Source organism: Notothenia rossii, assembly GCF_949606895.1.
Source record: "Notothenia rossii genome assembly, chromosome: 8".
NCBI classification, from domain to species: Eukaryota; Metazoa; Chordata; class Actinopteri; order Perciformes; family Nototheniidae; genus Notothenia; species Notothenia rossii.
Window position 1 is genome coordinate 63,851,139 of NC_136906.1, and position 60,948 is coordinate 63,912,086.

Genomic DNA, 60,948 nt, shown 5'->3' on the forward strand with positions numbered 1-60,948 from the left:
GCTTCCCTTCTATGGCCTACTTCTCAAACTAGCCCATGTTTTCTTTTTAAAGATAGCTTAAAACTCCTGCCTGCACTTGATATTTTTTCTCCTGTCTTTCATTCAATCATAAAAGTATTCATTTAATTAGTGAATACTGGTTTTAAAGCAACATTAAGAACACTTGGGATTTAAAGCATGTTCTAAAACAAAGAATTGATACTTATTCGTGTCAATCATCCGCTCTTCTGAAGTAGATATACCCGGCAATCTTCAAGAATATTTGTCCTTCTGTTCAGAAGGTACAGTCAATTTAAAGTCTCCTCTCACAAGTTTGCTGCACAATAAAGCTATATGTATTGTGATTTTGTGAATCTATGGCGCCTGATCTTGCTCTTTTTGAGCGACACAAAATAATAAACGATAAGTCTAAAAATACAACTAGCATTCAAGTGATATTCTAATACAATTCTTTAAATTCACTTCCTGTTTTATATTTATCGTTCACACTTGTAAACAACCTGATATGTCCGCAGCAGAAGGGTAACATATCTCTGAACCACAATGTCACATTAGCTTAAATGTGTATACTTTACATTTTCAGAACGATTAACTTCATGTAAACAACCAAAAGTGTGTTTAAATTTGTGTGCAGCCATCATATTTTCAAAAGATCTTGGTTTAATACACGATGCTCTGATAGAAATGTTGTGTCAATTTAGCTATCATGTTATGTATAATCCCATATCTGCATATGAATGAAAAAGCCAGTTTTCATATCAGAAGTGCTGTGGTTTCCGTAGTCAGAGTAGACTAATCAGTGAGCTCGCTTGAATGCAGATAAACAGCCGTGGCATGAGATAATGGCATGTGTGTTGGCAGACTGTGTTTTCTCATACTTGCAGGTTACCATCATTGTTCATTTCCATATGTGTGTTTTTTTTAATTAGTTTGGACCCTCAATTGTAATTGTGATTATTAAATTAGAAGTTTAAAATATTTAATGGTAACATTTAAATATTTACCAAAATGTGACCCTCAACAGTTTTCAGTGATTCGTTGAACTTGATCAACTCTTTCTGGACTCTGTTTCCCAAAGTATTTGGATTCTATGTTGTCTCGTAAATAATTGCTGTGTGTTTATAATCAGATTGCTTCCTGTTTGGAGCAGAGGAACGGACTCTTTAAGGTCGATTGCGGTTATAGAGAAGTGTGTCTGTGTGTGTGTGTGTGTGTGTGTGTGTGTGTGTGTGTGTGTGTGTGTGCGTGCGTGCGTGCGTGCGTGCGTGCGTGCGTGCGTGCGTGCGTGTGTGTGTGTGTTTTTGCATGTGTTTGGTGGTTAAGAAATGGCAAGAATTACACCAGAGGGAATTTCATCTATCATAAATAATTAGTAGATGGCCCTGCTGTGTTGTTTAGTTGGACCAATATTTTACTTTCTGTTCCAGCAGTTGATTTAAATGCAACTCAGTGTTCCATGTTGACGTGTTCAGGGAAGGAAAAAGTCAGATTAAAATCAACAGCTGCGTGTTATTTTACTTCATTAGTCTCCGTCTCGACCTGCCACCTTTCAAGTATCTGCATCATCAGTGTAAATTACAGGGATATTTGTTCTTTCTTTGACCGTTTTTCTTAATCATTTCTTTTTACTTTTTATTGTACTTTTCAGTGGCGGCCGGCCCATAGGGGCGCTAGGGGCGCCGCCCCACCTCTTCCCACATACAAAAAAATATATTTAAAAAATATATTAAAAAAAATATATAAAAAAATATATATATTTAAAAAATATATATATTTTATATTTTTTATTTTTAATGAACAAGGTAAATATCATACAATTGGTATCAGTAAAATGTATAATCTACAATAAAATCTTGTTTAAAATTGTGTTACGATGTCTAAAGTTACTGATAAGTCACATGTTTCCTGCCTGGCCTTGCCCTTGGCATTAGTTTATCATTACGGGGCGCTGCCCCCGAGCCAAACAGCAGCAACCAGCACGTTGCAAAAGTCTCAATAGTAAACTGTGCCGCCGAAACATAATTTCAGCCAATCAGCGCCGTCAAATATTTTCGTCACGAGAGCGCTCACGTTGGCGCCCACGTTGCTTACATGCGTTGACGTGAGTTGTTTTTTAGACTCGTGAGGAACTGGGGTAGTATCTATACTAGTAACGCAGTGTAGGCGGAGCCGTGACGTCATCTTCAATGAGCTCCCCAGAAAAACAACACAGCCGTTAGCTCTTAGCACTCAGAGCTGCAGACTTGTCAAAGCCTTAATTCATGTTTTTTACTATCCGGTATCAGTATGTTGTTACTTCGGCATCATTTTGAAACGTGTATTACAATTAAATCACGGTCAAATATGTTCATCTTGTTGTAGTTGTAGCCCCCTTGACAGCGATTCTCTCTCTAGTTTAGACTGCGGTCAAGCCAGCCAGCCTCACGTGATATTGCGGTGCGCGAATATCTTATGCATTACGGTAGAGTAAAAAAAAAATCCTCCCTCTGTGTTTAGATGAGAATAAAACAAAAACTGTCCAGTATCAAAGACTCATTTCACTTCAGGGTGATAGCAGGACATCCCATCTAGTCACTCAGAAAAAATCAGGACATTCTGATGTACAGTTTCAAAATAAAAGACCTTTGGGGTCAGGGATGATAGCTCATATATGAGACTTCAAAGGTCTTTTATTTTGAAACTTTACATCAGAATGTCCTGATTTTTTCTGAGTGACGACATGGGGTGTCCTGCTATCACCCTGGAGTGAGATTGATCTATGATACTGGACAGTCTTTGTTTTATTCTCATCTAAAAACAGGGATGATTGCTCATATATGAGACTTCAAAGGTCTTTTATTTTGAAACTCAGGTGTTTGGTTTTCAGCAAATTAATAGATAAGGAAATTCAGCAATTAAGGTATCTAGTGCACAACCATCAGAGGTCATACAAAGGACAGAGACATTCCCAAAAAGTCAAGTGAGGTGACATTATCTCTTACTCTAACTCCAGTTGTTTGTGAAACTTGGCAACAAAGCTTGTTATCCTTTTCCATACAGATGGATTCAGACATAAACATAGCCAATACAGTAAAGAGGTGGATGATTTATGGATGTGTCATTATGTATTCAGTAACTTTGCCAAACTGTCTCCCACTATCACACATGAGGATTTTCTTGTTCAATCCCAAAACAGTGGACCCACTACTTAAACAAGGCGGGCGGCTGTCAAAGCATAAAGCATGATATAGCACAGCTGAATCACAAAGACTGAAGTAATTGCCAAAAGAGAGAGGAAGTAGAAAGAGTACATCTGAACACATAAATGGTTAACCAGCTTGTCGGTGGTCATATTTCATGTCGGGTAATATTTACTGAATTATTTTTATTAATTTTTTGCAAATCTGACCACACAAACTATATCTGCCAGCAGTCAAACTATTTTCTTTGTTCGGTCACTGCCATGGGTTCAACAAGCACAGGCTGTGAGCTGGTAAACACAACTCATGGTATCCATTACACTCGGTGCTGCAAAGTTTCAACAGCAGTTGTTAGAAAATGCTTGCCATGCACTCGCACAACCCTTTTTTTGGAGTTGAAACAGAAGCAACATGTTAAATCTCTTCCTTATCCAAGCGTTTCACCAGCAAGAGGGCGTCATGTCTGAGGGGAGATTACCATGCAGAAGAATTTCTCTTAAATTACAATGATGCAAGCTAGCAGTGCCACTTCTCATGGTACTAAATCGTCATCATCATGTGGTGCTCATGTTATTTAGCACCACACACCGAGATAAAACGCAGTTTAGCAAAAGTCTGTCCCCTACCAAGTAAACATCCAAAAAAATAAAAAATGTTCATCCCATATTGGTTTCTAAAAGAAGCTCCTCACAGATATGTTGTCTTCAGACATTATGGATAGCAAATGTAGTACATATGCTATCAATAAATTATTTAATATTCCAAGGTGTCAAATGTTGTAATTCAACGAATATTACAAATTTGGAGCTGAATAATTTTAGCTACAAATGCAGATTCAATGCAATACTAGTGTATGACTCCGGCCCTTATTTATCAAATTGATGAGGTTTAACGGCGCATTTCCACTGCAGGACCTAGCCCGGCTTAGTACGGTATGGTTAGGCCCTGTTAGGCCAGGCTCACTTTATGCTGTGTTTCCATTACATTAAACATTACAGTTTAGGAACTGGGGTAGTAAACACAGTAACGCAGTGTAGGCGGGGCGATCGGCTGTTCGGCGGGCGGAGCGACTCTGCGTGAAACTGCCGTTGCGTCATCTTCGATGCGAACCACAAAACCATAACATCAGCCGTTAGCTGTTAGCACTCAGTGCTCACAGCTCCTCATATGTATCTGTTCAGAAACTAGACAAAAGTTAAGCAAGTACAAACCACAGACTGTCTGTGTCATGGCGAATACAGTCGCTGGTTTATTTATGTCTGTAGGCCGTTGTGAGTGTGGACGGAGCAGATACAACGTTAGCTTAGCCTGACCGATCCGATCTCCATTCAGAAAACACGCATTTTAAAAGGTTTTTCAACAGCCGTCTTGTCTGCAGACCGGTATCAGTATGTTGTTACTTCGGCATCATTTTGAAACGTGTATTAAAGTATTACAATTAAATCACGGTAAAATATGTTCATTTTGTTGTACTTGTAGCCCCCTTGCCAGCGACTCTCTCTGACCATTCAGCAGTCAGGAGTTTTTACGTAACTAGTTTAGCATATTGAGCCCGGTTGGAACCTCAATTTTGGAGGGCCAGCAAAAAGGTGCCGGGTTTGGCACGGCACGCTTAAACCGTGCTACGTGCTGCAGTGGAAAAGCGCCATTAGATCACTTTTTCAGCTTTTGGCAAACACAAAGCGAGCTATTATTCATCAGGGAGGAACAGAGAGACATGCGCTACATTGCCAAAGGTTTGCAGAAACCTGAATATTATACCCATATGTGTTTATTGAACAAATCTTTCCAAAAAGAATGTGCTGCTATATGACAACCTAAAATTGTCTCATACAGACACTAGCCAGGACCCTTTTGTGTCAGTTTTCAATGCAGTGGGCGTGTTTAACGTAATGATTTAAACAGAACTGTTCTCAAAGATCATGGTTTAGGCTAAACATATGTTTGTCCAACCCTGAATGTCAGAAACTGTGGCTAGGGGTGCACTTGGAACGTCATAGTTAGAAGTAAAGAGCCACTGATCAAGGTGCTATATTTGACGCGTTGGGAGTGAGAAACCACTGATTAGATGGGGTAGAGGTCAGGGTACGTTCATTAAAGGGCCTTCCCTGAACTGCTTCTGAAAAGTTGGACATCTTAAGAGGCAGTAGGGTTACAAATAGTCATTGCTTTGCTACATAGGGTCACAAGCCAAAAAGGTTGGTAGCAATAACTTTATCCAAGTAATGGTAGGTCAATATAGACTGACTGTAAAGCTGGCAGCAGGAAATCAGGGGTTTATTCAAGGAAACGGATCTAGTGAGGACTGGCCTGGCCTGTCATGCCATGCATCAGTATCTAGGTTCATTTATGGATTACACTTCTTTAGATCTATCCAACTGCTAAATATATGGTGGTCAGGTTTGTGATGTGTAACGCTGAGTGATAAAATAAAATAAAAACAACAACAGCGTAAACAGCTGACCATTATTGTGCCAGAGAGTAAACAGAAACTATGGACCACCACACACACTTCTAACTGGTATAAACACACAGTAAGAAATGCACACACACCAACAAACATACCAACAGCAGGATGTACGTTTAAGTCTGTCAAACACATGCACACATCTGTTTTGATTTGGACTAATAGAACAACAAAACCTCCTCCTTCTGGAGCAATAACATCATGACTGTCAGCACACACATCAGCATGTTTACCAGAACTAGGCTTCACAGATGTTTTAAGGAACAAACGTCATCAAATTATATTTAAATTGACGTTTAAAAATACGTTCATAACAAACGTATCTATTGCACGCCTTTGCAAAGTCGTGTCATTTGTACGCAGACTGAAGAGGGTGGGCTGGGGAACCAGCTACAATCCCATGAACCATTGCTTTATTTCCAACGTAATTACATTTTTGAGACCTCCATGATTTGTTTGTTAAATTACTCATGTCGAAACTTGTATAAGAACGTAGATAAAATCTCAAGATAATGGTTTTCGCTACAAAGGACATGAGCAAATAGTAAGTTGAATCGGTACTTAAGTACACTACTTGAGTAAATGTACTCATTACATTCCACTACTGAACAGTATTCACTCTGGTTTATATTTTTGTACAGATACAAACAGTTTCCTTTAGATGACATTAGTTACATATAATAATGTTAAAGGCATAAGGTAATATTTGTCATGGTGATGGTTGTTTATTTACAGTAGTTTATTCTCCATGTCCACAACCTTGGTATCTCACTGTATCATTTAAATATGTTGTTTCGATGAGGGTTAAGTGTTTAAGTGTCAATGCGTCACCAATGACATTATTTCACACCCTGAAAACAAACCACTGTGAGGAAAGTACTCACTTCCTCTAGGCTTCTTAGAAGGAATCAGAGATATAATGCATCAATGATTCAGTTATGTTTCAAACATTATTGAGAAATTAAAGTCATTTATCTTCTATCTATTTTTTTGATGAACTATTTTTAACTTCTACATTCCTCATTAATTTCACAGTTGTAGGTTAGGTTCTGTATTTACATTTGTCTGAAAAGATGTCCATGAAAAAATCTAAAGGCAGCTGTTGGAAAGTCATTGTTGTAAGTTACCTATAGGAACTCGAGCTGATGTTTTCAAAAACGTCAGATCTCATTCAAATGAAAACAAATGTTTGGAAAGTGGTGCTGTTGTCTTTATTTCAGATTAATGTTTTCATAGGAGTCAAAGACTTACAGATGTGCCTCTTTACAGTGTAGTGTAACAATGCACGACTAATCACAGTTACTAAAATGCTTGAGGGTAGAATGATTTGTTGGCAACACAAACAAACACAAGTGAGTTCTTTGTTTTTAATTTGTTCATGAACTGCATTTCATCAATACATGCACATAAAATGTCAAAATTCATGGCAATGGTTTCTGCCTGCTCTGTTGTGTCATTGTGCATATGCTTCCTGAGAAATTGATTTCACCATTACTCCAGTCACATTGATTGGCACCTGCATTCGGCCACCGTCTGCTGCACTGATGAGTACTTCAACACGTGTGTCCATTATGTTCAGTGGTGGAATGTAATGAGTACATTTACTCAAGTAGTGTACTTAAGTACCGATTCACCTTACTATTTGCTCATGTCCTTTGTAGCGAAAACCATTATCTCGAGATTTAGTATTTACAATATTTCTACTGATCTGAAAGAAGAAGTGTTCCTTCATGTTTGAGAAAATGACCTAGAAAAATGCTGTCTCATGAAGCTGAAAACAATGTGTGTTGTTCTGATAAAACTCGATGGATGGTGACAGAGATGAGTGGTTCTCACAGGACAGCAGTGCATGTTTTGAATGCAGGGCTCATACTTGTGTCATTACTTTTGTTGCAAAGAAGAAAGAAAAGACAATGAACCTTTATTTATCCCCCTAGCGGGAAATTCAGTTTTCACTCTGGTTTATATTTTTGTACAGATACAAACAGTTTCCTTTAGATGACATTAGTTACATATAATAATGTTAAAGGCATAAGGTAATATTTGTCATGGTGATGGTTGTTTATTTATAGTAGTTTATTCTCCATGTCCACAACATTGGTATCTCTGTATCATTTAAATATGTTGTTTCGATGAGGGTTAAGTGTTTAAGTGTCAATGCGTCAACAATGAGATGATTTCACACCCCGAAAACAAACCACTGTGAGGAAAGTACTCACTTCCTCTTGGCTTCTTAGAAGCAATCAGAGATATAATGCATCAATGATTCAGTTATGTTTCAAACATTATTGAGAAATTCAAGTCATTTATCTTCTATCTATTTTTTTTTATGAACTATATTTATAAACCATATTTTTGTTTCACACAATATGCACATGAACTGTTTCTTTCCTTAAAATAATAATAACCCGGAAGTAGTCTGTCTTTTTATAGAGGTGACATTAATTACATAACTCATAATGTTTTGAGAAGACATCATTACAAATGTTGCCATAATGGTTTACGCAAAATGTTCACTTACTGTATGAAATTTTGTAGGATGAAGGTTGTTCGAGTATCAAAGCGTTACCGATTAAATGACTTTTTAGAAAGTTTGCATCAATGTTGCAGTTGTGTTTCACCAAATATAAAGGAACTTAATACTACAGTATGCAGGGCACCTTAAACTTTCAGTGCATGCACTTAACACCCTACTGTAGGTCTATAAAACAATTCAACCAAACATGTATGCAAAAAAAAAATTACCCAGACATTCACCCACACCCTTGAGATATGTTTATCCTTAACAAACCGTTCTGCCCAAAGTATGTTTTAAAAAGAAAGAAACTAGTAATTCCTGACCTGTCATTATATTTCCATCTTTGTTGATTAATACTGGCAATAATGCTGGAGTTATTCAAGCAAGCAAAAGCCACGTTATCAAAAATATATTAACCCCCCACTCAGCAGGTCCCACTGAACCTTAATACTCAAATCGATAATGCTGCTGATGGGGAGGCTTTTCCACTTACTTGCAAAATCCCACTCACTTCACACAAGAATTACGGTTGGACAGGAACCAGTAAAGCCCTAAATAAAGACACATGAAGGTGAAGAGAGCCAATATAAACCAGCTCCTTTTCTTTTTCCTCACTATCTCTCACACCTGGTTTCTCTGTGAATACTGGAAGAAACCTAAATGGGGGAGGGAAAGAAAAAGGAATGTACTCATCTTTTAATAAAACGTAAGAGAAAGATTGTAGAATGAAAGAAAGGACAGGATGTGAGAGGGAAAATGAGAGAAAATCTTAGATGCGTGAGAAGAGAGGAAAGCTCAGGCAACAATGAATCATCTACCATCCCAGAGTGTTATCACTAGTCCTCCACAGACTTGACCCAACTTAATTTAGAAAAAATCTAATTTCGTCAAAGTATTGGCGTCTTTCCATATGCTTGCTTCCCACATCTGTAGTTATTAAATTATCTGGGATAATAAAAGCATTTTTTTTTCTTTTTGTCACTGAATTTCCTGAATTGGATGTAGGGCTTGAATGTAGAACTCAAGTTATTTCCAAAGACACACATGCAAATAATGTTTAGAAAGAATAGGATAATAGGAGGAATAGTTCAAAATGTCAACAACACCAGGGCTTTTTGGGTCGAGAGAGTTTTATGAGAAGATTATAACCCCTCTCATTTACAGTAAATGTGAAGACATTCTGTCAGGAGGTAGTTAGCTTAGACTAGCATAAAGTACAACAACGGGGAAACAAATACAGACTGGCCCTTATGGCAACATGGTTCAAGCGTTAAAGCACCATGTTGCTGGACTATTACTTGACAAGTACCTGTAACTTCCTGGAGTGAGTCTTCACTGCTTGCTAATAGCTCCTTGTGCAATCTTTGTGCTAATGTAAGCTAACCGTCTACCAGCTGTAGCTTCATAATTACATAGTGTGTTATCAATCTTCTCATCAAGAAAGTAAATAAGGGTATTTCCCAAAATTGAATTAGACGTCAGACTGCTGAGCAAATACAAAGATTAAGCTCAGTTTATTGCTTTATAATAAGGTTTGCGGTTTTGTAAACACTCCCTGATTAGATGGATGTAGCCATGAGTTGGAATTTATGATGTTGCAATCTGAATAACTAAAATGTAATTATTATTAGAAAATACATTTAAATTAGCAGATGTTATGATACGCATTATAACCATAATAATCCCATAATGTATTCCTTTGCATGACTAAACTGCCTCTTTAAACCACACAAAGTACATTGACAGAAACATAAAAAACTAAAAGTATGAGTCATTTTTTATTTTGTTTTCATTCCCACAAAGAAGAAATGTACCACTTCTTAAGCCTTTAAGCATTCAAATACAATCATTCTTTTAATATATTATTCATTTGTTTGCTCAGCATCTAGATGACACCTTTCTGATGACCAAAATAATTTGATATTATGAAATTGCAAAAGAGCCTCTTGGCAGCAGGACATGAACTGAATTTAGAGGAGAAGTCGGAAAGGGGTGCTTTCCTTGTTGAAAACAGGCCAGAGAAAACCCTGCCTGGGCCTAAAGGAGCAGCTGGGGGAAATATTGAGTCACAAAAACTCTCCCCAGCAGCAGTTCTGACCCTTTGGTTAGACGTTTTTTTTATTAATCAACAGTCTGGACAGAGATCATCAACAAACAAAAAAACGGTTGTGAGGTGACCCAGCCTGCTGCTCACACAGGCTGAGGAGAGAGCTTAAATTGTGGAGTTTTTGCAGCCTATGAGGGCAAGACCGTCTGAGTAACTTCAAGAAAAAAGTCCCTTTTCTCAGCCAAACACAGGAGAAGACCCCCTGGACCTCCTGGTTCACAAAACATATCAAAGTCTCAGTTCTAGTTGTGCCGGAAATTAATGAAATGAAGGCACAAAAGGTGAAGGCTGAAGAGGGTGCAAAGGGAAGGAGAACAAACACATGCAGTGATGGATGTAGCCAACTATCATGGGACACATCAGCAGAAGAACAAAGAGCTTTATTGAGAATGATTTGTACAACGGCTAAGCACAGTCTCATAGGCCGTAATTAGGCCCGGTTCTACGGGGTTGCATAAGGGTGCATTGCACCCTCAGTTGAGTCGTTATGCACCCTCATTTGAAAAAGTAAAAAAAATAATAATAATGAAAAGTGAAAAATATTACATATTTAATAATAATAATAATAATAATAGTAATAATAATAATAATTTAAACAATTGTAATTGTGGTTAAATAACATTGTCTGTTGCATTTATTTGGTCAATTTAAACGTTAAGTAACGTTAAATGTCAGGTGTGCGTGACCTGTGCTGCTGCGCGTTCGTCATCTGTAAGGTGCTTACACAGCAGTCAGTGATGGACATCAGAAAATGGTTAAAACAACCAGCCCTAATCGCCAGCAGTAAAACTGCATCTACTGCAGACAATAACAGTTCAGATCATGGGGACATTACGTTACCCGCGGCCTCTGTCGTGGACACTAACCTGACTCTGGTGAGGTCAGTCCGGCGCCAGCTTTGCCCGCCTCGCCCACGGAGCCGTCTTCGTTGCCCCAAACACCGCCACCCCTCAGCGGCCCGCAAGTGCCAGAGGACCTCGGCAAAACAGAGCCTGCCCAGGTATATTTAAAAAAGTACCCAACTTGCCTGTACAGTGTGGTAAGGCACTCATTTTGCAGCTCATGGTTTCAAAACAGAGATTGGCTGGAATATTCAAATAAAAAAAGATGCCATCTTCTGCTATGCATGACATTTCGGTTCAAGTAAGTCAGATGCCTTCACCACAACTGGCTACAACAACTGGTGACATGCTCTCATAGGCTACGCGATAAGGGACTGGGAAGGTAGAATCAAGCAAAGAGCACATAGATCCATAGATCTCTTCATGTTGCTCTCAAAGTGCACCAGATTGATGCTTTTAACTTCAATATTTAAAAAAACATCTTCCCGGGGGAGCATGCCCCCGGACCCCACTAGAGGAGGTGAGGACCCTCCTAGAGGAGGTGAGGACCCCCTTAGAGGGTGTTAGGTCCACTCCCCACTTATAAAAATAGCACTTTACCACTGTGTAGGACAAGAACTGTACATTACATAGTTACAATTATAATTGTTTTACTCTGCTTCAATCAAGAAGAAAATGTTTTAATTGACTTGTTTACTGTACATTGTGATAGATTATCACTGAACTAGTTAAACATTAGATCCACATCAACCAACGACAACAATAAAACACTGCTAACTCATCATTTATGCAAGAGTTAAAGGTATAACTAATAATCATAAACTGAGAAGTACAAGATTTAACTTTTGATTCTTCAAGTGCATTCTGAAAACACTTCTGTGCTATTAACAAAATCCATACATGTATAGAGAAAACAAATGTAAAGGCTGAAAATGTGTCTGGATTCAAGCTGTCCGTACCAACCCAGTCTCATGGCATTTCATGTTCACCAACACGATTTTTAATCTATTGATTCGTGTTCACCAACACGATTTCCCCCTTTTTTTCATGTTGCACAGCACGATTTTAAAAGCAATGTATTTCTATTGGTAGTCTCACGGCATTGCGTGTTATAGGAAGACCGGAAGCTGTGTGGTTCATAAAAACACGTTCTTCAAGCCACAATTATTGCTTTTATTTTAAATCGTATAATTTCTGACTTTTGTTGCCGTCTGTGAGGAAAATAAATGGGTCTGAGAGCCTCAGGATACTGAAATCTGTATTTTTTAAATATATATTTTTTCCCTCTAATTTGTTATTCTTTTCAAAATAACACACTGTTATTTACTCAACAATAACACATAATTATCTTTGTTTTTATTTATTGGTTTATTTCCATAATCTCGTGATTTTTTGACGTCCGTCAGGAACTGAATTTAAAAATAAAAATAACCGGAAACAGACGTAGGCCTCAAGGAGTTTAGGATGGCCGAAGACACTACACAACCCATAATCCCCGGCTATCGTTTAGGACTACAGTCCCCGTGATTAATCTTCAAGCTCTGGAATTGGATGTTGGAGTGGCAGTGCGCCAAGGTTAGCCTAGCGTCAAACAGCTGTTTGAAATGGAACGAAACCACGCCAGACTATCCAAAACTGGAATCGAACGCCCCCCACCAGAACTACACATGCTGGCTATTGTGTTTCGCAAAATGTTCTATGGGACGTCTCTACTGAACGTTTTCGTTTTTCCCACAATTAGAAGTTGCCATTATTAAACACATTGGTGTTATCAAATGTAAAACATATAATTAATAAATGGGTGAAAATCGCTTGTGTCCATAATGCGCAGCATTAATATATACCCACCTTATTGTTACTTTGTAATTCTACTCCACTGCAATTCAGAGGTTAGCCTGGTATTTTTACTCCACTACACTTATTTGAGTTACTTTGCAGATTCTGATTAATGATGTGAAATATAAACAACCCTTAAATCAGACTTTAGTTACACCTGAGTAAAATTCAGGGAAGGTGATTGTCAAGTGCCAACAATCAGGAGAGATATTTGATAGTTGGTGCTTGAGAAGACTAAACATTTATCTACAATTTACATGAATGGAAACGAATAATAAAGTACATTCATTTCTCGTTATTCTCTACTAATAGTTAATTAAAGACTGTATAATGGCTATTTTGCACATCCCTTTCAATATTTTCAAAGGTTATTGACATATCATATACACAACTACGGTGTATGCAACGAATGAAAATCTTGGGTCACAGGTTCCTCAACAGCGCATTACAAGACGTCTATCAATATGTGTATACCTCCACCATTAAACTGTCATATTCTGCACATTTCTTATACTATCTACATAAGAGTATAATTAATATGTATAATATCAGTTAAAATAAGTGCTTCAACATAGTTAACATTGCAGGAAAGCAATATATTAGACGTAAAGTACTTTGTCAGGCTTAATATTTATCTGTAGATACCTCCAAAGCTTTTTTCTTATTTAAAAGAAGACCTTAATCTAAAGTATTATTTAATGTTTAAATAAAGGTTAATTCGTTTTTCTGTTTTGCACCTCCTCATATTAATATCTTTGTACATCCTGCACTGAACTGTTTTATTGTAGAGATCACTTACAGTATCTTCTTGAATTTTTATATTCTATATTGCTATCATTGACCTTCTACTTTCCCCTTATGAAAGTATGTACTTTTAATATTTTTTTAATCAAATATAACACATAAAAACAATAATTCAATAACGTGCTTTAACCACTAGGCGGTGCACACAAGGTACACACAGCCATAATAACTTTGTATTATTAGTGTAGGACACTTATGTATGTACAACATCTGAAGATGTGTAGTTTTATTCATGTTTTCACATAATTTTACAGCATATTGCTATACTATTTCAGACCCAGTATTTACATTTGTAACTGTCTTCACTTTCTGTATTCATTTGTTCCCACGTTGTATTTTTTGGTTCCTACCTTTTTATGTGCAACATTTAGAGGCGGAACTAATCTGCTGTGTTTTGTGTTACACCTGTTTAATCGACGCACTGGATAGTTGCAAAGGCAGAGCAACGCAAGACGTTAAAGGAAAACTACGGAAACCAAAGGAAAAATGCATATAGTTATCAGCCCCTCTAGGTGACTAGCAGCCTACGAGGTACGTTTCGTGCTGGTTTTGTGTAATTGTGTGTGGTTGAGCTGCAGGTTTGTGTGTGTATGTATGTATGCTATGCGCTAGCTTGTGCTACATGCTATTGTTAGCTTGTGCTACTTACTGTGTGTGATATGTGCGCCGTTGATTGTTTAATTGGCGGCATTAACAGTGATGACATATGCATTATATTACATATTTATTTGTTGTTTACCTTTTATATTTTTCTGTCTTATAACCCAGTTCTCACGGGTTGGAATAGGTCCAACAAGAATAAACCCCGTATTTAATCAAGACTTCAGCCTCGTGTCATTTACTGGAGGGAGCTAGTGATGGGAATTACGGCTCTTCTTGGTGAGCCGGATCATTTGGCTCGGCTCATCAAGAAGAGCCGGCTCTTTCGGCTCCCAAACGGCTTTTCAGTTTACCACATATTATACCTTTTTAATTAAATCAAATGTAGCCCTGTTTTGATGTGTATAGGCCCATGTGTACGCATATATCACTTAAATTAATCAATACATCCTTTGTACTGAAGTATTCAAAAGTAAATATTACATGTTTAATATAAATGACTTGCTGTGGCCAAATGTTTTCATTGCATTTACAGACCCTTGTAACTCTCTGATACCACCCAATGAATGCACTGACTTGCTTGTAGAACCACGCTACACAAAACAGATAACAACACCTATAAAAACAATTAAAAAAAGGGGCTACTGTATCGACATTTTACAATTATTTTTAAAGAAAAGGCCGATTCTGTGAGCTGCAGCTGACCACGCCCCCCTGCAGGAGAGGGGAGCGTGCTCTGAGATCAGCTGCTGGGCTCTCAGAAGAGGGGGAGAAAAAGAGATCTCCCTCCCCAGTGTTTTATTCTTATAGAAGTAAGAAGAGAAGCAACGGGGCAGAAACCCTCCTTTTTACGCAGCGGTCCAGACATAGACATCAAATTGCGACACATATTCAGTTGATATTTACTTTGGCATTAGGGCAGGGATATCTAGATACTTTCCAAGGTTTGACATAATGAATTGTGCTATTTTTAAAGCAAGCAACGATGTTTTCAAATCTGTAATCAAAAAGCTCCTCAAAAACACTATCGAAGCAGTTCCTGCCGTTGCTACGTTAGTTCAAACAGTAACAACGGACTATTTTTCTTTAGCGGATGCATGTCAATTTAAATAAATACATTGTAGTGCCGAGAGACGGGAGTCGGAGGCGGGGTATCAAAGGTACAAGCTAGACTTTTATTTAACATCAGAACAACATGTAAACAGCTTTCAGCCCGGGAAGATAAGACCGGGGGAAACAGGAAGTCCGGTCAACTCACTAATGTCCGTGCGGAACAATACCCCAACCCATAGTTCCGTGGGTGAATAATGTCAATCACCACACAAGCCCCCCCAGAATTCACCCATAGTCAAAACCCTCGCGCCTGGGAGGAAGTACCGCCCGACCCCGGCGCGTACGGACCACAGGGGCTGAGGAGGGCGGGGCCGCAGGCGAGGGCAGGGGCAGGGGCGCCAACGAGGGCGAGGGCATCCCCACAGGGGGTGGGGGGCGGGACATGGGAGGGCGGCCCCGACGTGGGGGCAGAGCCAACTCCAACGGCCTGGAAACGTCCACGTGAGCAGGCTTAATCCGATCAACGGACACAGTCTCAGGCCTGCCACCAACGTCCACCACCAGGCTCTTGTCCCCGTGACGTATGACCCTGAACGGACCGTCGTAAGGGGGGCGCAGGGGACCGCGGTGAGCGTCGTGGCGAATAAAAACGAATTCCGCCGACCGTAATCCGGGGGACACCCGGAAAGCTGGGTTGCTGTGCTGCGACGTGGGGACGGGCGTGAATGTCCCGGCGGTCTCCAGCAGGGAGGAGCGCTGCCCGGCTGCAGACCAGGGCACAGTGGCGGTGGGAATGAATTCCCCGGGGACCCGTAGCGTCTGGCCATAGACGAGCTCCGCCGACGAGGACTGCAGGTCTTCCTTGGGGGCACACCTGAGGCCGAGCATAACCCACGGGAGCTTATCCACCCAGTTGCCGTCTGTCAATCCGGCACGCAGTGACGCCTTCATGGATCGGTGAATCCGCTCACACAATCCGTTAGCCTGGGGGTGATATGCGGTGGTGCGGTGCAGCTTGACCCCCAAACCCACAGCAACAGCGTTCCACAGCTCCGAGGTGAACTGAGAACCGCGGTCAGAGGAGAGGTCAGACGGGGTCCCGAAGCGCGCCACCCACGTGCCGATGAAAGCGCGGGCGACGTCGGAAGCTGACGTCGAGGTGAGGGGAACGGCCTCGGGCCAGCGGGTCGTCCTGTCCACCATCGTAAACAGGTAGGTGAAACCGTGAGAGGGGGGAAGCGGACCTACGAGGTCGACATTGACATGGTCAAACCTCCTCTCAGGAACCGCAAACAGTTCAAAAGGGGCCCTAGTATGGCGGTGGACTTTAGCCCGTTGACAAGCCACGCATGCGTCGACCCAGGACTTCACGTCCTTCTTAAGCCCCTGCCACACGAACTTCTGCGACACCAACTTCACGGACGGTTTCCTACCGGGGTGGGAAAGATTGTGAACCGCCTCAAAAACGGGTCGGCGCCAGTCCGTAGGGACTAGCGGTCGAGGCTGGCACGTGGAGATGTCACACCACAGCTTCGCGCCCGACTCACCGACCGTGACCTCCTCCAGTCGCAATCCCGTGACCGAGGCCTTGAGGGTCTGGACCCCGTGGTCAGAGGCCTGGTCAGCGCCCATGCGGAGGTAATCGAGGCCCAGCTGCACAGCTCCGATGACCGCTCTGGAGAGGCAGTCCGTGACCACGTTAGCCTTGCCAGAGATGTGTCGTATGTCCGTGGTGTACTCGGAGATGTACGAAAGCTGGCGTTGCTGTCGGGCGGACCACGGCTCGGCCACCTTGGACATGCAGAAAGTAAGTGGCTTGTGATCCACGAACGCCGCAAACTCTCGGCCTTCCAGCAGGAAACGGAAGTGGCGAACAGCCAAATAGAGACCAAGGAGTTCCCTGTCGAAAGCGCTGTACTTGCGCTCCCTGGGAGTCAACTGGCGGCTGAAAAAGGCAAGCGGTTGCCAGGCGCCGTCGACCCATTGTTCATGCACCGCGCCCACAGCGTAGTCAGACGCGTCGGTGGTGATAGCGATGGGGGCCCTGTGTGACGGGTGAGCCAACATGGCGGCTTCGCTCAGGGCGGCTTTGGTGGCATCGAAAGCGGCTTCCCTTTCAGCCGTCCAGTCTATGGCCTGGCCGGGGGACTTGTCCTTGAGGGCCTCGTACAGCGGGCGCATGGTGTGGGCCTCCCGGCGGATGAACCGGTGATAAAACGTCACCATCCCGAGGAACTCTCGGAGCGCCCGAGCTGTAGACGGTCGTGGAAAGGCGGACACGGCCTCCACTTTCGATGGGAGGGGGGCGGCTCCATCTTTGCTGATGAGATGCCCGAGGAAGTGGATGGAGGACAACCCGAACTGACACTTTGCCGGGTTGATAATCAGGCCGTGTTGGCTGAGCCTCGCAAAAAGGACACGGAGATGTGCCTGGTGCTCTTCAGAGGAGGAGCTGGCGACAAGGATGTCGTCTAAATAGACGAAAATGAATGGCATGTCTCTGAGCGCCGAATCCATCAGCTGCTGAAAGGACTGAGCTGCGTTCTTAAGTCCAAACGGCATACGCAGGAACTCGAAAAGCCCGAACGGCGTAATCACCGCAGTTTTGGGGACGTCTGAGGGGTGCACCGGAACCTGATGGTAGCCCCGCACCAGATCCACCTTGGAGAAAACCAGCTTGCCCGCCAGGTGTGAAGAGAAGTCCTGGATGTGAGGGACCGGGTAGCGGTCTGGCGTAGTGGCGTCGTGGCGTCGTTAAGGCGGCGGTAGTCACCACACGGTCGCCAGCCACCGGCTGATTTAGGGACCATGTGGAGCGGCGAAGCCCAAGGGCTGTCCGAGCGGCGGATGATGCCCAGACGCTCCATGCTGTCGAACTCCGACTTGGCGACCGACAGCATGTCAGGGTTGAGCCGCCGGGCCCTAGCATAGACTGGGGGGCCTTCAGTGTCAATGTGGTGCTCTACCCTGTGTTTGGTAGTGGCAGCGGAAAAGTTGGGCTGCGTCAAGTCGGGAAACTCACTGAGAAGGTGCTAGAACTTGTCACCCTGTGAGAGTGAGCTGGAGAGCCCGCTGAATGACGCCTCGCCGCAGGTACATGCGAACGAGGCAAACGTCAGTGCGTCCACCAGGCGGCTGTTCTTGACGTCCACCAGCAGTCCGTGAGCGCACAGGAAGTCTGCGCCAAGGAGGGCGAAGGAGATGTCAGCCGTGATGAAATCCCACTTAAACCGCTGACCCTCGAAACACAGGTCCACTGTCTTTGTGCCATAGGTGCGGATAGGGGTGTCGTTAGCGGACGTCAAAGGTGGGCCGTGGCCCCCACCGGCGGCGTCCTCCACCGTAGCCGGCAGGACGCTCCGCTGGGCTCCTGTGTCACAAAGGAGTCTGCGACCAGAGAGGGTGTCCCTGATGAACAGGAGCCGGTTGGATGTGCCCACGCTCGCGGCCACTACCGAGCGCAGGCCTTGGCGTTTCCCGTTTCCTTGTAGGTGCAGGGGGGACGGCACATCCTCGCTTTCGCCCCATAGCGTGCATGGTACTGACACAGGCCAGGGCTGGAGTCGCTGACGTCGGCCCTGGAGCTTCTGCTAGGTGGCATGCCTCTACCAGGGAAGGAGCCGCTGCGTGTCGGGGCCAGCACCTCAGGGGTAAAACGCTGGGTGGCCAGGAAGAACCGTCAGCTTCTTCGGCTAAAGCGCGTGGCTCAGTAATAGCCGTGTTAGCGAGCGCTGTCTGAACATGCGGCGGCATGTGCCGAAGAAACAGTTCTATGAACAAAAAATTGGGTTCTTCCGTACCTAGCAGGTTGAGCATCATTTCCAGGTGGTCAGAAGGCTTGCTGTCTCCCAGGCTATGAATAGCGAGCAGGCGTCGGGCCCGTTCCGACCGAGACAGCTCGAAAGTCTTTAGCAGGAAAGCCTTGAACGCTGCATATTTATCCTGGGCAGGGGGAGATGTAATAAAGCCCACCGTCCGGGTCGCAGTGGAGCTTCCCAGTGCCGAAACGACGTGGAAATAGCGTGATGCGTCATCAGTTACTCCGCGGAGGGCGAACTGAGCCTCCGCCTGTGCGAACCATGCAGCCGCAGATGTATCCCAAAACTCCGGCAGTTTGAAAAAAACGGCGTTATTTGCCATGCTCGGTTCAGTCTCGGATCCTTCTACGAGACTTATGTCGGGGTCACCAATGTAGTGCCGAGAGACGGGAGTCGGAGGCGGGGTATCGAAGGTACAAGCTAGACTTGTATTTAACATCAGAACAACATGTAAACAGCTTTCAGCCCGGGAAGATAAGACCGGGGGAAACAGGAAGTCCGGTCAACTCACTAATGTCCGTGCGGAACAATACCCCAACCCATAGTTCCGTGGGTGAATAAGGTCAATCACCACAACATACAACTATTTTTTAAATCAATAAAATAAGGTTCTAAATCCATAAAAGCATTTCAATTAATATTGGGAGTCATGTCGTTACTCTGTTGAGAATGTGGCAATGTAATAAGCGGGATAGTGTGCACATTGCACATTGCATAATGTGCCTTCATGCCGATCTAGATGCCTCCGCAAAAAAAAGAAAGAACCGGCTCGTTCGCGGGCGCGAACCGGCTCCCGTCGTTCACTTACTCGTTCGCGACCGACACATCACTCGAGGGAGCTACAGTAGGCTTGTTTGAGACGCGTTGCGGCTCGCCTCGAAAGTAGCCGAGAATAGCCGATCGCAGCCGGGGGAGGTCTCAAAAAGCTCGCCTGAAGTCGGACAGCTCCGAGTTGGCTTCTTCTTCTTCTTCTTCTTCTTCTTCTTCTTCTTCTGCTGCTTCACCTTCTTCTTTTGCTGCTTCACCTTCTTCTTCTGCTGCTTCACCTTCTTCTTCTTCTTCTCTCGGTTTTTTGGCGGATTGCAAACAACTTTAAGGTGCATACCGCCACCTCCAGAGTCGGCTTGACTCGGTTTGCATTTATAAAGAATGCACACGTGTTTAATTGTTAATGTCAGAAATACTAAGTAAATACATTTGTTCCTGCTCAAGATTAGATTCAACTATATTGTTATTGCACAGATTACAGGTACTGAGACAACGAAATGCAGTTTAGCTTCCAACCAGGAGTGCAGCAAGCAGTAAAGTAATGTACGCAATCTACAGAAAAAAAGATAGAATGAAGTGAATGATGAATAAACAGTGAGGGGTATGAATACACTAGATATACACAGCAGCCTGTGAGCAGTATGAACAGTGTGTATGAATATGCTAAGATATATAAAGTATAAAAACGGTAAGCAGTGTAAGTATAGTATAACATATATAGATATTAATTTCATGATGATAAACATTGTGGAACAATGATGAAAAATGTGAATGGAAGTGGCGACGTAAAACTGACACCAAACAACAACTTTTGCCGAGCCAATTGGAGAGCTTCATCAGCAGCACGGGGTAAAAACCACCAATGAGCGCTCAGCTCGAGATACCAGCGAGTCGTTTCCCATCAAGCATTTCGCCTCCGCAGCCCGTGGAGAGGAACTGCGCCGCCGCGCCTCGCTCTCAAGGCTGCGGGCGTCTTTGTCCCGCCAGATTTCAACGTCTCATGTGAGCGAGCCTCCAGAGCAAGTCAGACAAAATGACTAACAATCATGCAACGCACGAGCAAGACGTTGATCGAAATTGCGCAGGTCTGCGCAGGTCTCGCTTGTCTCAAACAAGCCTAGTGAGAACTCGACTGCTCCGCATGAGTAGACGAGTAAAATGGCGCCAGACGGCAGCGATCCATGGACGGCACGTGACATCTCTGTCGCAGCGTGTGCATCTGTAGCAGCCATCTACACAGCAGCACAAGATCCAACTACTTCTGGAAGGTCCAGGTGTTATAGTGTAAATGTAGGTGCAACAAAGAGACTTTAAAGAGCCTGTGACACGATTTTCCCCCATCATCCAAACCCATCAATTTGAGTAAATATTGTCCCCTTGAAAACCGTTACTGAACTGATTTTGGATATTTGTACTTTGATAACCATTAATCTGCCCTTCAATGTTGACCATTTCCTGGATCTTCTCGGGGATTCTTCAAGTCCCGCCAAATTATGGGTGACGTCAATGCGGGCACAGCGCTCCAGCTGCACAGTTCAGGATCCCAGCATCTGCATGTAAACGCACGATGGCGCACACAGCAGCAAGCTCAGACAGCGATGACAGTTTAATTTTGAACGTGTCTGAGAGCTCATATGAGGCTGAAGGATCGGTTTATTTTGTATCTGTTAGAAGTTTAGGAATTAGGTGCGTCAATATGGGCGATCATACGGTCATGTAGCCAGTGGTGGACTGGGACTAAAAATCAGCCCGGGACTCTCGACCGGCCCACTTCGTTACCACTAGTAAATTGTCAACGGGGGGAGTGGGGGATGTGCTAGTGACTTATCCGACCGGCCCATCGGGATTCGTCCCGATGGCCAGTCCGCCACTGCACCCAGCCCAGCCCACGTAAACTGTCAACGGGGGGAGCCTCGCTGCGGGGAAACGGTGGACCTAGTGTCCCGATCGGAGTGGGAATAATAATAATAATAATATTAATAATAATAATAATCCGTGCATTTTATCCATTAATTTCCCCAACATTGTGGAAAAAAAAACACACGTTTAATCTATGTTGGTGTACTACTACAACCAGTGGTGTAGTGGGGATGTTTTTACTGGGTGGACGGGGTGGTGGGTGGACGGGAGACACTATGGACGCGCTCGTGAACTGTCAACAGGGGGGGGGGGGGCTTGGGGACCTCTGTGTCGCCTGTCAGCGCAATTTACATGATGCCGTTTAGACAATATAATAATAAAGGGCGGTGCCGGCTGTCAGCGAACCGATCCGGCCTTTCTGCGCGACTATCACTCAAATGCGGGACATAGTCTCAATGTGTGGGACGCGGGACAAATAATAAAAATGCTGTGTGTGCAGTCCCGCACAGTGCGGGACGCCTGGTCACCCTACACACACAGTTCTGCCCCTCACACACACACGCTTCAAATCAAGTTGCATAAATGCTTGAGCTACGTTTTTATTATAATTACTGTGAAATCTGCCTATTATGTTTTCGTCATTATTACAACAAACACACACTGCAACTGATAACACTGGCAATGATTTTAGATGTATTAGACTATTAAAAAAAGAAATCATGCTTCAAATAAGTGGGGGTACGGCGTACCCCCGCGTCCAACGCCCACTACACCACTGACTGCAACTACAAAAAGCTAAGGTTTGTTTTCTCATCAGGAAATGCAGACCGGCTCAAACAAAATATTTTTAAATCATCATCCTCACGATCATTTAATGTATCATATGTTCGCCGAATTGACATGAAAGCACTAATAAATGTAGTTTCATCCACTTGAGTTTACAAATATAATCGATTTGTTTTTATATCACATCCGACGGGAGGAAATTCAGCAGCTCTCACTACCGATTTTTAATCCTAATTTAATCATCATCTTCACCACGATCATTTATGTTTATGTTCGCCGAATTGACATGAAACCACTGACAAATATGAATATACTGTAGTCAACTTCATTAAAACTTTATTAATGTGCCTAAACTCATTAATTCACCATTTCTACGCATGACAATACACTTTGTCCGTGTATGGCTCTCTCGCCGCACAGTGAAGCGTTCCCGCATTGACGTCACTTCCGGCTTCCCCCAAAACCTCAAAATGAGTTGAAGGAATTTTCCCGCGATGTTCGAAATTATTGATATTTATCGGAACGGTATCGCTTTTTCTTTTTTAAACTGACGGTTCAAGATTACTAGTAGCCCACTATTTCATTGCACAACAGTTGTTGGGTTCGTGTCACAGGCTCTTTAAAGTGCCATACAAAGAAAATGGGACATTTGCATTGTTCATATAATCTGTGTTAATGTTATTTACTTACCTTTCTAATGGAAGTTAAAGGTTGTTAATATTGATTTGTGTATTAAGGTATCTGCGGTAAGTATTTGCAGACTAAGTAACAAAGTACATTTAAAGGACAATATATTTCAAGTGATAAGTGTTGAAGAAATGTACCAAGTTTTGTTGTTTGCCTATATCATTATCACTTATGATTTTCTTTAAATAAGGCTCAATAGCTGTGTATAAGCTTAAGATAACTCAAAGCTAATATCTAAATTGGCTAACTACTTAGCTTTAAAGATAATTAAATATTAGAGTTAAAACCAAACTTAAGTAAACAAGTAAAATATCAGATGTTGAGCCTTACACTAGAGCAGGGGTCTCCAACCTTTTTCTAACCGGGAGCTACTTTTGAAAAAAGAAAGTGGCCAAGAGCTACTCATGTTATTTTATATAGATTTCAGTGCACATATCACATTCGTGACTCAAGAGCAGAAACATTAACATTAACATGAATAAACTTGACTTTCTCATGAAGAGAAAAAAAGACAAATAATCACCATGCAATACTGAGTTCTGCTTTAACATCAATAACTACAGTAAACAGTTTTACAGATAAGAGTGCAAAGTTCCTAATTGTAATAATAACATTTCTAGCTCTATAATTTAAATTATTTCAAGCATTTCACAAATGTGTTTCACATGTAAAAGGGGAATATGGCTTGTGCTTTTCTCAACTTGCATCAAGCAAACATATGTCTTCAAACATTCAGTCTGTCACTGCATTGTTGTCTTTCTCCTGACTCAGCTAATGTGACACCTGGCCACTGTACTGGGGTGTGTATCCTGACAAATTCACTCTGATTGAGTCATTGAGGTGTTCATCAGTAAGTCTTGTCCTGAATTTGGATTTGATAAAGTTCATATCGGAAAATGCTGATTCACAGCGATATGTTGACGCAAATAAGCAGGACAGTTTCAGTGCAGCAGTTTGAATGTTTTTGAATTTCTCTGGGTCCAATAGCTTCCAGAAATCTTTGTCCATCTGATGTGCTTTCAGCTGAATGTCATTCTGGAGATTTATTATCTCCAGCTCCAACTCTGAAGCACTGAGACTGAAAAGGCTGGCCAGTTGCTCAGACATGTCAGTAACATCCACGATGTTGAATGGGTTAGCAAGGAAACTTGCACAGGGCTCAAGCTGTTTAAAGTCAAGAAACCTGTCCTCAAATTCCTGCCCAAGCTTAGTTAAGCAGTCACAGTACTTTGATAAGTCAAGAAAGCCAGCAGCAGCTTTATTCTCCTGCAGTACTTTTTGAACAGAGGGGAAATGATGCAATTTATTTCCCTTTACTTGCTGGAGATATAGACACAGATTTGCTTTAAAGGCCTTTACAGCACTAATCATGTCACATACTGTTTTGCCATTGCCTTGTAGCTGGAGGTTAAGCTGGTTTAATTTTCCTGTCAGATCAGTCAAAAAGGCCAGGTCAAGTACCCAACCAGCATCAGATAAGATGGAGGTGTCCTCCCCCCTCTCTTCCATGAAGAGCTTTACCTCATTCAGCAAGGAGAGGAAGCGCTGTAGGATTTTCCCTCTACTCAACCACCTCACCTCAGCATGGAGAAGGAGATCTCCATATTCAGCTGACAGTTCCTCAAGAAAAACTTTGAAGCTCCTGTGTTGCTTTGCCTTCGCTCGGATAGAGTTTATTATTTGTATCACAGGTTTCATGACGTGATTGAAGTCCATAACTTTGGCACAAAGTGCTTCTTGGTGAATGATGCAATGGTAACTCAGGAAACGTGGGAAATATGGATCTGACTTACAATTTGCGATAAAACCGTTGTGGCGACCTCTCATAGCCGGGGCTCCATCAGTTGTTATGGATACAAGCTTCTCCATTTGCACGCCTTTATTTATGAAATAATTCTTAATAGAATTATACACGTCCACACCTCTTGTTGTTGTTTTGAGCGGAAGCAGTGTCAGAAATTCCTCTTTCGCCGTAAAATCCTCAAACACCATCCGGATGAACACAGACAGCTGAGCTGTGTCGCTCGCATCCACCGACTCGTCGCACTGTATGGAGAACCACTTGCACCTGACCATGTCCCGCTCCAACTGTCCCATGGCATCCACTGACAGCGCCGACACTCTCCTCGCCACAGTGTTGTTTCCCAGTTGCACATCGTCAATGGCAGACATTATCTCCGACTTGCTCTTGTGGTCTCTGAACAAAGTCTCTGCCATAACAGACATCGCTCCCTTAAGAACACCGCCATCAGTGAAAGCTTTTTTGTTCTTTGCCAAATACTGAGCGACTCGGAACGATGCTTCTGTAGCTAGGCTAGCTTTCTTGGCAGGCTTCGTGAACAATGACTGCTGCCTTTGTAGCGTAGCTTTTAATTGTTGTACCTTCTCAACGCGAAGGCAACTGCCGGCGGGATACTCCTTTGAAAAGTTTTCGTGAAGTTTTGTGAAGTGCCGCTCGACATTTCCCTTCTTCCCCACCGCAACACTCGAGCCACAAATTAAACACACACACTTGTCTTTGATGCTCGTAAATAAAAATTCATGTTCCCACTCGTCATGAAAGTAGTATATTTTAGATTTCTTCTTTGACGGACCTTCCTCAGTTGTCATGACTGCATCTTACATCTCTTTTTCTCTATCTTTCTTACTCTCAAAATATACTACATAAATAAATATGTCTCAACATGTCAACTGCACTTTAGCGCCCTCTGGTGAGCTACTCGGAAAACCTCCGCGAGCTACTGGTAGCTCGCGATCGACGTGTTGGCAACCCCTGCACTAGAGTGATGAAGTGAGTGTAGTAGAAAACGAGCAACCACAGGCAACTGAAGATCCGAAAATGGATAGCCTTTCCACACAAGAGCCACAAAGGAGCCAAAGAGTCCGGAAGTTAACGGAAAAGGGCCAAGAACTGAACGATGAACAAGTAACAAGACTTGTACACCGTTTCAGTGTGAGCTACAAAAGGTGGAAAGATATCACAAAGGAAGCCAAACAAGCGCTAAGTGGTCAATGCCCTAATGACCTGCTTGAATACATCACTAAGGTAAGCAAGACCTCCGATGATGTAAATATTGCTTATGAAGAGTTGAGGCTCATTGACATTCCCGACCATGACACACGTCGCAGAGAAGACACCTGTGAAGCAGTTACAAAGACAGTCATTGAGACTGCAAGAGAAAGAATGGACACAAGAAAGGACAAAAGTCATGAAGAAGAAGAAATTGGTAAAAACCAGACAGTCTGTATGCAAATCTGTTGCCTCTGTTAAGAGAAGTAATGGCTCTCATGTCACCAGGTCCTCGACTCATTCTCGTAGCAACTCGAGAGCCACATCAAGAAGTTAATTCCTCTCTTCTATCAAAAGACAAGAAGCCGATGCTGAAATTGCTGCAAATGAAGCGACTTTAGAAGTAATGCTAGAACAGGAACAACAGATCGAAGAACTTAATATACTGGAGGCTGAAGCTGCTCAGTTAAGAGCCAAACAGGAGGCAGAAAATGCTGAGAGGCAAAGAGAGTTACAAGCCAAGCGCAGACAACTAGAGCGATTTGAAACAATGAAGAAGCTAAAAGCTGCAAAGGCGAGTATATGAACAGAATGCATGCCCAGACGAAGAAATTAGCGAGCTGCTCCATCAACATTCTTATATTCAAAGAAAATCAGTAATATCTTTAAAAACTACAAGTCCTTTTATATCAGCTGTGCACCGTTATGGTGTAAATATAACCTATCTATGAATTAGATCAAATGTAAAAGTCAGCCGAATTACTATTGATACTGCAAGGAGACGTATTGTGTGAAGAGAAATTGAAGGTGTTGTTTAATTGTTGATATATTTATGATCCACGTCAAGTATTCAGTTTCGGCAGCATTTCTTCCAGTTTTTCCAAAGGTCTTCTCATCAGGGCTCTATAAATAGAGAACTACGGCAGATGTGTAATATGTAATGCAGCCGAACCGTGTATTACAAGGCCGTTATGTGATGACTTTCAAAGAGAAAAGCAAGAACACTCGGAATTAAGTATTATTTTATTCTTTTAAAATGTTTTTCCGATTTCATATCATATAAACACCAAATCCCAACATGCATTGCGGCTAAAACATCCAATCGGCGAGCTTAAACCATAGCTGAGGATCTTGGGTAATCGCTCGAAATGCCTACGTCTGTTTCCGGTTATTTTTATTTTGAAATTCAGTTCCTGACAGACGCCAAAAAAGCCTGATATTATGGAACTAAACAAATAAATAAAAACAAGGATAATTGTGTGTTATTGGTGAGTAAATAACAGTGTGTTATTTTGAAAAGAATAACAAATTAAAAGGAAAAAAAGATTTAAAAAAATACAGATTTCAGTATTCTGAGGCTCTGAGCCCCATTTATTTTCCACACAGACGGCAGCAAAAGTCCGAAATTATACGATTTAAAATAAAAGCAATAATTGTGGCTTGCTATTGAGTAAGAACATGTTTTTATGAACAGCACAGCTTCCGGTCTTCTTATAACACGTAATGCCGTGAGACTACCAATTAGGGGTTTAACGGTTCACAAACATTTCGGTTCGGTACGTACCTCGGTTTTTTGGTCACGGTTCGGTTCGGTATGTTTTCGGTACAGCAGAATTTTTTTTCACAACACAAAACATTTCTTTTAAAATTATTATTAAACTGTGAATAATGTATTCACTTAAATAAATACAAAATATAATAAAATAAACATTAAGGTACAGCATTTCGATGAACTCAAATAATCAGTTAATTAATCGTGTTGGTGAACACGAAATGCCATGAGACAGGGTTGGTCCGTACACATGCCCGATAGAGATGATAAAAAAGCATTTAAGGAAGTTAGAAAGATTATCCAATAAAGTTATTTCCAGTGTTTCTTAATTCCTAAACACATAGATCAGTTGTCTTTCAGGACTTCCGTCATAGACAAAGGAAGGAGAGTAAATTAATGAATGAATGGGTTTACAAATCTGCTTGTATTATTAGAATGTGATTGTCAAGTGCCAACAATCAGGAGAGTTGGTGCTTGAGAAGACTAAACATTTATCTGCAGATTTCTATAAAGTATATTCATTACTCGTTATTCTCTACTAATAGTTCATTAAAAACTGTATATAATGGCTATTTTGCACATCCCTTTCAAGATTTTCAAAGGTTTAAGTTATGCATGAAAAACTTGGGCCGCAGGTTCCTCAAAAGTGCATTACAAGACATTGTCAAGGGGTGAACTCAGATGCATGAACTCAAATACACAACTCAGACTCAGACAAAGGTGGTATTCAAAAATAAAGACTTTACTGGATTTTAGAACAGTAACAAAACAGGGAAACACAAAATTACTCTTTAGAGGAAATAGCAATCATCAGGAGCATGAAAATGGAATTCGACCATGGAGCAGGCTTGAATGTAGTCATGAATGATAACAAACTGGTACTGGACAGGTGGGGACTAATTCTACGTTCACACCGGACGCGATGTGAATATTCGCTTCGCTCTAAACGCTCCTATCGCATCGCTCTAGTCGCTCGAGTTTCACCGCGGCTGCCAGCTGTGTTTACTCGCATCATTCAAACAAGACGCGCTGGCTCGGGAGCTACAACCACAACAAAATGAACATATTTTACCATGATTAAATTGTAATACACGTTTCTAAATGATGCCGACGTAACAACATACTGATACCGGTTAGTAAAAACCATGAATTAATGCTTTGACGAGTCTGCAGACAAGACGGCAGGCGAAAAACCTTTTAAAATGCTTGTTTTCTGAATGGAGATTGGGTCGACCAGGCTAAGCCAGGGCTGCCAACCCTCATGCTACGTTCACACCGGACGCGATGCGAATATTTGCTTCGCTCTAAACGCTCCTATCGCATCGCTCTAAACGCTCGAGTTTCAACTACAACAAAATGAACATATTTTACCGTGATTTAATTGTAATACATATTTCTAAATGATGCCGAAGTAACAACATACTGATACTTGTTAGTAAAAACCATGAATGAATGCTTTGACATGTCTGCAGACGAAAAACCTTTTAAAATGCTTGTTTTCTGAATGGAGATTGGGTCGACCAGGCTAAGCTAACGTTGTATATGCTCACTCCACACTCATAACAACGGCCTACAGACATAAATAAACCAGCGACTGTATTCGCCATGACACAGACAGTCTGGTTTGTACTTGTTTAACTTCTGTACAGTCTCTGAACAGATATGAGGAGCTGTGATCTCTGTGTGCTAACTTCTCTCAAAAGAGAATACAATAATATTCAATCACTAGTATATTACTACCACACACATCAATAGGTTCCTGATGGCCATACTACAGCAGAGAGTTTTGAAGAATATGCTTTTGAATAATTTGGGGGAATATTTATAATGTAAAATCTTCAATAAATATGGCATCATCTTAAATAACTTTGCTATTATACAGTATATTTCTACCAAACTCACTATTTGCATTGTTGTTGTTAGCATCTTGTTAGCTAAATGGATATTAGAAGCTGTTTCTCAAACAATGAGAGGGAGAGCTCTGTCCTGTCAGACTGAGAGATATCTACAGCTCAGTGAAGTAAGGGACTCTCTGTTTAGATAGTTACCTTTTAGTCTAGTTATCTCAGTGGGTCTCAAACGTTTTGGTCACCATTTATGAGAATAAAACGTTATGAAATACTATATGACAGTAAAACAAGAATACAGTTTAAAAGGTGAGTGATTTGTAAAATATCCATAAAGAAAATCTGTTAACAGTTCTGTTTTGTATGGGTGTTGAGAGATGTATCCATAAATTCCTTTTGATCTCAAAATGCACCAGATTGATGCATTTAACTTCAATATTAAACAAAAAAATCTTCCCCCGGACCCCCCCCACTTGTAAAGTAGCACTTTGCCTCTGCTTACACCTATATGCCATTTTATATGCTGTGAGCTGATTATCGAGCCTTCATTGTAAGAGTCGTGGGTACACTGTATGTGCGTGTTCCACTGTAGCGCCCGGTACATTAATGGGAAACCCTAGTTTGTACATGTTCAATACATTTGTAACACTGCACACATGAACGTTTATTTTTTCGGCTCACCAAAAAGAAAAAATCTCACTCCAAGCTGAACTCAAATGTTGGCAGCCCTGGCTAAGCTAACGTTGTATACTGTATGCTCACTCCACACTCATAACAACGGCCTACAGACATAAATAAACCAGCGACTGTCTTCGCCATGACACAGACAGTCTGTGGTTTGTACTTGTTTAACTTCTGTACAGTTTCTGAACAGATATGAGGAGCTGTGATCTCTGTGTGCTAACTGCTAACAGCTAATGGCTGATGTTTTCTGGTTGAACGTCAGTGACGGCAGGCTGAGATCCTCACCTCTGATTGGCTTCCGCGAGAACGCGTCACTTGAAAAAATGTAACTCGCGTTTGACGCGGCCCCCTTCAATCGCCTCAATCGCGTGATTCGCGCTGCGTCCACCGCTTCATGCGCGCCGTCGGAGCGAATTCGCGTCTGATCGTGTCTCTGTATTGACTTTACATGTAATCGCGCCGCCCCCAAACGTCGCATCGCGTCCGGTGTGAACGTAGCATAAAACAATATATACACAAGGTGAAACAATCAGGGCGGGGTAAACAATCACGAACACAGGAGACACATAGGAGCGGGGAGCATGGAGTCCTGAAACGAGAGAGAGAATTACTTTTCACAATAAGACAGAGGGCACAGAACAAAGGGACATGACAAAACTAATATAAAGAATACACTTTCATAATAAGTTTCCGAGACATGACAGACATCTATCAATATGTGTGTATACCTCCACCATGAAACTGTCAAATTCTGCACATTTCTTACACTATATTTACATAAGAGTATAATTAATGTGTATAATATCAGTTAAAATAAGTGCTTCAACATAGTTAACATTGCAGGAAAGCAATATATTAGACGTCAAGTACTTTGTCAGGCTTAATATTTATCTGTAGATACCCCAAAAACCTTTTTCTTATTGAAAAGAAGACTTTAACCTAAAGTATTCTTTAATGTGTTAATAAAGGTTAATTAGTTTGTCTGTTTTGCACATCCTCATATTAATATCTTTGTACATCCGGCACTAAACTGTTTTATTGTAGAGATCACTTACAGTATCTTCTTGAGTTTTTATATTTCATATTTCTATCATTGACCTTCTACTTTCCCCCTATGAAAGTATGTACTCTTAATATTTTTTTCATCAAATAACATTATTCAACAAAAAATAATTAAATACCGTGCTTTAACCACTAGGTGGTGCACACAACGTACACACAGCATACTAATAATAACTTTGTATTATTGGTGTAGGATACTTATGTATGTATAACATCTGAAGATGTGTAATTGTATTCATGTTCTTACATAATTTTACAGGATATTGCTATACTATTTCTCATGTTTTACTTCTACACATTAATATCTAATTTGTAAAACATCACAGACAGAAAGGTATATCCGTAATTTAATGGTAAGCTATTGAAATTGTGATTCCATAGATGTGTCTCCCATCACCCATATCCCCTCACTATTCTCTCAACTCAGTATTTACATTCTTATATTCAAAGAAAATCAGTAATATCTTTAAAACTACAAGTCCTTTTCTATCAGCTGTGCACCTTTATGGTGTAAATATAACCTATCCACCAATTGGATCAAATATAAAAGTCAGCCGAATTAATGTTGATACTGCGAGGAGACGTATTGTGTGAAGAGAAATTGAAGATGTTGTTTAATTGCTGATATATTTATGATCCACGTCACGTTTTCAGTTTTGGTGGCATTTCTTCCTGTTTGTCTAGAAGTCTTCTCAGCAGGGCTCTATAAATAGAGAACTACGGCCGATATGTAATATTTAATGCAGCCGAACCGTGTATTGCTATACCGTTATGTGATGACTCTCAAAGAGAAAAGCAAGCACACTCGGAATAAAGTGTTATTTTATTTTTAAAAAATGTTTTCGGATTTCACATCGAATAAACACCATATCCCAAAGTGCATTGCGGCTAAACCATCCAATAACCGAGCTGAGGATCTTGCCTACGTCTGTTTCCGGTATTGTTTACGATTGATGTATTTAGTTATACACACAGTCCTTCACATTTCAATTTTAATTTACATTAAAGTATTTTGTGAGGTCTTCTAAAATTTTTTTAAATATAACTATGGTTTTAGTTGAAGAGTTTGTAGATCAACATGAAGCCAAGTTGTTGCCTGGCAACGCAATCTCACAACGTCACATCCGTTAATTCCACAACCGCACACATGGATTAACATCGATTTAATACATTAATGTAGCCTTTATTTCTGCTAAATAATAATAATAATAATTATTATATAATTATAATTTCATGATAAATCGTCATATGTTCACGTCTTGCCGTGATACCGGGTTGGGCGTATCATATGTACGCAAAACTCGGCCTCAGATCTCAATGGGAATGGTTAGCGTATCATATGCACGTAAAATCGGACTTCTGTGTATCTATTGCACGCATTTCCAATGTGTAAAGTCGTGTCATTTTTACGCAGACTGAAGAGAGTGGGTTGAAAATAAGATATGAATGAACAACAAAAATAAAATACGTTTTATTTGTTATTGGCTATGGTAGGTTATTGGTTATGTTCACATACTTATTTGATTATTAAAATATAAACCTAGATCTAGTCTCTAGTAATCCTGCTCAAAGTGCACCAGATTGAAGCATTTTACTTTAAAATGTTAAAAAAAATCTTACCCATACCCCCGGACCCCCCTAGAGGATGTGACGTCCACCCCCCAATTAAAACATGTTCATACAATAATGAATACATTTGAAACCTTCTTCATGTATATAACCAACATGTCAATATGTTTCAGTTGTTGTAGTGTATTATTGTGTGTGTGTGTGTGTGTGTGTGTGTGTGTGTGTGTGTGTGTGTGTGTGTGTGTGTGTGTGTGTGTGTGTGTGTGTGTGTGTGTGTGTGTGTGTGTGTGTGTGTGTGTGTGTGTGTGTGTGTGTGTGTGTGTGTGTGTGTGTGTGTGTGTGTGTGTGTGTGTGTGTGTGTGTGTGTGTGTGTGTGTTCCGATCCGATCCGATCCGGATGGTTACTAATTCCTTTTCTTTATGGTGGTTATTTTTGACCGGGAACACCATGGGTTTTACAAAGTTGACAAAATCATCCAAAATTTAATGAAGTGGTGATCAGCAATTGTATATGTTCAAATGTCTACTGTGAAGTATATCATAAAGCCTAAATGCAATCGAATGTAAAACGAAAAAGCAGCATTCACTCTTGTACAACATCAAAAACAGACAAGCATTTAGATTAAAAAGCATTTATTAAAAAAATATGATAATGGTAAACACACAACATTCATTCAACAAAATATATAGACTGAAACAAATGGAAGTGTGTCAGTGTGTGTTGATTGCGTGACATTAAGAGTATGTGTGTGTTTGTGTGTGCAAGAGCAGGTGTCAGGTCAGAAAAAAACATCTGGTTAGTGATAAGCCATTTTGAACATTGTATTTCCTCTCTGTGTGTCTTCAAAGACCAACACAAGTTGCATTTATTCACATAAATAACTACTCAATAACATGACTGAACAGATATTACAACAGTAAAGCTCAGTGAACAACATTACACATTAAACCCAATCAATACATGAACATTTACAAAAGTAAAGCAATCGTGTTCTTTGCCAATAGCTGCTACAATAACAATAAATTATCTTGAATTTGCATTTTCTTTTGTATCTTTTAACATCATAGAAGTTCTGCATTATGTAATATTATTTGAGATCATACTTAATCATGAGATTACATATACCCGAAATGCTTACCTTCTGCCTTACTAACAGTACTAATGTTCCCTTTCTTTGCACACAGTGCATATATTTTTAAAAGCAAAAGCATAAAGGAATGGATTAAGGCAGCTAATCACAAATACCAGTCCTGAAACAGCGTTCCAGCTTTTCAAGCAAAAATTCCAAAGGCCATCATTGTTTTGCAGAATAGCTGCCACACCAAGTACATTTGTGATGTAATATGGCATCCATAGAACAAAAAAGGTCACAATAATACTTGTGATGAGCCGGGTCGTCTGTGGGTTGTTGAAGAAAGCTGCCTGGTTCACTTTTCTCTGGACACCGATGTATGAAAAGGCCACGACAGAAATTGAAACAAATCCTACGAGGCACTCTGACAGCAGCACAGCCACCAGTTGGGAAGGGGGAGCATGGGAATCTGTGCAGGCTGTCCCCTGCTGTTCTTTGATCACCTGTCGGATCACTAAAGCAGGGATAGACAGGATCATGGTAACCAGCCAGAGGAGAACCAGCAGCCTCCGCCTGCCTGCCCGATCCAAGCAATTCTGCAGGTTCAACACCTGTAGGTAGCGTTGGACACTCAAGAATGTCACGGTTAGCAGGCTAGAACAGATGCTGCAGAACATGAAATACGTGAGGAGCTTACAGGCCACCAGTCCAAGAGTCCAGCTGTACAGTAAGGTGTAAATCCACAGAGGCAGGGGGAGCAGGCAGATCAGGTCTGATATGGCCAAATTCAGCATCAGACTCTGACTCAGACTGGACAGGTGCTGCCAGTTTGGTTTGAGGATGATAACAGCAATATTCCCAGGAACTCCCAGCAGGAAGCAGATGGACAGCACCACCACTGGGACCAGACGGATGGAGACCAAGGAGGTAGGAGATGGTTCTCCAGCAGTGGAGGAAATGTTAAAGGGGACCAGAGAAGTGTTGAATTGTTCCATGCTGCAAACTTGCTGCTAGACCAGCTTAAAGTTGGCCACCGAGTGAGATAATTGAGTGTTACACAGGATAAAGAGGACTCATCTAAAGAGGAAATGCCAACGTACTTTATATTTAAATGCAAATAATTTGTTTCATGGCTTCATTATCTGACACATTTCCCCATATTCAGTTCCCTTAAAACAGCTTTCAGCCACGCATTTTTATAGTTCATGAGTAATGACTGAGATCGACTACTTTGTATCAGCCTGTATTTTTATTTAGGACATTCCTGCAAATCATACATTTAGTTAATATTAAAATTCCTTTGAGGAACTACCCTTTGAATAGGGAAACATTTTTAACCAATTGATGTAGTTTCATAAAATGTACTCATCTATAAATTAAGAAATGTATTTAACAATACAATTAATAACTCCAACCAACTATGACCATATTGATATCTTACCTAGGTTAAAGCATTTTGCCGTGATCAATAATAGAGGTTGGCAGCATTCACTCTTGTACAATAAAAATAACAGAGCACCATATGGTATATAAAACATTTATTATTAGATACAAAATTGTAAGCACACAAATATTTATGTAACTAAAGATAAAGGAGAAAAAAAAGGTGTGTGTGTGTGTGTGTGTGTGTGTGTGTGTGTGTGTGTGTGTGTGTGTGTGTGTGTGTGTGTGTGTGTGTGTGTGTGTGTGTGTGTGTGTGTGTGTGTGTGTGTGTGTGTGTGTGTGTGTGTGTGTGTGTGTGTGTGTGTGTGTGTGTGTGTGTGTGTGTGTGTGTGTGTGTGTGTGTGTGTGTGTGTGTGTGTGTTGTCCTCCCTATGTGAGTTCCGTGTGCCTGAGCATTAACAAACATGTCAGGTCAGAACAAAAATGTGGAGAGTTAGTAAAGAGAATGTTAAAATGCATGCAATATCCTGTGTCTGTGTGAAATATAGCTACCAACAACTTAACAGTGTGGTGAGAGGCTACTCTAAAATATGACCTAAAAAAGTACAACAATGAAACTCAGTGAACATCATTAAACATTAAACCCAACCAAACATATACAAAAAAAAAGCTGTCCTAATTTTTCCATTGAATGTTGCAGATTGCTTTGTCCAGTAACAATGACACTACTGTGTAAAACATTCATACTTTGTATGCAAAATAAACTTCCAGATAATTTACTCGAATTAATCTTACAGACCACAAACATCATCTTTCAGTACGATGACTAATAATTGATATGTCGGTGCCTGTATCATTACCGTCTTCATCTTTCAACTCTTTGCCTAACCAATTAAAACATATCTTTTTGGAGAATCAGAGGAAAGACTATGGTTAACCTCACAATTGATCATAAAATAAATTCTAAACTGTGTATGATGTTAGAACTTTGGACTAAATCACCTTTTTTGAGTTTCACAGGTTAATGGATATATTTTGTGTTTTCTTTTCAAGTCAAAAAGTTCTGCATTATGTAATGTTACTTCAGATCATGCAAAATCAAGTAATTACACTACCTGAAACATTGAGCTACTTCATTATCAACAGCACTAATGTTCCCTTTCTCCGCACACAGTGCACTTGTTTTTAGAAGAAAACGCATAAAGAAGTGGATTAAAGCAGCTCATAACAAACACCAATGCTGAAACAGTGTACCTGCTGTCAATGCAAAACTTCAAAAATCTTTCATTTTGTAGTGAAATTGCTGCCACATCAAGCACATTTGTGATATGATATGGCATCCATAGAACAAAAAAGGTCACAATGATACTTGTGACCAGTCGGGTCGTCAGTGGGTTGTTGAAGAAAGCTGCCTGGTTCACTTTTCTGTGGAGGCCAATGTATGAAAATACCACAACTGAAATTGAAACAAATCCAGTCAGGGTCTCTGTCAGCATCACAGCCACCTGCTGGGACTGGGAAGAGTACTTGCAGTGGCAGTCTGTCCCATGCTGGTCTTTGATCAGCTGTCGAACCACTAAAGCAGGGATAGACAGGATCATGGTAACCAGCCAGAGCAGAACTAAAAGCTTCCTCTTTCCTGCCCGATCGAAGATTTTCTGCAGGTGCACCACCTGTAGGTAGCGCTGGACACTCAGCACTGTCACTGTCAGGAGGCTAGAATAGAGGCTGCAGTACATGAGATACGCCAGAAGCTTACAAGCCACCAGGCCAAAAGTCCAGCTGTACAGTAAGCTGTAAATCCACAGAGGCAGGGGTAGCAGGCAGATCAGATCTGATATGGCCAAATTCAGCATCAGACTCTGGCTCAGACTGGACAGGTGCTGCCAGTTTGGTTTGAGGATGATCACAGCAATATTCCCAGGAACTCCCAGCAAGAAGCAGATGGACAGCACCAACGCTGGGACCAAACGGATGGGGACCAAATGGATGGAGACCCATGAAGCAGTAGATGGATGATCAGGAGTGGAGGTGACCAGAGAGGAGTTGAATTCTTCCATGCTGCAAACTTGCTGCTAGACCAGCTGAAAGTTGGGCACCGAGTGAGTGATGGAAACTTTGTCAGACTTACACAGTAACAAGAACACAGGAAACAGTTTTCACCACAATACCTCAAGAGAAGTAAAACAAAAAATTCATATCTAGATATTATTCATCAGTAAAGACTCCACATATTTAAACAGTGTGTTAAAGTTAAAGCATTTAACACAACATAATTAAAAATAAACTACAGGATCACTGTAGTGTCCCGTCAATTATGTTAAGTTTTGTCATGTTTGTGATTCTCATGTTAGTTTAGTTTATGTTCCACTTCCTGTTTTATTTTGTACTCACCATGTCTCATTCCAGGTCCCTTTACTTCCTGCCTTGGTTTCTTTTTCTGCCATCGTCAGCATCCGCCCTGCCCCTGATTTTTTCCAACTGTGCCCACTTACCTCATGTACTGTATATATTGTCCCGTCTCCCCGTGTTAGTTGTCGGTTCGTATTGTTCGTTCGTTCCATGAAGCCAGATCCAAGCCATCATTTAAAGCAGTGGTACCCAACCTTCTTTCCCAAGACCCCCCCAAATGACTCCTGCTGGAAGTTGTGCCCCCACACACACACACACACGCCCCCCCACACACACACACTCAAAGGAGGGGTGGGGGGGGGGCGCAACAGCGGTAATTAAAGTTTCAAAGTCTCAAAATGCTACAACTACTGTCACAAATTGGATGAATGTGATCTATTTTGTTAAAGGAGGATGAAAGCCTAATTAAGGAGCACTATTGGAGTGACTTTGATGGTTATTGGACTCAGGATGAATTCATTTGGATTCCCGCTGCATGAAGAAATTAATAGGACGGCGCAAGTGGAAACAATTCACAAAGGGTTTAAACTGTTTAAAACACATGTTCAAAGTAAGCCGGATTTTGCCGATGTGTTTATGTGGATTCAAAAGTCGTAAATAATCTACAAAATGGAGGAGACCGATCTGATCGGAGCAACTGTGACAAATAATCCAACTGAAACCGGCATGGACAATGACTATGTTTTAAAAATGCACTAAAAACATTCTGAGAATGTTACAGTCATTGTTCCAGGAAGGTTTTCAGCGAGAAGTTTTTGTTTGGTTCCCAGAACGTTCTTCTGAAAGGTAGGATAACGTTCTCTAAAAACATTCTTAAAATGTTTGGTGATAACATTGTTAGAACATTATGCCCTCCTATTGTTAAAACGTTTTCAGCGGGAAGTTTTTGTTTGGTTCCCAGAATGTTGTTCTGAAAGGTAGGATAACGCTCTCTAAAAACATTCTTAAAATGTTTGGTGATAACATTGTTAGAACATTATGCCCTCCTATTCTTAAAACGTTTTCAGCGGGAAGTTTTTGTTTGGTTCCCAGAATGTTGTTCTGAAATGTAGGATAACGCTCTCTAAAAACATTCTTAAAATGTTTGGTGATAACATTGTTAGAACATTATGCCCTCCTATTCTTAAAACGTTTTCAGCGGGAAGTTTTTGTTTGGTTCCCAGAACGTTCTTCTGAAAGGTAGGATAACGTTCTCTAAAAACATTCTTAAAATGTTTGGTGATAACATTGTTAGAACATTATGCCCTCCTATTCTTAAAACGTTTTCAGCCGGAAGTTTTTGTTTGGTTCCCAGAATGTTCTTCTGAAAGGTAGGATAACGCTCTCTAAAAACATTCTTAAAATGTTTGGTGATAACCTTCTTAACATGTTTTTGAAAACATTGTTAGAACATTATGCCCTACTGTTCTTAAAACGATTTCGCCAGAAGCTTTTATTTTGGTTCCCAGAGTGTTCTTCTGAAAGGTAGGATAACGTTCTCTAAAAACATTCTTAAAATGTTTTTGATAACATTGTTAGAACATGATGCCCTACTGTTCTTAAAACATTTCCAGCTGCAAGTTAGATTTTTTATGTTGCCAGAATGTTATTATTTTAGAGAAGGATAACATGGTTTATGTTAAAGGAATGATGCAAATGTTCTATGGTAACAATTTACTAAAATATCTTAACATTATTAGAACATAAAGACATAATTGTTCAACTCAAAATTCCTGGGTAAGTGGACTGATCACTGTGGTCATTAGGATGATTATGATAGTTTACTTAACTATTGAAATTTGACTATTAACACATGTAAAAGGATGACACGGAATCAGCTGGTGAAAGTAACATTTGTTTATTAGAAAAGGGGAGCTGGGAGTGGAGGTTGGTTATGGCGGCAGTGGAAACAGTTGTTCCAGGGTGGGTAGAGAGGCCTGGCTTGTCTTGGGAGTGTGGAAGGCCTTGGATTCCTCCTGGGAGAGACACAAAAATCAGTGTGAGGCAAAAGCAGGCAAAGTTGTCAAAGAATATGCTGGTAAAAAGCTAGAGCGGCACGCAAAAAACCGTTCACGGCAACAATCCGGCAGGGAGTGAGTGCAGGCTGCAGGTTTTCATAGTGTGGCTGACGAGCAGGTTGCAGGTGTGGTTGATTGGAGATTGCTCCCAGCCGTGTAGAGCAGACCAGCAGGCAGAGAGAGAGAAACATAGTAGAAACAAACACATACAAACACTAACAAGGGTTTCAGGGACGGGCAGTGATAGTCGGTCCGTTCTTCTATATGTCTGTCTTTGGTTTTCTAAGTGTTATTCGATCCATATGACAATAGAGATATGTGCATAAACAACAAAAACACTTGGGGTATAATGTTCAAACAATGTTATCACCAAACATTTTAAGAATGTTTTTAGAGAACGTTATCCTACCTTTCAGAAGTACATTCTAGGAACCAAAATAACACTTCTCGATGAAACCATTCCTAGAACAATGAATGGTAACATTCTCAAAATGTTTTTAGAACCAACAATGTCTAGCTGGGAACTCAGACATGCCTACGCAAACATGCAATATCATGAATTACGTGCTTGTTTTTTTCTAAAAAGGAAAATGTGGTGACATCAGATTTCTTTTAAACATCCTTTTAAAAAAATGCAACAACTTTGTTTTTTAAAGCGCACTACAAATAAATCTGACGTTGACCATGACCCTGTTAATATTTCGCATCACAGGAACATTTTTATAAAAAAATAATAACCTCCTGAAAACATTATCCAAATGTTGCTTTCAAAATGTTCTTCTTTGGTTATCATGTAACATTGAGGGAATGTTCTATAAAAGAACATCTTTAATGTGTTACCCCAACAACGTCCAAAACACATCCTTAGAATGTTGGAGGCAAAACGTTCCACCTTTGTTGACTTATCACATGAAAGGAACATTTTATAAAAAAATGTTCTGTCATCTCAGGCCTCAATAACATCCTGCAGTTAAAACGTTATGTCTTAGTTAACCTTAAACCTTATAGGAACATTATTTGAAATATTAAACATCCTAAAAAGGTTATGTGAACATCAGATTAAAACGTTTCTTTAAAACCTTATTAGAACCTATAGGTAACGTTAGCCAAAGTTGTGAGAACGTTCCCCGCTAGCTGGGATGTATTTATTATAAACGTTAGTCCTTAACATCTATCACTGTGTATATCACCATTCAAACATATTTTAAAAGTTGAACAAACCCCACACAGCTCAGTGAAATGTTGACTTTATTTAATCATTTCAGTAAAAACTAACGTTCATATTTCTCTTTTTGATTATAATACTGATGAACGTTCAAAACAAAGCACTTTGGCAACTTACCACATACGTTTCAAAATGCTTAATAAGCACCGCAAGTTTCATGATATAATTTCTCCGTCATAATCGGTTGTTTCTGTGAACGGCCAACTGTTGTGTGATGGCAAATGCTGCGCCTGCAAGGCATTGTGGTTCAGCATTTTCTCCTCTCCTTTCGGTGAGGGAGGTCCAGTGGTTCCTAAGCTAAAGGTATGTATGCGCTCATACATCTTAAGCAAGTTATCACCAAAAATGTTAAGAATGTTTTTAGAGAACGTTATCCTACCTTTCAGAAGAACATTCTGGGAACCAAAATAAAACGCCCCGCTGAAAACGTTTTAAGAACAGTAGGGCATAATGTTCTAATAATGTTATCAAAAACATCTTAAGAAGGTTATCAAAAACATCTTAAGAAGGTTATCACCAAAAATTTCAAGAATGTTTTTAAAGAACGTTATCCTACCTTTCAGAAGAACATTCTGGGAACCAAAATAAAACGTCCCGCTGAAAACATTTCTAGACCAACGAATGGTAACAAACATTTCTAGCTGGGAACTCACACATGCCACCGCAAACATGCAATATCTGGTTACAGCTTATCATCTATTACGTGCTTGTTTGTTTTTTTCAAAAGGAAAATGTGGTGACATCAGATTTATTTTAAAACATCCTTTTCAAACAAATGCAACAAGTTTGTTTTTTAAAGCGCTCTAGAAATAAATCTGACGTTGACCATGACCGTGTTAATATTTGCCATAACAGGAACGTTTTATAAAAAAATAATAACATCCTGAAAACATTTTCAGAATGTTTCTTGGAGAATGTTCTTCATTTGTTATCATGTAACATTGAGGGAACATTTTATAGAGAACATCTTTAATGTGTTACCCAACAACGTCCAAAATAAGTCCTTAGAATGTTGCAGGCAAAACGTTCCACCTTTGTTAACATATCATATTAAAGGAACGCTTTATAAAAATACTTTTTGTCATCTCAGGCCTTAATAACATCCTCAAAACATCCTCTGAATATTGCAGTTAAAACGTTATGTCTTAGTTAACCTTAAACCTTATAGGAACATTATTTGAAAAAATAAACATCCTAAAAAGGTTCTTTGAACATCAGATTAAAACGTTTGTTTAAAACCTTATTAGAACCAATAGGTAATGTTAGCCAAAGTTGTGAGAACGTTCCCCGCTAGCTGGGAAAGCCTGGTTTGGACACTTTACGGGCAGAAGAAACATTTATATTAAAGAAAAAATTATAAATTTCTGTCTTTTTATGCCTATAATAGTTACTAACTTGAATTTTTCCTCAAATGAATTAATCAATTATTTATACTATTGAGTCAAGATTCCTAACAATCTCTGCAGATACAGACAGCAGGGTCTGCATTTTTCTTTAGGATGTTCCTTCCTATAATAACTTTAATTAATATTAAAATTACTTGGAGAACTACCCTTCGGAAAGAAAAATTGATAGCCAATTACTGTAGTTGAATAAAATATATCCAAACATAATTTTTTAAAATGTAAATACTGATTAAAATGAGGATGACCACAAAAAATTACCATATCACTACGTAGCTTAACAAGGTTGAAGGATTCTGGAGTCATCAATAGTAGAGGTTGGCAGCATTCTGTCTTGTACAACATTAATAACAGAACAACATTTATATTAAAAAGCATTTATTAAAAAGTATTCTAATGGTAAACACACAAATATTATTTCAACAAATTATCTAGACTGAAAAAAAGGAAGTGTGTGTGTGTGTGTATGTGTTTTTTATTTTTTTTTATTCTGAATGGTAATGGTAAGAATGGTAAATTGCATCCAGGATCCTGCGTCTGTGTGAATTTTTGCTGAAAACAACTTAACGGTGTGGTGAGAGCAAGGGTGTAACTTTGGTTTGAGAAGTGGGGGGGACACAAAACAGGGGGTCCTCCACAATGAAACATTTTCTCAATTTAATTCCATTTCCTGCCTTTCTACTAATATATTAGGGACTATAGTGTTAACAAATCCAAGAAAAATGTGGAGTGTATATAATGAGTGTGCACACTTATCTAGTATCCTATCCATGTGAGCCTGTTTTATTTGTGATGAGCTCACATCCTCTAGGGGGGTCCGGGGGCATGCACCCCCGGGAAGATTTGTTTCTTTAAATTGAAGTTGAATGCATCAATCTGGTGCACAAATTAAGAGATTTATGGATACAGCTCTCAACTCATATGAAACATAACTATATAGGTATTTCAATAATCAAAATACCATTAGAATATGCTCATGTAGCAGGTATATAAATATACAGGAATGCATTCCACCAATAATCCCTCACGTTTTATTTTATTGTTCCAATATTATTTATTGTCACTTTTATTTTGGTATGTTTACTACAAAAGACCGTTTTGGGAGCTAATGCTTTTATTTTGAAGTCTTCACTTTCGGCAGTGACGTCATCTACCTGCGTTGCACCCTCTCTCACTCAGTTGTTTGTATGGCAGACTGAGGTGAGGAGAGTTTGTCATGTGCTCTTTGTAGATTTCTGTTCTAAATTATGTTTACAGTGTTTATATAATCTTAAACTGTGAAACAAGGTTATAATATCATTCCATGGTGCTAATGTGTTGCTGTGTAGTTGTTTTGCAGAAGTTTGAGTGTTTTAGCAAACTTTTAGTTAAGTGTACTGTTTAGCAGCACTTAGCAGAGGACTCACACACAGCACCTGCAGCATGTTTAATGGCGTCTTTTCCCCACCACAGACTGGTGTGTTGCAGACGTCCATGTGTATTAATGCTGCTGCATTATTGTGTTTACTTCATGCAGGTATGTTTGTTGCTCCCATGTTTTTGGTCTATTGTGTTTTGTACTATGTGTTTATTTTATTGTTTTATTTACATGTCTAAAAATACTAATTAGCCGGTGGTGTATACATTTCCAGTGTAACTGTAATTGTACAGTGTATTGTGATCTATTGTGACAGATTTGATATCTGAATGTTTTATAAGTACTAGTCTCTCAGTTGTTTGTATGGCAGACTGAGACTGGTGTGTTGCAGACGTCCATGTGTATTAATGCTGCTGCATTATTGTGTTTACTTCATGCAGACGAATAAATACGCCACAGTTTCGGTTAAAGACAACAACCGAATCTCCTTGTCCATCAAACACGCACAACACAACGCAGAGTCGTAGCAAGGGTCGTCTGAGAAGTAGGCCCAGACCGGCTACACTCACAACCAATAACAAATCATTGATAAACTCCTCTCTCCTATCTTTATTTTACCTAGTCTGCATTCTTTCTTTTTATTTATGCATATTTGACTAATCACCCCCCTTTCAAACTGTGTTTTTTATTTTGTACTGACCTATAGTTCACATTGGAAGGATTTCTTAACTTATTTTATATACAACTAATATTACATATGGAAATATTTTTTTACATAGATGACCAAACCGTTTGAGACCCACTGAGATAACTTAGACTAAAGTTTACAACCTAATCACTCAGAGTCCTTTACCTCCCTGAGCTGACGTTATCCCTCTCAGTCCGACAGGAGAGGACTCTCCCCCTCCCTATTGTTGAAACAGCTTCTAATCTCCGTTAGCTCCAAGCTAGCACCAAATGCTAACAACAACCCACGTAACTCTCAGTCTCTCTCTCTATTTCTCTCTCTCTCAGTCTCTCAAAGTCCGACAGGAAAGAGCTCTCCCTCTCCTTATTGTTGAAACAGGTACTAATCTCCGTTAGCTCCGAGCTAGCACCAAATGCTAACAACAACCCCCGTAACTCTCTGTCTCTCTCTCTCTGTCTCTCTCTCTCTTTCTATCTCTCTCTCACAAGATGCGCTCGTGCCACACACACAAAGACGCTACTCCGTGACGATGACCGCTTGCGTAAAAAATAATAATAAACGCATTTAAAAAGTGGGGGGGACACAAATGGGATTTTGAAAAGTGGGGGGGACATGTCCCCAGTGGAAATTACGCCCATGGGTGAGAGGCTACTCAAATCAATCAATCAATCAATCAATGTTTATTTATATAGCCCAATATCACAAATGTTACATTTGTCTCAGTGGACTTCACAGTTTGTACAGAATATCAGTATGACAATACGACACCCTCTGTCCTTAGACCCTCACATCGTACAAGGAAAAACTTCCAGAGAAAACCCCACAGTTTAAAGGGAAAAATGGGAGAAACCTCAGGGAGAGCAACAGAGGAGGGATCCCTCTCCCAGGACGGACAGACGTGCAATAGATGCCGTGTGTAAATTGAAAAGATAATACATTTGCAACATAGGTAGTCCAAATGTTTTGAAATGCATGTGTGTATAATAAGAAGATGAATCCACGAGGATATCCATCCAGGACTTATGATCCAGGACCGCAGCCACGACTCAAGATCCAGGACTCGCAATCCATGACACAGGACCGCAGGATCATCCATGACTCCGGATCCCGGCGTATATAGACCCCAAAAAGAAAGAAATTTGGGGAAGCTGGGTTAATCGGAACATGGGAGTACACAGGTATAGACAGAGAGAAGGAAGAAGTACGATGTCCCCCGACAAACTAAGCCTATATCAGCAAAACTAGGGGCTGAATCTAATCAGCCCTAACTATAAGCTTTATCAAAAAGGAAGGTCTTAAGCGCACTCTTAAAAACGGATAGGGTGTCTGCCGTCCGAACACAAACTGGAAGCTGATTCCACAAAAGTGGAGCTTGATAAGAAAAGGCTCTGGCTCCCATTGTACTTTTAGAGACTCTAGGAACAACCAACAACCCTGCATTCTTGGAACGCAATGCCCTAGTAGGACAATAGGGTATAATGAGTTCTTTAAGGTAAGATGGCGCCTGCCCATTAAGGGCTTTGTAGGCGAGAAGAAGAATTTTAAATTCTATCCTGTGTTCTATAGGGAGCCAGTGTAAGGCAGCCAGAACATGAGTAATGTGGTCCCTTTTCCTAACTCTGGTTAGTACACGAGCTGCAGCATTTTGAATCAGCTGAAGCGACTTGACTGACTTCTTGGTACACCCTGATAATAAGGAGTTACAATAATCCAGCCTTGAAGTAACAAATGCATGGACTAGTTTCTCTGCATCGTTTTGAGGCAAGATATGCCTGATTTTTGCAATGTTACGTAGATGGAAGTAGGCGGTCCTTGAAATGGATTTTATGTGGGTGTTAAAGGATAAATCCTGATCAAATATAACACCAAGATTCCTTACAGTCTCACTGGAGGCCAAATTAATGCCATCCATAGTTAATATATCTTTAGATAATTTGTTTCGTAGATTCTTCGGGCCAAGTACAATAACTTCAGTTTTGGTCGTGTTTAACATCAAAAAATGTAAGGTCATCCACGTTTTTAAGTCCTTGAGGCAGTCTTGAATTTTTAATATCTGACTTAAAAGAGATCACAACAATAATGCTAAGTGAACAACATTAAACATTGAACAAAACCAATATAGATGAACAAATATATATTTTTAGACATTGACTGTAATGGTGTGCTTGAGATACAGATGATTTACTCTGATTAGTTTTGCTGGCCACAAACATCCTCTTTCAGTATCATAACAGTTATAATTATATGGAAGAATTCACTAGAATTGTGGGTAAAAATATGTGTATCAGCTGATATCTTTAGACTAAGTTACACTAGTAATGGTGGGGTTATTTCTGTGAATTATTTTAACATCACAAAGGTTCTGCAATAGATAAGTGACTTCCTCAGTCCCTCGTTTTTAATCCACTTCTTTATGCATTTGCTTCTAAAAACATGTGCACTGTGTGCCAAGAAAGTACATATTGATACTGTTGTAAATGCAGAAGCTTGCTTTTAACAGTGTACCAGCTGTCCATGCAAAACTTCAAAAATCTTTCATTTTTGAGTGAAATTGCTGCCACACCAAGTACATTTGTGATATGATATGGCATCCATAGAACAAAAAAGGTCACAATGATACTTGTGACCAGCCGGGTGGTCTGTGGGTTGTTGAAGAAAGCTTCCTGGTTCACTTTTCTGTGGAGGCCCATGTATGAAAATGCCACAACAGAAATTGCAACAAATCCGGTCAGGGTCTCTGTCAGCATCACGGCTATCTGCTGGGACTGGGAAGAGTACTGGAGGTGGCAGTCAGTCCCATGCTGGTCTTTGATCACATGTCGAACCACTAAAGCAGGGATAGACAAGATCATGGTAACCAGCCAGAGCAGAACCAGAAGCCTCCTCTTTCCAACCCGGTCGAAGATTTTCTGCAGGTGCACCACCTGTAGGTAGCGCTGGACACTCAGCACTGTCACTGTCAGGAGGCTAGCATAAAGGCATGAACTATGCCAGAAGCTTACAAGCCACCAGGCCGAGAGTCTAGCCTTTCACAAAAGTTTAAATCCACAGAGGCAGGGGGAGCAGGCAGATCAGGTCTGATATGGCCAAATTCATCATCAGACTCTGGCTCAGACTGGACAGGTGCTGCCAGTTTGGTTTGAGGATGATCACAGCAATATTCCCAGGAACTCCCAGCAGGAAGCATATTGAAACCACCACAACAGAGACCAGTTTGATGGAGGCCCAGGACGCAGGAGATGGATCTCCAGGAGTGGAGGAAATGTTAAAGGTGACCGCAGAGGAGTTGAGTTGTTCCATGCTGCAAACTTGCTGCTAGACAAGCTGAAAGTTGGGCAGCGAGTTAGTTATAGGAACTGTGTCAGGCTTTCACACAAACAGGAAACAGTTTTCACCACCACTCTTCCAGAGAAGTCAAATTAAAACCTGAGTCCTATTTGTATTTTATTTTCTATATATAGCAAAATTGTTTGTATGTTTCTTTCAGGTGGCCACCAGTGAATGTGGTGAATTTTCTTTGTATCATCATCATCATCATCATCATCATCATCATCATCATCATCATCATCATCATCATCATCATCATCATCAATGTCTTGCACTCAGAAGTGATGATTAGAATTATACTACAGTATATCCAATGATTAGACTTTGTGAGACAAACAGCTTACTCTACATAAAAAATATGATGCTTCTATCTAAATCATAAGAGTTTCGTTTATCTAACCAACCGTTATTTGGATCGGTGATTTGGTTGTATACTGAAATCCAGGCTAGCTTTTGTCAGTGCATGCATTATAGACATGTATCAAATGTATACAAAAGGGCAGTCACGTCCGAAAACCTCCACTTTTGGAACTCAGTATGTCTATTCTCATGAAATGGTATGCCTGTTCAGGCCTTTTTGTTTCCGATGAGTCACACTTCACATGAACTACACCGATAAAATTAGACACAACACATTAAATGGAGCTTTGACTTTATTGACCACATGAAATGGCATGGAACCTTTTGCAGTCATGAAGCGTACACTTGCTACAGTAAATGGAAAAACAGTATATAGATAATGTAGAAGTAAAAGCATTTTCACACATCCCAATTAGTTTCACAACCATCCTAAGCGATTATACATCATATATATTTACCTCAAATTGTGTATTTCAAAAACAAATGTCACCATTTAATAAATTATATAAATATAACTATCTTAATCAAACCTTTAATATTTTGAGAAAATTCATCTTGTCACAAGTCCTATTCAGAGGCGGTTCTGGTGGCCAACACTCAAAAAACTGAAACTTTGACTTTTATTAAAATAAATAATATTAAGTTTAAACATGTTCAACCTAATATTATTGCTTTCAACTAACCTAATGCAGTTATGTGGTTTTGTTGAACGTTTCAGTTTTTTCAGTGAAGTATAAACTTTGCATGTAATTTGCCGTGTTTGCAATAGACACTAAACACAGCTGTCTTTTGAAGTACAAAAAACTGGCTATATAACTAGTAATGACGCCTTTTATTTGTGTTTGTGTGCGTGTGTGTTGCCCTCCCTACTGTACATGTGTTCTATGTGCCTGAGCACAAACATATTAGGTAAGAAAAAAAAATACGGATAGTTATTAAAGAGAATGGTTAATTTTCATTTCAGATCCTGTGTCTGTGTGAAATATAGCTACAACAACTTCAAAGTCAAATTGAATGTCAATCTTCCAGTTTGTGTGTACAGACAGGGAGATTGAAATACTGTTTCCCACAATCCCGAATATAAAAACAATGTATATAGAGTATAAAATATAAAAATATGTGTGCAAATATGTATGTATACAGTATACACACTCAAAGACACATGTTTACATGTGCACACATTAAGACCTAAATAAAAACACAACAATCAATATATACAAAATAACCTGACAGTTTGGTGAGAGGCTACTCTAATATTGGCATCTTTGCATAACCAACAGCACTAATGTTCCCTTTCTCCGCACAGAGTGCACATGTTTTTTGAAGCAAAAGCATAAAGGAGGGGATTAATGCAGTTATTCACAAATACCAATGCTCCAACAATGTTCCAGCTGTTCAAGCAAAACTTCCGTAGGCCGTAATTTTTTAGCAGAATAGCTGCCACACCAAGTACGTTTGTGATGTACTATGGCATCCATAGGACAAAAAAGGTCACAATGAGACTTGTAATGAGCCGGGCCATCTGTGGGTTGTTGAAGAAAGCTGCCTGGCTCACTTTTCTCTAGACACCAATGTATGAAAAACACACGACATTAATTGAAACAAATCCTTTGAGGCACTCTGGCAGCAGCACAGCCACCAGCTGGGAAGGGGGAGCATAGGAATCTGTGCAGGATGTCCCATGCTGGTATTTGATCTCCTGTCGGACCACTAAAGCAGGGATAGACAGGGTCACTGTAACCAGCCAGAGCAGAACCAGAAGCCTCCTCTTTCCTACACGATCAAACATTTTCTGCAGATGCACCACCTGTAGGTAGCGCTGGACACTCAGCATTGTCACCGAAAGCATAGAGGCTGCACAACATGAGATAGTGGAGGAGCTTACAGGCCACCAGTCCAAGAGTCCAGCTGTACAGTAAGGTGTAAATCCACAGAGGCAGGGGAGCAGGCAGATCAGATCTGATATGGCCAAATTCAGCATCAGACTCTGGCTCAGACTGGACAGGTGCTGCCAGTTTGGCTTGAGGATGATCACAGCAATATTTCCAGGAACTCCTAACAGGAAGCAATAAAAAAAACGAACATAACTGCACTGCGTTAACTAATTGTGGAACAATTAAAGTTTGGTTAACTGCACCCCCTGGATTGCTGCAGTCTTTCTGACAAAAGATTTAGGCCAGACTTGTATTCATCTTTTTCCACAACAACCAAAAAGGACCATATCTTTAGCATAACAAGGTTGATTTTGAAGTCATCAACAGTAGAGGTTGGCAGCATGCACTCTAGTACAATATCTATAACAGGCCAGCATATACAGTAGATTAAAGAAGCATTTATTAAAAAAGATTAAAATGGTAAACACACAAATGTTCTTTCAGCAAAATATCTACTCCTAAAAAAGAAAGTGTGTGTGTACAGGTGCGCGCAAGAGCATTCATCAGGTCGGAAGAAAAACATGTGGGTAATGATGAGCTATTTTTAACTTTTTATTTCCTCTCTGTGTGTCTTTGAAGACCAACTCAAGGTACATACAAAACTATTCAATAGAGTGACTTGAAAGAGACCAAAACAATAAAGCTCACTTTCGAAAATCAAACCACATCAACATTAAGACTTTCGAACAACATTAAGCAGTCCTATTCTTAGCCAAATATGCTATAAAAACAATAATATCTCGATTTCATATATAAAAAATGCTAAACGCTGTTATGTTATACTATCCAAAGTTCTCAGGACGCTGTTCTCAAGACAAAGATGAACATTGAATCTCAACATTAGCATTTAGTTTGGAAAGGAAACTTCCAGATGAATTACTCTAATTCATCTTGATGACCACAAACATCATCTTTCAGTGTGATGACAGTAATTACTGAGCCTTTGATGTGTGGGTGTGTTTATCATTACAATGTTCATCTTTCAACTCTTTGCCTGATTAAATATAAAAATATATACTTTTTGGGAAGTCCAGGGAAGTCAATGGTTAACCTAACAATTGATCAAAGAATAAAAACAAACTGCATATCAGCTGATATCTTTAGACCAACATATCTTTTTTTAAGTTCCATGAGTTCTTGTAAAATGATTTCTGTGCTTTCTTTTAACTTCATAAAATGTCAGCATTTTGTAACGTTTTTTTGTGATCATGCAAAATCAAATGATTAGGCGTCCTATAATGTTGAGCTACTGCATTAACAACAGTATTACATTTCGCTTTCTCTGCAACCAGAGCACATGTTTCTGCACATGTTTCTAGAAGCAAAAGCATAAAGGAATGGATTCAGATAGGAATTCAAAAATACCAGTGATTTGACAAGTTTATAGCTGTTCAAGCAAAACATCCATAGGCCTTGATCTTTGAGCCAAATAGCTGCAACACCAAGTACATTTGTGATAAAAAATGGCATCCATAGGACAAAAAAGGCCACAGTGATACTTATGATGAGCCGGATCGTCTGTGGGTTGTTTAAGAAAGCTGCATGGTTCAGTTTGCTGTGGAGGCCGATGTATGAAAATGCCACGACAGAAACTGCAACCAATCCTACAAGACACTCTGTCAGCAGCATGGCAACCAGCTGGGAAGGGAGAGAGTCGGTACGTGTGCAGGATGTACCATACTGGTCTTTAGTGACATGTGGAACCACTGAAGTAGGGATAGACAGAATCATGGTAACCAGCCAGAGCAGAACCAGAAGCCTCCTCTTTCCTACACATTTGAATATCGTCTGCAGGTTCACCAGCTGTAGGTAGCGCTGGACACTCAGCACCGTCACTGTAAGCATGCTAGAATAGACACCACAGTACATGAGATACGTGAGGATCTTACAGGCCACCAGGCCAAAAATCCAGCTGTACAGTAAGGTGTAAATCCACCGAGGCAGGGGGAGCAGGCAGATCAGATCTGATATGGCCAAATTCAGCATCAGACTCTGGCTCAGACTGGACAGGTGCTGCCAGTTTGGCTTGAGGATGATCACAGCAATATTACCAGGAACTCCCAGAAGGAAGCAGATGGACAGCAACACTACAGGGACCAGACGGTAAAAAACCCAGAGGGCATTAGATGGATCTCCAGGAGTGGAGGAGATGTTAAAGGTGATAACAGAGGTGTTCAGTTGTTCCATGCTGCAAAACTGCTGCTAGACAAGCTGAAAGTTGAGGACCGAGCGAGTAATGTTGACTCAGTCACTCTTTCAAAGTAACAATAAATCAGGAAACAAATGTCACCACTGTGTGTGTGTGTGTGTGTGTGTGTGTGTGTGTGTGTGTGTGTGTGTGTGTGTGTGTGTGTGTGTGTGTGTGTGTGTGTGTGTGTGTGTGTGTGTGTGTGGTTATTTTGAGCTTTGAACTTTTGAACCTCTGTGTGTCTTATAAGACCAACTCAACACAGCAAAAACATTTAACACCAGTTTTTGGGTTTATATAGGTCCAAGAGTTTGGTGTTCTCTGAACACTGTCAAAAGAGTAAAATATAAAATCCAAATAAAGAGTTAGATTTGAACACTATATAAATATATTCTATAACTGCTACTTTTTTGATACTGTTTGAGTGCTTTCCAACACGTGCAGTGTAAACCTAGAACCCTCAGAGAGTTAATGTACTCTTAGTCAGAGTGTCACTGTGCAGAGCTGATTATTCAACACTTTGAGAGAGAAAATGTACTCCATGGTCATTTTTAACACTGTTTCAGTGCTGTTTAGCTGGTGTACACCAAACAAACAATTTCGGGGTGAATCATTAACACTTCAGGAAATAAAGTACACATCCGATTCTTGAAAACATGCGTTCATTTTCAAAAATGTGATTTTGATGTGTTGTAAATATAACATCTAAGCAGTAGCAACATCAAACAACCCACAAAATAGATTGGTCATACTGTAGGTGGAAATGTGTATATATTTGCTCATTAGGCCTCTTTAGCTCGGGGAAACACTTTAGAGGTTATCATTCCAAAATCCTGTTACAACAAAATGGACAACGTGGAATACCATACACTAGTGCTAATGTGCAAAGTAAACTGACAAAAATAGTGTTTTGAAAGACTAACAATCACCAAGCAGGATGTTCAACATCTAAAAGTGTACATGGCAACCGGTTTACATCAATTTTGTAGATTGTGGTCTGCAGAAATGTGTACATGCCGTTTAAGGCCTGGTCATAGGAGATCCCAAACAGATAATGTGCTTTAAAAAGTTCATCAAAACGGACAGGGAAGACTTGGCCTTGCAGGGAAGGAGCTCATCATCCAACGCAATGTAGTGCTCATGGAGCTGTTTCTTGTGGTCCCAACTGCTAGGATGTAGGGTTGCCTCCACTGGACCAAAGTACTCCTGATGACTGTAAGATAACAATAAACACAAATATAACTACACTGTACATCATATTTTGATGGATGGGTCAGACACTGACAATAACCTTTGATAGCAAATCAGATCAGCTCGGCCATTACCATGAACAGAAGTCAAATGCAACATACACATTAATGCAGCAGTAATATAAAACCTAAAAGCATCCCAAAAATAGTAAAACACTGACAATTTCACTGCACAATGAGTGCTTTTACTTGATACTTAAAGTACATTTAGCTGATTATACTCTCATACTTTTACTCAAGTCAGGTTTCAAGTGCAGGCCTTTTACGGCACACTTTATATTAAGGTACACAAATTAACCATCAACTAGTTGTTAATTAACATGCATATTAGCAGTATATTGGCTCTTTATTTGTCATTATAAAACGCTTATTAATGCCTTATTCTACATGACCATATTCTACAAGTAATAAGCCATTATTTGAGAGTTTTTCCTCAATAACCCTCTAATTAGTGCTTATTTATTGCAAGTAAGGAAGTTGTTGTACATTAGTTTTGGTCTTAATATGCTCTGCTCAATATGGGCCTAATAAGGCAGTAGTAGCACAAGAATAGCAATTCTCCCATAATAACACTTAACAAATATGATCTATTCTTATGTAACAATACATTAACTATAAGTGTTAATTGTGTCTAAATAACTCAAAATTAGGTATGTATATCTAAGAACATGCTCCCTATTTTAAAGTGATATCTTTTTCATAACCAATAGCTATAGTTTGACTCTAATTAGGTATTTATAGAATATGTTCCCTATTTTTAGTACATTTTTCTGGTATCAGTACTTTACTCCACTACTTATTTTTCTGACGACTTTTTACTTTTTCTTCTTACATTTGAACACAAATACCTGTACTTTCTACTTCTTACATTTTTAAAACAGGTTTGTTACTTTATTTGTAATCTGTGTTTGGTGGCGTGATCATTATTATTCCGAGTTATTGCGTGCCTATTGATTTTAACACGATCCGTGTATCCATCATTTCCATGGTCAAAATCTAAAGAAGAGGGACCAATGAAACTTTGTCATTTTGCCGTTTTTCACCATCGAAACATTCATTAGCTAACAATAACATTATTGTTCTATTAATATAAAGGGAGGTCAGTTACTCTTTAAAACAGTTGGTAGTTATGGGTACTTTTTACTTAAGTAAATTCCGAAGCCCATACTTCTTTACTTTTACTTGAGTAAAGAAGTTTAGTCAGTTCTTCTACTTTTACCAGAGTATTTTTATACACGAGTATCTGTACTTCTACTTGAGTAAATGATGTGTGTACTTTTGCCATCTCTGGACATGAGGTGACAGGAGCCTGGACCATAACCTGCATCACCTTCATGGTCAGTTCGGGACATGGAAAAGACAGTCAGTTGAGTGACATCTGCATAGCAGTGGAAGCAGAATCCATGCAAGAGAATAACAAAGCCAATTTAATTGATGTAAAGAAAAAGAGGGGACCCAGGACGAAGCCATGAGGGACACCAGTCATGAGTTTACAAGGTTCTGACACACATCCTTTACAAGTTGCACTGTATATGCGCTCATATTTGTGGCCTTATGTATAGATATACTGCAACAAGGAAGACATGTTCGAACAGGATGTCAAAGGTAATGCATTTTCCACAAAATAATCCCAATGTAATTTGCATCCAACATCACTCATTACATTTAATTTTACAAACAACAAACGATTGTGACGGAGAAATTATATCATGAAAGTTACGGTGCTTATTAAGCATTTTAAAACGTATGTGGTAACTTGCCAAAGTGCTTTGTTTTGAACGTTCATCAGTATTATAATCACAGAGAAATATGAACGTTAGTTTTTACTGAAATTATCAAATAAAGTCAACATTTCACTGAGCTGTGTGGGGTTTGTTCAACTTTTAAAATATGTTTGAAGGGTGATATACACAGTGATAGATGTTAACCTGTTAGGCCCCAAGCGTGTTTTTCAGGTTTCAGGCTCGAAAATGACATTCCAAGAACAAATGACTATATCTTCCCTTCTAAAAGGGTTAAATTAGTAATCTTTTATCTCAAAGTAATGATAAACCTGTGAGTTGGATGTAGAAAAGTCAGAATCAATATAGATGTTTTTTATTTTAAAGAAAATTCAGATTGAACATGGTAAAAAACTGTAAATGATAGTGTCCGTCCAAAATATATTTGGTACTTATAGTGAAAACTAACCTTGGATGATGGGTTAGTAGACTAAAAGCTTTAGGAATCCATAGTACAACATATAATAAGTACCCTGTATCAAGATTGATGCAAAACAAGTGATATTTTAGACTATAGCAAAAAAAACTCTTCTGGGGCCATTTGGGTGCATCTCTGGCCCCCCTTGTTCGATTTTGACATGTGACATCTCTTTCTGACCGTTAGAGCCAATAGAATCCAAGGGAAATCGTCCCGCACACACTCATGTTAAAAAAAAGGTTGCGTCTCTGCGCATGCAAGCTTCCAGCATAGGGGAGAAATATCCCTGCTCTGATATCAAGCAACGGAAAAGCTGTTTTATTGCTTATGGATTATCAAAACATTTCAAAGGGGACACAGTCACATTGGATATTAACCTATGGATTAACTACAGCACAGTTTTTATCGTTTTAATGCCATTGAAGACCAGTTTAGACCAGACAAAGACGAAGGTAGCGTTGTGGGCTACCTAGCGCCACATGTTTTGATGTACGTATTTGTTGATAAAGTCGCAAGTTTGTATCTTTCAGTGTTGAGGTGGGCACTGTTAGATTATGCGATCATAAACGATGTGTTGGATGTGCACCTAGGATAAGTAATAAGGGAGCTAGGAGTGATTTTCGGTGCAGTAATAGGTTATCATTTTTCGCTCGGGGCTAATTCAGAGGCTCACTGTTAGCATTTTGAGGTTTTAAAAAAAAAAAAATGAAAAAGATTAGTTAAATTAGTTTTTTTTTCCCGTTATATGGATATAAAACATTCATAGTTTATTAAATATGAAGGTTCCGTAGAAGTTGTTTCCTGCAAATTACGCGATTTCCGGGTCCGTGGGGCTTAAGGACTAACGTTTATAATAAATACATTTGTATTTATTTTAAGATCTTTTCATACAATCATACGTATTGGGATCATTTGTATTAATGTTGACCGGAGGGAGAGGGTGACGAGCATAAGTTTCACTTTCCTTTTTTATTCCAATTCCAACTTTGGTCATGAAGAATATGTTTCTCTGTTGTCCACGTTGGTTCACAAGACCTCATGAAAGACGACACACGAAGTGAGGATACCCGGCCCGGAGGAAGCCCGGGGTCCCCTTCTGGAGCCAGGCCCAGAAGGAGGACTCGTCGGCGAGCGTCTGGTGGCCGGGCTTGCCACGGAGCCCGGCCGGGAACAGCCCGAAAAGGCAACGTGGGCAACACCTCCGCTTCTCCGTCCCGCGGGCCCACCACCTACGGGAAACAGCGATGGGGTCGGGTGCACTGCCAGAAGGGTGGCAGTGAAGGCAGAGGGTCTCGACGGACCAGACCCGGGCGACAGAAGCTGGCTTTGGAGACGTGGAACGTCACCTCTCTGGGGGGGAAGGAGTCGGAGCTTGTACGGGAGGTGGAGCGTTACCAGTTGGATCTGGTTGGGCTCACCTCTACGCACAGCGTCGGCTCTGGAACCTTACTTCTGGATAGGGGTTGGACTCTATTCTTCTCCGGAGTTGCTCAAGGTGTGAGGCCCCGGGCGGGTGTGGGGATACTCACAAGTTCCCGGTTGGGTGCTTCGTTGTTGGAGTTTACCCCAGTGGACGAGAGGGTTGCCTCCCTACGCCTGCGGGTTATGGGGGGGAAAACTCTGACTGTTGTGTGTGCTTATGCACCCAACAGCAGTTCAGAGTATATGGCCTTCTTGGAGACCCTGGAAAGAGTCCTGTATGGGGCTCCTGAAGGGGACTCTTTAATCTTGCTGGGAGACTTCAACGCACATGTGGGCAATGATGGAGACACTTGGAGTGGAGTGATTGGGAGGAACGGCCCCCCTGATCAGAACCGGAGTGGTGGTTTGTTACTGGACTTCTGTGCTTCATGGATTGCCCATAACAAACACCATGTGCGAACATAAGGATGCTCATAAGTGTACGTGGTACCAGAGCACCCTAGGCAGAAGGTCCATGATCGATTTCGTTATCGTATCATCGGACCTGAGGCCGTATGTTTCGGACACTCGGGTAAAGAGAGGGGAGTTGTCAACTGATCACCATCTGGTGGTGAGTTGGGTCGAGTGGCGGGGGAAGCCTCTGGATGGACCTGGTAAGCCCAAGCGTGTAGTTCGGGTGAACTGGGAACGTCTGGAGGAGGCCCAAGTTCAGGAGGCCTTCAACTCACACCTCCGGCGGAGCTTTTCGGGCATTCCTGTGGAGGTTGGGGACATTGAACCAGAGTGGTCGGTGTTCAAAGCCTCTATTGCCGAAGCCGCGGAAGGGAGCTGTGGTCTCAAGGTCCTAGGTGCCTCAAGTGGCGGTAACCCTCAAACCTCCTGGTGGACAACAGTGGTCAGGGAAGCCGTCCGACTGAAGAAGGAAGCCTTCAGGGATTTGTTATCCCGGGGGACTCCCGAGGCAGTTGCAAGGTACCGACAGGCCCGAAGGGCAGCAGCCTCAGCCGTGGCCGAGGCAAAGCAGCGGGTGTGGGAGAAGTTCGGAGAAGACATGGAAAAGGACTTTCGGGCGGCACCAAAGTTGTTCTGGAAAATTGTCCGACACCTCAGAAGGGGGAAGCAGGGAACCATCCAAGCTGTGTACATTAAGAATGGGACGTTGTTGACCTCAACTGATGGAGTGTTAGGGCGTTGGAAGGAGCACTTTGAGAAACTCCTGAACCCGACAACCCCGCCCTCTATGTTAGAGGCAGAGCTGGAGTATGACGGGGGATCAACACCAATCTCCCGGGGGGAGGTCACTGAGGTCGTCAAAAAACTTCACAGTGGCAAAGCCCCGGGGGTGGATGAGATCCGCCCAGAAATGCTGAAGGCTCTGGGTGTTGAGGGACTGTCATGGTTGACACTTCTCCTCAACGTTGCGTGGAAGTCGGAAACAGTAGCGAAGGAGTGGCAGACCCGGGTGGTGGTTCCCCTTATTAAAAAGGGGGATCAGAGGGTGTGTGCCAATTACAGAGGCATCACACTACTCAGCCTCCCCGGGAAATTTTACTCTAAGGTACTCGAAAGGAGGGTCAGGCCGATTGTCGAACCTCAGATTGAGGAGGAACAATGCGGATTCCGTCCTGGTCGTGGAACGACGGATCAGCTTTTTACTCTCGCAAGGATCCTGGAGGGGGCCTGGGAGTATGCTTATCCAGTCTACATGTGTTTTGTAGACTTGGAGAAGGCGTATGACCGGGTTCCCAGGGAGTCACTGTGGGAGGTGCTGCGGGAGTATGGGGTGAGGGAGTCTCTACTCAGGGCCATCCAATCTCTGTACTCCCAAAGCGAGAGCTGTGTCCGGGTCATCGGCAGTAAGTCGGACCCATTTCAGGTGAGGGTTGGCCTCCGCCAAGGCTGCGCTTTGTCACCAATCCTGTTTGTAATATACATGGATCGGATTTCGAAGCGTAGTCGTGGGGGAGGGGGTCTGCAGTTCGGTGGATTAAGGATTGCACCACTGCTTTTTGCAGATGATATGGTTCTAATGGCTTCATCGGTCTGCGACCTTCAGCACTCACTGGATCGGTTCGTAACCGAGTGTGAAGCGGCTGGGATGAGGATCAGCACCTCCAGATCTGAGGCCATGGTTCTCAGCAGGAAACCGATGGACTGTCCACTCCAAGTAGGGAATGAGTCCTTACCCCAAGTGAAGGAGTTCAAGTATCTCGGGGTCTTGTTCTCGAGTGAGGGAACAATGGAGCGTGAGATGGGTCGGAGAATCGGAGCAGCGGGAGCGGTACTGCAGTCGCTTTACCGCACCGTTGTGACGAAAAGGGAGCTGAGCCAGAAGGCAAAGCTCTCTGTCTACCGCGCCATTTTCGTTCCTACCCTCACCTATGGTCATGAAGGATGGGTCATGACCGAAAGAACGAGATCGCGGGTACAAGCGGCCGAGATGGGTTTTCTCCGCAGGGTGGCTGGTGTCTCCCTTAGGGATAAGGTGACAAGTTCGGTCATCCGGGAGGGACTCGGAGTTGAACCGCTCCTCCTTCGCGTCGAAAAGAGCCAGTTGAGGTGGTTCGGGCACCTAGTTAGGATGCCACCTGGGCGCCTCCCTAGGGAGGTGTTCCAGGCACGTCCAGCTGGGAGGAGACCAAGGGGTAGACCTAGGACCAGGTGGAGGGATTATATCTCTTCGCTGGCCTGGGAGCGCCTTGAGACCCCCCAGTCAGAGCTGGTTGATGTGGCCAGGGGAAAGAAAGTTTGGGGCTCTCTGCTGGAACTGCTACCTCCGCGACCCGACCACGGATAAGTTGGAGAAGATGGATGGATGGATGGATGTTGTCCAAGTTCATAAAGCATAAAACAACAGCATCAGAGCACGGTGCAGAGCCTCTAGATGAGTTTACAGTAGTCCCTCGTTCTTATTAAACATCCATGTGTAGTCCGTTGTATAGAACACTGTAGTTTCCATAGTTTCCCCACAGCAGCAGACGCACAAAATGACGTCCGCTGGCACATCATAAACACGTTGGATAATGAAAGTGCAGTCGGATTCCCTAAAGTATTGCAGTCTCTTCTCCTAAATACTTTTGAATTCTCCTATCCACTATCCCTTAACCCCGTGACGTTTCACTCAGAGGTCAAGGAATAGACGATAGGGTTAGAATTTAGGAGCTGATTTTTGGACTATTCGACTGCAGCCCGGCTCGAGAGCGCTAGAATTTGAAAATACACAGCCGGAAAAAATCTGCCACTCCCTTACAGAGCCCCTCCTCCAACACACACGAACGCGCACATGACCAATGAGGGCACGAGATAAGTTTGTGCACAGATGGAAGGCTGACAGGCAGGTAGGCCATCCAGTTATTTTAGCCGGGCCGGCTCAAATGATTGGTCGTGCTTTTTACAGTACTACGGCTTCCACAGATCATATTTTTGTATGGATTTTTTGTCAAAGCACTTAAGGGTGCATTCACACCTACTAGTCCGCTTCTCTGGTGCGCACCAGGGGCCTCATTTATAACGCCGTGCATAGGATTCACGTGGGAAGGTTGCTTACGTAGTACAAAGCAAAGAAATAGGTACAGAAATGTTCCAACATTTTCAGATTCACACAACATTGCGTACCGGCGAGGGAAGTGCGTTTAGCACTCCCTACGCCAGTTTCCCTTTATGAATCAGAATCAACTCGAA

General features: G+C 41.2%; 1 protein-coding gene and 2 pseudogenes across 3 annotated transcripts; all 3 read right to left on the reverse strand.

Annotated features, from left to right (window-relative positions):
* Positions 1–35,441: 35,441 nt before the first annotated feature.
* Positions 35,442–37,593, reverse strand: LOC307016119 (leukotriene B4 receptor 1-like). The gene has a single exon (XM_079645157.1). It carries the CDS (start codon positions 37,563–37,565, stop codon positions 36,654–36,656), a length of 912 nt encoding a protein of 303 aa, XP_079501283.1. The 5' UTR covers positions 37,566–37,593; the 3' UTR covers positions 35,442–36,653.
* Positions 37,594–46,998: 9,405 nt separating this feature from the next.
* Positions 46,999–47,887, reverse strand: LOC307016232 (leukotriene B4 receptor 1-like; annotated as a pseudogene). The gene has a single exon. The product of its transcript is annotated as a leukotriene B4 receptor 1-like (transcript).
* A 1,669-nt stretch (positions 47,888–49,556) lies between these two features.
* Positions 49,557–51,187, reverse strand: LOC307016233 (C-X-C chemokine receptor type 4-like; annotated as a pseudogene). Its single transcript has 2 exons — positions 51,179–51,187; positions 49,557–50,375 (listed from the first exon to the last, which is right to left on the reverse strand). The product of its transcript is annotated as a C-X-C chemokine receptor type 4-like (transcript).
* Between the last annotated feature and the right edge of the window lie 9,761 nt (positions 51,188–60,948).

Coding starts and splice junctions, on each gene's coding strand:
- LOC307016119 (XM_079645157.1), bottom strand. CDS start 37,565: ATGGAAGAATTCAACTCCTCTCTGGTCACCTCCACTCCTGATCATCCA.